Raw genomic sequence first — 64,949 nt, forward strand, 5'->3', positions numbered from 1 at the left:
GGATAGACAGGATGGTCCTTTTTCTCTCAGAGCTTGGGGAGTGAGAGGTGGGCCTGAGTTCAGGGCCTAGATACTTTATGCACTGGCATGCTATCTGGACTTTGTTCAAAGAGACCCTATAACCTTCAATGCCCAAGAAATTAAGGGCTTCAGTGGCAGCAGCCAAAGAACTCGCGTGGGTGGGGCTACAGATAAGAATATCCGGAACACACTTAATTAAGCTACTACCTGTTAGTTTCAGGTCCTTTACGTCCCTTACTGAAGCCTGGCCAAATAAAGAAGGGTTACATGCAAAGGCAAAAATAAATTGTGAGTATTGTCCATGAGGCTTTTTTGCAGGAAAGATTGCAGTGTTGCATGGAGATGAACAAGGGACAAGGATTTTATACTTAAGGAATTTTTCAATGAAAGGTTGTAGTTCTTCCCAGGCCTCAGGCTTAATCAGATACTGGCTGAGATGGTGGAGCACTTTCGGGTCTGGGAGGTTAACAACAGATGGGGTGGCAGAAGTAGCTCCCTCTGGAATTCCCAGATCCCAAGCAATTGGATGGACTGTCTCCCATCCTCTCAAGAGAACATGGGGAGATTTCGTGAACAGAGGGAAAAAGGAGATGGGAGCATTAACTAGAGAAAATTGGCTCCCCAACTTCTCCATCAGGTCCCTTTCCAGCAAGGGGACGGAGCTATAGGAGGGCATAAGAAAGGAATGTTTAAACAACAGATCCTCAAGTAGGCTGGGGAGGGGGTATGTCTGGAGACATTCTTGAGTTTCCCCTTCAATGTCTATGACCCAAGGGGTCAAGGGGTGGTTAGGGCCAGAGTAACTGGCTAAAGCAGAGAACTTAACCATCTTAAGGTGGGTAACCTTACCTTCAGTCTTTGTTTTTGCCCAGGGCTTGGTGAGAGAGGTGGAGAAAGTGTGAGCACTGCCACCACCCAGGCTTTCCCATTGTTCCAAGTCATCAGAAGACTGGAGAACAGGGTATTGGGGGCAGCTCCACCACTTTATCAACCTGAGGGGCCCTTCAGACAAATGGGACAAAAGTCCTTTCGAACCAAGGGAAAAATGTCTTGGCTTGGGTTTCTATCTCATCAACTACTTTAAGCAACTTGTGTCCCAGGGCTTAGATGTGGTAACCCAAAGCATTTGGTCAGTCTCCAAAGAATGAGAATCTACGTCTGTTCTACTTTTCCTAAAAGCTGTTACTATTTTTCTTCTTTAGATTAAATACATCCAATTCAATACTTAGCAGCTTTTCAACATTGCAATCACATTCTCTAACAGTTCAATTCACCATTTCACAGCATCCAGATCAAAAGAGAATTGAATTTCCGAAGAACATAATTGCATCACCCTCTAGGTATGATTTTTAAAGTTCACATTACTTACCAAATAATTTCCTAAAACCACAATAAAATTTTGAAGCATAACAAAAGTAACATTACAGATTGAAAACAAATTTTACTGTTCTGACCAGAAAACTTAAAACAAGACTTGTTGCCATTTAAATGACATCAATTCAGTTGAATATATTCTCCAAATTGTCGACTTACGCATTTTGTCCAGCTATGATGCGAACACTCTAGATTGATTGTCATGTTTTATAAAAATATTTGTATCAGAAAGTTTTGTTCTACCAAAGATCAAAATGAGTGCCCATCAACTGTTGAATAGGTAAAGAAATTACAATGTATTCGTTCAAAGGAATATTATTGAAGGATAATGAGAAACATCAGGATTTCAAGGAGAAAAGCTGTATTTTTATTTATTTATTTTTTTATTAATTTATTCAACTTTTAACATTCATTTTCACAAAATTTTGGGTTCCAAATTTTCTCCCCATTTCTCCCCTCTCCCCACCCCAAAACACCCAGCATTCTAATTGCCCCTATCACCAATCTGCCCTCTCTTCTATCATCCCTCCCTTCGCTTGTCCCCATCTTCTCTTTGTCCTGTAGGGCCAGGTAACTTTCTATACCCCTTTACCTGTATTTTTTATTCCGTAGTAGCGAGAACAGTACTCAACAGTTGATCCTAAAACTTTGAGTTCCAACTTCTCTTCATCCCTCCCCTCCCCACCCCTTCCCTTTGGAAGGCAAGCAATTCAATATAGGCCATATCTGTGTAGTTTTGCAAATGATTTCCATAATAATCATGTTGTGTAAGACTAACTATATTTCCCTCTATCCTATCCTGCCCCCCACTGCTTCTATTCTCCCTTTTGATCCTGTCCCTCCCCAAGAGTGTTGACTTCTAATTGCTCCCTCCTCCCACTGCCCTCTCTTCCATCATCCCCCCCACCCTGCTTATCCCCTTCTCCCCCACTTTCCTGTACTGTAAGATAGGTTTTCATACCAAAATGAGTTTGCATTTTATTCCTTCATTTAGTCGAATGTGATGAGAGTCAACTTCATGTTTTTCTCTCACCTCCTTTTTACCTCCACTAAAAAGTCTTTTGCTTGCCTCTTTTATGAGAAATAATTTGCCTCATTCCACTTCTCCCTTTCTCCTCCCAATATATTTCTCTCTCACCACTTAATTTCATTTTTTAAGATATAATCCCATCCTATTCAATTTACTCTGTGCTCTCTGTCTCTGTGTGTGTGTGCATGTGTGTGTAATCCCACGCATTACCCAGATACTGAAAAGTTTCAAGAGTTGCAAATATTTTCTTTCCATGTAGGAAAGTAAACAGTTCAACTTTAGTAAGTCCCTTGTGACTTCTCTTTGCTGCTTACTTTTTCATAATTCTCTTCATTCTTGTGTTTGAAAGTCAAATTTTCTTTTCAGCTCTGGTCTTTTCATCAGGAATGCTTGAAAGTCCCCAATGTCATTGAAAGATCATTTTTTCCCCTGAAGTATTATACTCAGTTTTGCTGGGTAGGTGATTCTTGGTTTTAGTCCTAGTTCCTTTGACTTCTGGAATATCCTATTCCACGCCCTTCGATCCCTTAATGTAAAACCTGCTAGATCTTGTGTTATCCTGATTGTATTTCCACAATACTTGAATTGTTTCTTTCTAGCTGCTTGCAATCTTTTCTCCTTGACCAGGGAACTCTGGAATTTGGCCACGATGTTCCTAGCAGTTTCTCTTTTTGGATCTCTTTCAGGAGGTTTCTTTCAATATTTATTTTGCTCCCTGGTTCTAGAATCTCAGGGCAGTTTTCCTTGATAATTTCATGAAAGATGATGTCTAGGCTCTTTTTTTGATCATACCTTTCAGGTAGTCCCATAATTTTTAAATTGTCTCTCCTGGATCTATTTTCCAGGTCAGTTGTTTTTCCAATGAGATATTTCACATTATCTTCCATTTTGTCATTCTGTTAGTTTTGTTTTGTGATTTCTTGGTTTCTCATAAAGTCATTAGCCTCCATCTGTTCTATTCTAATTTTGAAAGAACTGTTTTCTTCAGTGAGCTTTTGAACCTCCTTTTCCATTTGGCTAATTCTGCTTTTGAAAGCATTCTTCCCTTCATTGGCTTTTTGAATCTCTTTTGCCAATTGAGTTAGCCTATTTTTCAAGGTGTTACTTTCTTCAGCATTTTTTTGGGTCTCCTTTAGCAAGGTATTGACCTGCTTCTCATACTATTCTTTCATCTCTCTCATTTCTCTTCCCAGTTTTTCCTCCACCTCTCTTACTTGATTTTCAAAATCCTTTTTGAGCTCTTCCATGGCCTGAGCCCATGGTATATTTATTTTGGATGTGTGGGATACACAAGCCTTGACTTCTGTGTCTTTCCCTGATGGTAAGCATTGTTCTTCCTCATCAGAAAGGAAGGGAGGAGATATCTCTTCACCAGGAAAGTAACCTTCTGTGGTCTTATTTTTTTTCCCCCTTTTCTGGACATTTTCTCAGCCCGTGACTTGACTTCTGAGTTTTCTTTCCTCAGCCACCATGCCTCCAGATCCGCCCAGCCAGCGCTTGGGGTCTGAGATTTAAATGCTGCTTCCCAGCCTCAGGGCTTTGGGTGGGGGCAGGGCTGTTGTTCAGTGTGAGATTAAGTTCAGGTGCTCAGGTAGGGGCAGGGCTGCCTCACCGCTCGGTTCCCTCTGGGGGTTTATGCAGACACCTTCAACAGTGGATCCAGGCTCCTGCCCTTGTCCTCTGCTGCTGCCTCCCAAGGGGGCCTTAGTTACGGGGACAATCCACTCCCCTCTTGACCAGCCAAAGAGACCCTCTCACCGACCCTTCTCACTTGTGGGTGGAGAGACCCACGAGGCTACTGGAGATTCCATCCCTGAGGCCCGCTCAGATTTACTCCCCTCGGCGCTGCGCGGCCGAGGCAGGGCTGGGCTCTGCTCCAGGCCCAGTGCACTATGGACCTTTTGCATCAGGTTTTCAGGATTCTCTGGAACAGAAATCTCATCCACTGTGTTGTTCTGTGTCTTCTGCTGCTCCAGAATTTGTTGGGAGTTCTTCTTTCCAGATATTTTATGGGCTTCAGAGCTAGCATATGTGTGTCTTTCTACTCCTCCATCTTGGCTCCCAGAAAAGCTGTATCTTGAGGGATTTAATCAGAGTAAGTACATTTCGATGTTTAATGAGGTTTCTTATGTAGGGAAATCTATTGAGGGCTTGAGCAAGAGACTTAATCTTGTTAATTAGATCCCTAACTTTTATTTCCAGCAAGATTTTTCCCACATATACTTAAGTACTGTTCAAATCCAAGGAAAACCATTCAATACCACAGCAACAATTCTATCTTCCAACCACTGACTCCAAAGAGGCCAATGTTATATGAAACCATAAAACTGCAAAAAAAATACTCTAGGGAAAAGGCAGAGGGGGGTGACATTCCACACAATCAGTCAAAATGTGAATCTGCAGATGACTGAGGCCCAAGTCCTGAGCTTCTACCTGCAAAATTCAGACTCAAGTGGAAGAAAACAGGGAAAACCATTAGACCCTAAAGATATGATAAAATAGGATGACTTATGGATAGGAAATGACAGTGATGCATAGAGTGAGGGGATTAGGTCTGGGAGACAGAGTGGCTGAAGAGCCATTAACAGAGGTTCCTAACATTGTACAGGAGGCAACAACTAAATATATTCCAAAGAAATAGAGCAACAAATCAAAATGGCTGTTTGATGAAGCCTTACAAATAGCTAAGGAAAGAAGGAAAGGGAAAAGAAAAGGGGAGATTTCCTCCAAATGAATTCATAATTTATGAGATTAGCAAGGGGAGATGAGGTTTTCTTGAATGAGCATTGCAACAAAATAGAACAATCGAATGGGAAAGACAAAAGACCTTTGCAAGAAAATTTGAGTTATCAAGGGACTATTACTTGAAAACATGGGCATAAGGACTACTGGAGCCAAGATGGTAAGGTGAAGCACTGACTTGTCTAGGCTCTTCCAGATTCCCTTGAAAATAACCTTGCAATAATGGCTCAGAATCAGTTGTAGAGGAGTGAACCAGATTGCCAGCCTAGGACAGCTTGAAGAGTGAGCAGGAAAGGTGTCTCACCACAGTGGGAGAGTGCAGTAAAGTGAAGAAGCCAGTGGCAGGCTTCACCCTAGGGGGTCATGGCATATTTTAGGGAAGTCTTGAGAAACCTTGGGGTTTCTGAGATAAATTGAATCCCTTTTTAGGGTTTCATGCACTATATGAAATATACAATGTCTGATGAAGCCTGTGCTACAGGGAGAGAGGACAGCTCATTAATTAGATCCATCAGTTTTATCTCTAGGAAGATTTCTTCAGCATACATTTGCAGCACACCAACAAAAATTTATGAGATTCAGGTGATGACCTTCCCACAATTGTGGCTTTTACAAGGCTTCCTTCTACTGTGAATATTGTGCTCTCTACTGACCTGCCTCTTCCAAGGAAGGGCAGGTCCTCATTGAGCACGTACATAAGTCTTCTCTCCACTAGGAATCCTTGATATGAAGGAAGAGATGATCTCTGGCTGCAGACCTTCCCTGACTCCAGACAGTGCTTGACTATTAGGTGAAATTTCTGATGTCTAACATGCTCCATAGTCCATCTGAATGTCTTTGTACATTCATTTTGGGAATATGATTGTTATCTCAGGTGAATTCTGATAGGAAATAACTGATTACATTAATGAGATATGACCTCTAGAATGGATTTTCTGATGTGAGAGATGAATATTTCTCCCATATAAATAAACAATTAATGAATTAGGACTAAAGTTTTTCCCCATTTCCTCATTCAGAGATTGGCCACTCTGATTCAACCAATCTTTGAAGGGCAGGGTTGATGATCAGAAGAAATCATAGGCAAGACTTGCACAACTGTGAAAATTTAGATCTGATCAAAATTTAAACAGATTTTATTCTAGGTGAATTCTGGCCCATTGTGTTTTATTCAAACAGGTCTGAGGGGCAGTGGACCCATCTGGTCCAGATTGCCCTAGGTAAGGGCAATCTGGATAGACATAAGTCTCTTTCTCCAAAATAGAGTCAAGGTTCATGCCACTCCGCCCCCCCCCCCCCCCAAACGAATCCCTCATTAGAATGAGTCCAAATCTCATTATAATACTTATTTTGTCATTAAGTTTTAACTAATAAGAATTGATTTATGCCTGTAGGAAACTCCCACTTATCTGAGGCATGTAAGTGTTGAAAGGGCTCCATGATTCATCTCTGGTTTGTAAGAGATAGCTAAATGACCACTGTTTATTAATTATTAACTGGCCATAATTAAATGATTACCCGGAAATTATGTCTCTTCAGCTTTGCTTTCATCAGCATTGTATAGTAAAGTTAGAGTGTATCTAAAAAGTTTTGTCACATTTGATATCTCTCTTGTGTGTCTGCTACATGCAGCAAGTAGGGAGTTTAGTCTGAAAGTTTAGTTTTCTGAAAGCCTTTCTGCATTGCTTAAATTCATAAGGTTGCTCTCCATTGTGGATTCTCTGATGCACAGCAAGAGTGGAGCTAGAACTCAAAACCTTTCTACATTCATTACATTCGTAAGGTTTCTCTCCAGTGTGGGTTCTCTGGTGTACAGCAAAATGAGAGTTTCATCTGAAAGCCTTTCCACGTTGATTGCATTCATAAGGTTTCTCTCCAGTGTGGATTCTCTAGTGTGCCACAAGATTTGAGCTCTGTCTGAAAGTCTTTCCACATTGATTACATTCATAAGGTTACCTTCCAGTGTGATTCTGTGGTGTACAGCAATTTGGGAGTTTTGTCTAAAAACCTTTCCACACTGATTACATTCATAAGGTTTCTCTCCCGTGTGGATTCTCTGGTGTGCAGCAAGAATGGAGCTATATGTGAAAGGCTTTCCACATTGAGAACATTCATAATGTTTCTCCCCCTTATGGATTTTCTGATGTACAGTGAGATCATGTTTAAATCTGAATGCATTTCCACAGTGATTACATTCATAAGGTTTCTCACCATTGTGGATTCTCTGATGTTCAGAAAACTCAGAGCTCTGTGGGAATGCCTTAAGAAGTTTATCATATTCATAAGGTTGCTCTCTAGTCTCCATGCTCTGATGTACAGCAAGACTAGAGCTGCAACTCCCAGCCTTTTCACACTGATTACATTTATGAGGTTTCCTCTCACTGTGAATACTGTGATGAAAAAGGAAGGATGAGTGTTTACTGAAAGATACAGCACATTCATGAGACTCATGTAGTTTCTCTCCAGTATGACTTTTTTGAAAGTAAATCAGGGATGACTGTTGACCCATGGTTTGCCCACAACGATGACAACCATAAGGTTTCTCTCTTGTGTGGATTCCATCATTTATAGCATAGAGTTCTCTCCCAGTGAAGTCACAGTAGCTATCACCCATGAGGTTTTTTTGGTGTCTTTCCTTCACAGAAATCCTTAGCTTTTCAGTAGTCTCTTTCCTTCTAGGTCTAATAGTTCCTTCTGCAAAAAAACAAATAGTAAAACATATATACAGAGACACATGTACACACACATACAACTATAAACCTTTCCCTCCATTGCAGGAAAAGAAACTGATCTACATGATCCTTCCCCAGGTGCAGATAAAAGTCTTCAAAGACACAATCACAATTGTTTGAAAATGCCATTACTCAGATTTGTAGGATAACTTGACTTGCAAAGAGCTTTGCAGACAGTCATATTGGAGCCTCAGAAATACCTGTGAAAATGGCAGACTCAATGTTCTTACTACAACATAAAGTCAGGCCATGAGCTCAGAATGGCTGAGTGATAATGAAAACTATCCCTACAGCTGAGACTAGAACAAAAATCCTGCAAGTGGGAATGTTCTGTCCACAGAACTAGATGGGCCTTCTCCATGGTACTTACTTTTGTTCTACCTTTTTTTAAGAAACAATGTTATCTTTTAGTATGCTTGACTTTTTTCTCCCTTCCCTTTGGGTCTTCTTATTCTCTGAGACACAAAAATAGTGAAATTAGGCCAATTTAAGCCTACAGTGGGGTTTTTAAGTTCAAGGGAAAAGAAGAGTCAATCATTATCAATATGGTAACCTCTGTTGCCTTATTTTTAGAAACTGCCATGGCAACTGAGCAATGACAATGCTGATGAGTCAATAGCCAGCAACACTGGATCAGAGCTACCACCAGAAAGAAGTTTGGGACCCACTGAAGGCTCAGATACAGTAAGTTTTTATTACCAATAAAATATTTCCAAATTAAAATATGTACTTTTAAAAAGCAAAATAATATTATGCATGTAACAGACAACAGTATGTCATAAACATAATTTTTATATGTACTCAAAAAACAAAAGTACAGGTGACTCACTTCATTGCAATATTTGCTTTGCTGCTGAGATTTGGAATTGATTCTGTAATATCTCTGAGGTGTACCTGGATTTTTTCTTGTCCTGATTTGAATCTTTTTTCCCTAATTCTCCTCTCCTTAAACTATTATTTCACTCCTTGAATTCCCCTTTATTCCACTGTATCCCATTGGACTAGATATCTTTCTGCTACCAAAAACTCTCCTTTCCCTGGATCACCTAAGACCAAGGTTCCTGATCTCTTGCTTTTTCTCAACCATTTTCATGTTTCTATGACAGACTGGCAGCTCCTTGACAGCAGGGACTGCACCTTTTCCCTTCCTAAAATGTGGTGAGGTGCCTCGAAAACTGGAGCTGCTTAATCCATGCTTATTGACTGACTGGTCCGTGACTGACATCAGGCCCCAGATACTACCTGAATTCCTATGTTCTGGTCTGTTTCTTATTTGGCAAATGCAGGTTCTAGCCTCAGCCCTGTTACTCTCTTGCACCTTATCTCCTATTTGAGTGAACTTTATCTGGTCCTAACCCTCATGGGACCAGATGAGGTCTATACTAAAGATTGCAGAGACATCTTTTAAGGCTCCTGAAGTATCTTATACTATGGAACACCTAGGAATTTCTACTACTCACATCATCAGACTGAGAGTGGCTGTCAAATTCAATGAATCTGCCCAACAATTCTGCAAGAAGGGGCCAAAGATTGAGTCTTAGAGATCAAAGAAGGGACACAGGTAGATGATTTAGGTAAAGCATATATTTGAATTAATTCTAAGTGAGGCCACAGCCTTTGCTAGTACTTAGATGCTGCTGAATGGAGAGACAATCATAAAACTAGGCTGCCTGGATACACTACAAACTTAGGGTACGTATCTTCAGGGTGGACCTCACTGTGACAAGGGTATCCTTTGACCTTTCCCTGACTTCCTTGGGGTAGTTAGGTGGTGCACTGGAGAGAGCACTGGTTAGGAAGACTCAAGTCAAATCTAGCTTCAGACCCTTACTAGAGTTAGGACACTGGGCAAGTCACTTAAGGTTCTTGCCCTTGATTTCCTCATCTGTAAAAGGAGCCTGAAAAATAAATGGGAATAAACTCCAGTATCTTTTCCAAGAAAATCCCAAATGGCATTATGACTCACAAGTGACTGAAGGAATTGAAAACCATGTACCTCAGTCCTTATCTGGTACACCACAGGAGCTTTTCCAATTCCTTTAATTTTTTTCACGACTAACCTGTATTGCTTGTTCCCACTCTCCACCCCTCCACTCACCTTCTCAGCAGAGAAATTTGTCTTCTATTTTTTCTTTGAAAAAATTGGGTACTTTATTTGTGTGAAAAGTAACTTTTGATTGTGTTCATATAGTCCCTGGGTTTGTTTTGCCAGGTAAACTCCCAAATATTTTAGTGTCTACCCTAGCTTTAAATGTGATTTCTTTTTCTATCTCTTGCTGTTGGACTTTGTTACTAATATATAGGAATGCAGAAGATTTGTATGGGTTTATTTTGTAACTTGCAACTTTTCCAAAGTTGTTTAGTATTTGAAGTATTTTTGTATTTGAATCTCTGGGATTCTCTAAGTGTATCATATCATCTGCAAAGAGTGATAACTTAGTTTCTTCTTTGCCTATTCTAATTCCTTCAATTTCTTTATCTTGTCTAATTGCTATAGCTAACGTTTCTAGTACCATATTGAATATAATAGTGGTGAAAATGGATCTCCATGTTTCACCCTTGATCTTATTGGAAATGCACCTAGTTTATCTCCATTGCATATAATGCTTGCTGAAGGTTTTAGGTATATACTGCTTATTATTTTATGGAAAGTTCTCTTTATTCCTATGTTGTCCAGTGTTTTTAATAGGAATGTGTGCTGTATTTTGTCAAAAGCTTTTTCTGCATCTATTGAGATAATCAAGTGGTTTCTGTTAGTTTTGTTGTTGATATGATCGATAATGCTAATAGTTTTCCTAATATTGAACCAGCTCTGCATTTCTGGTATGAATACTACCTGGTCATAATGTATTATTCTCATGATAAGATGCTGTATTTGTTTTGCTAAAATCTTATTTAAAATAGTCTATATAGTATTGGAATTAACTGTTTTTAAATGTTTGATAGAATTTACTTGTAAATCCATCTGGCCCTGGAGATTTTTTCCTAGGGAGTTCATTAATGGATTGTTCAATTTCTTTTTCTGAGATGGGGTTGTTTAAGCATTCAACTCCCTCTTCTGTTAATCTGGGCAATTTCTATTATTTAACATACTCATCCATCTCATTTAGATTGTCGAATTTATGGACATAAAGTTGGGCAATGTAATTTCTAATTATTGTTTTAATTTCCTGCTCATTGGAGATGAGGTCACCCCTTTTATTTTTGATATTAGTAATTTGTTTTTTTCTTTTTTTAATCAAATTAATCAAAAGTTTATCAATTTTATTAGTTTTTTCATAAAACCAACAATTGGTTTTATTTATTAGTTCAATAGTTTTCTTAATTTCAATTTTATTAATCTCTCCTTTGGTTTTCAGTATTTCTAATTGGGTATTTACTTGGGGATCTGCAATTTGTTCTTTTTCTAGCTTTTTCAGCTGCATACTCAAGTCATTGATCTCCTCTTTCTCTATTTTATTCATGTAGGCATTCAAACACATAAGGTTTCCCCTAAGAGCTGCTTTTGCAGTATCCCATAAGATTTGGTTGGTTATCTCATTATTGTCATTCTCTTGAATGAAGTTGTTGATTGTTTCTATGATTTGTTGTTTAACCCACTCCTTCTTTAGGATTAGATTATTTAGTTTTGAATTAATTTTTGGTTTATCTTTCCATGGCCTTGTATTACATATAATTTTTACTGCATTATGATCTGAGAAGGATGCATTAACTATCTCTGCCTTTCTGCACTGGACTGTGATGTTTTTATGCTCTAGAACATGGCCAATTTTTGTATATGTGCCATGTACCACTGAGAAAAAGGTATATTCCTTTCTATTTCCATTTCAATTTTCTCCAGAGATCTATGATATCTACCTTATCCAGAGTTTTGTTTACTTCCTTAACCTCTTTCTTGTTTATTTTGAGGTTAGATTTATCCAGTTCAGAGAGGGGGAGGTTGAGGTGCCCCAGCAGTATAGTTTTGCTGTCTATTTCTTCCTTTGCCTCCTCCAACCTCTCCTCTAAGAATTTGGATGCTATACCACTTGAAGCATAAATGTTTAGTAATGACATTGCTACAACACATTTTAGCAGGATATGGTTTATTTCCTTATCTCTTTTGATTAGATCTATTTCTGCTTTTGCTTTGTCTGAGATTAGGATTGCTACCCCTGCCTTTTCTGCATCAGCTGAAGCACAATATATTCTGCTCCAACCTTTTACCTTCACCCTGTGTGTATTCCCCCATTTCAAATGTGTTTCTTGTAAACAACATATTGTTCGATTATGATCCAAAATATCAAAGGGATTAATGAAAAGAAATGCTAGGAAAGGTGGCCTAGCACTACCAGATCTCAGATTGTATTATAAAGCAGCAATTATCAAAACCACTTGGTACTGGCTAAGAAACAGAAGAGTAGACAAGTGGAATAGGCTAGGTACTCACGACACAGTGGGCAATGAATATAGCAAACTACTGTTTGATAAACCCAAGGACCCCAGCTTCTGGGATAAGAATTCAATGTTTGATAAAAATTGCTGGGAAAAGTGGATAACAGTGTGGTGGAAACTACACCTGGACCAATGCCTGACAGTGTACACAAGAATAAAGTCCAAATGGGTACATGATCTAGGTATAAAGATTGATACTAAGGACAAATTGGAGGAGCAAGAAATACTGTAATTATGAGATTTATGGAAAAAGGAAGAATTTTTGACTAAAGAAGAGGTAGAAAGCATTATGAAGTGCAAAATGGATAATTTTGATTACATTAAACTGAAAAGTTTATGCACAACCAAACCCAATGCAACCAAAATTCAGAGGGATGTAGTATATTGGGAAAGAATTTTTACATCTAATCTCAGGAATAAAGGCCTCATTTCTAGAATACATAGAGAACTAAGTCAAATGTACAACAATACAAGTCATTCCCCAAATGATAAATGGTCAAAGGATATGAACAAGCAATTTTCAGAGGAAGAAATTAAAGATATGTATAATCATATGAAAAAATACTCTAAAGCACTTTTGATTAGAGAGATGCAAATGAAAACAACTCTGAGGTACCACATCACACCTATCAGGCTGACTAACATGACAAAACAGGAAGATGATAAATGTTGGAGAGGATGTGGGAGAGTTGGAACAGTAATTCATGGTTGGTGGAGCTGTGAGCTCCTCCAACCATTCTGGAGAGTGGTTTGGAACTATTCCCAATGGGCTACAAAAATGTGCATACCCTTTGACCCAGCAATATCATTTCTAGGACTATATCCCCAAGAGATTATAAAAATGGGAAAGGGTCCCACATGTACAAAAATATTTATAGCAGCACTCTTTGTAGTGGCCAAAAACTGGAAATCAAGGGGATGCCCATCAACTGGGGAATGGCTGAATAAATTATGGTATGTAAATGTAACGGAATACTGTTGTGCTATAAGAAATGATGAAGAAGAAGACTTCAGAGATGCCTGGAAAGACTTTTATGATCTGATGCTGAGTGAAGGGAGCAGAACCAGGAGAACTTTGTGCACAGCAATGACTACAGTGTGTGAGAGTTTTGTTCTGGTAGGCTTGGAACTTCATAGCAATGCATGGACTTAAAAAAAAAATCCCAAAGGTCTTCTAAGGCAAAATGCCCTCAACATCCAGAGAAAGAACTATGGAATTAAACTGCAGAATGTAGCAGAATTTTTTTTGCATGTGTATTATGTTTTGGTTTGTTATATGATTTCTCCCATTCATTTTGGTTAATCTATACAGCGTGACTATAGTTAAAATGTATTTAATGGGAATGTATGTGTGGATCCTATATAGAACTGTAGGCCATCTTGGGGAGGGAGGGGGAACATGTGAGGTAGGTAGGGAAAAAAATCTTAAGTTTTATTCTAGTGATTGTAGAACACTAAAAATAAATAAAATTTAAAAAGAAAGAAAAAATTGGATACTTATCAAGAACTATCTTATCCTCCTCATCTTCTATGAGTCAGATGAAATGATGTTCCATCTTCTAGCTAAAGGAAACACCTTTCCACGTTTAAACCAATTGATTCCAGGACTTTATCTTCCTCAGTATACTGCCCCCTCCAGCATTCCCTTTTTTCACTACTTTCCAGTCTCTCCCACACTAATGACTCCTTCCCTACTACTACAAACCATTTCTCTCTAATGCTCAAAACATGATCACTTGACCCATTCAATCCCAGAGATATTTTTCCAGCGTCTTTTTTCCACTTCTCGGCTAAATAGCAGGAGGTACAACTGGTGTCTCCAATTCCTTTCTCTGAAATTCTCTGCGGTCTAGCTCCCAGTTTCATTGTTCAACTGAAATTCCTCTCTCCAAAATTACCAAAAACCTGCAAGTTGTTAAATTCACTAGTCATTTCTTCATCCTCAACTTTCTTTCCTTCTCTACAGCTTTTCATAGGCAATCACGCTTCTTTTTCTCTCTCACTCTTTCTGGGATTTAGCAACACTAATCTCATTGTTCCCCAAACCAAACTCATTCTCTTTCCTTCAACCCTCCCATCTTCCTACTTTCCTAATGCTCTCCAATGCATCCTCCCATTAGAGCAGGTTCATAAATGAGGTGTCATGCATTCCTCACTGACTTTCACAAACACTTCTGTCCCCCATATTCAATCTTCTCCTAAGTCCTCTGGTTTCACCCAAATAACATCTCTCCCATACACCCCCTTCTCTCCCAACACTTCCACTGTCTTGATTCAGGTTCCAAACACCACACACCAGAGTTATTCCAAGAACCTTATACTTGGTCAAGCTGCTTCAACTGTCCCTCCACTCCCTATACTCCACCATTCACTTACAAAGATCATCTTCCTAAAATTCTTGACTGACCATATCACCACATTCTTAACAATCTCCTGTGGCTCCCTAGGAAGATGATCTAATATAAAATCTGTTCTAAAGCTATTAATCATCCACCTTCTCTTTACATACCACTCTCCTGTTCTTGTAAATATTCTTTTGCTTCACATCCCCACCAAACATGCCATAATCCACTGGTATGGGCCTCACTTGTGTTCTGTGAAGAGGCCACTCCACCTGCCAAATGTTTGGGCTTTCTAAGCCATCTCCAGACATGGAATGCCATCCCAGCTTCCCTGAAACCCCAGCTAGAGCCCACCCTCCACAATAAGCCTTTCCAGTCCTCCTTCACTATAGTACATTCCCTCTCTCAATGAGATCCAATGTCTTGTTTGTAACAGGTTTCTAAATGATTGCTGGCATGTCATGTGCCCACACAGTCCATGAACACCAGGAGAGCAAGGGATGTTCCTTGTATCTCTTTATATTGCTTAAGAGAGGGTATGGCACATAGCAGCAACTTTCTAAGTCTTCATTGATAAGAAAAATGCCTAAGAAAGAGACCATATTTAAAAGCCTAACCCCCTTTTGCACTTCCAGGGAAGTTCCATGGCCCCAAATTCTAAACAATGCATTTTTTTTTTTTGATCATAGATTTATCAGTAGGAGAAAGCTTATTTGCATGGTATCTAACTTTCTAATTTTACAGATGGGGAAACTGAGAATCAGTGGGGTTCAGTGATTTGTGCACAGACTCACTGCTAAAAGTCTCTGAAAAAGAATCCCAATTCAGGTGTTCCTTCCCCCAAATCTAGCACTTGCTTAGCTACAACACCAAGAGACACAGCTCTCATGTGCCTGCTTTTACCTCACTCTCCTGGACAGCAGCTCCTCAGGCCTTCTTTTTCCAGCATCAATGGCACCTCCCTTTCCTCCAAATAAGAAACCAAATATTCTCTGGGAACTGGAAGCCCTGATAATGTGTGAAAAGGAATGAACATGGAGAAATACTTAGAATTTAGTTCTCTTTAGGGAAAACAGTGTACATACAAAGCTACTCCATTTAGAGAATCACTCCTTCATGTTCACAAACATCTGGCTTATTCTTCTCTTAATGGTTGTAATAAAAGCAACCAAAACAGGATGTGCCAGATCAGCATTCAGCTCCAGCAGACTAGAGCTTGATGGATCAGCTCTGGCTCTGTCTCCTCCTCAACTCCTCACCCCATGAAACTTATAAAAATCTGGTTACTGTTCATTCAGCAAATCACTGCTCTTCTGGTGAGATTCTCCTTTTGGGGAACTTGATGAACCTCAGTTAGTCAAATTCTAACTCTTGGCCAGTCTCTTTTTCCTGCCATTGTTAGGGGTATGCAATCAAGGATGACAAGATGCTGGCCAGAAGTCCTTAAGCATGGTTTCCACAGCATTTATTTTTGAGAACTTTGGGGAAATGTGGGGGAGATCATGGAGCCAACTGGGAATCAGAAAATTTGAACATAGTGCAGCTTCTTGATAGGAAGATGGACTCATTGCAGAGTTCCCATTATCTAGAAATTAGAGGCAGCTGGTAGTATAGTGGAGAGAGGCCTGAGACTAGAGTGAGGGATGCCAGGGTTTAAATCCAGCCTCAGACAGTTACTAAATGTGTGTGTCTGGAAAAGTCACTTAACCTATGTTTGCTTCAGTTTTCTCAAATGCCAGATTGGGATAACAGTATGAGCCAATAACATAATATTGTAAAGAAAAGACTTAACCCCACAGCTGATGAACAGCAAATGAAAAGAAAGGCTCATCTCCCTCTGTCCTTTCCCACCACCTGTGTTGTATACTGGAGGCAATTTAAAGAAAGATTAAGGACAAATGTGAGACACTAGGCACAACTAGAAATTGTGACGTACAAAGTGATGCTTCTCAAAAAGAAGGATATCCTAAATACTTGGCCCATCCCAAAGAGGAAGAGGTTACAAAGAGAAGCAGGCTGAACACTTTTCAGATATTTGGTAGACAAAATTAATATCCAGGGAGAGGTTGGACTAAATACTCCATAGGATTAGTTCTACATCTGAGATGCTTTCACACTGACCTACCTCAAGCTACCTAGGATTGCCAAGAGACAGTTTCAGGAGCAACAACAGAACATACGTGTTATCTTCTCACAATGTACTGACCTTCTAGAGGAAAACCAGGCAGCAGAAACACCCTGTCTCTTGGACACTGGAGACCAGAACATTTCCCTTTCTAGTAATAGATAAGTGCTCCAATGTCAGCACACTGAAAAATGAAGATATTTCCTTTGGTAGCAGAATAAGAGTGGCCAGGGGAAATGTCCTTACCCAGGGAAAGCTGGTTGTGGGTATTCTCCAGCACGACTGCCTTGTAAAACTGCTTCTGAGAATGGTCTAAGAGGTCCCATTCCTCAGGGGTGAAGTCCACAGACACATCTTGGAATGTCACCAGCTCCGAAACCATCAAGAATCACAAGATTTAGACCTGAGAAACACTCCAGAATTCAGGCAGTCTAACCCTCATCAAGTGAGAAGAGGAAACTGAAGCACAAAAAGGGAACTAACCTAAAAGTCTTACCCTCTTTTAGTGAGAATCAACATTTAAAACCAGTCATTAAGAGGTCAATGAAAACTTGAGAGACATATTTGATATGATCAGTTGGAATAAAGTGGAGGAATGTCTTACTATGGAATCTGGGACAAATGTGTCTTTTGTCTGTGAGACAGAAAAACCAAAGGAAGAGAGAGAAGTGAAATTTCTTCCTTATCAGAAAGGATAAAAAATAATATTTTATCAACAATGTTCTGTCAGGTTTGTGAGAAGCTGACAAGTAGAGCATGTTCTGGGATGTGAGGGGGAGAATGTTTGATTATAGAAAAGAGAGAGAAGAAAAAGAAAAAAATCTGGTTAATTTCCTGAAAGTCTGAAACAAAGTCTTATCTAGATAAAACATGAAAAGGATTCATAAGATAAGACTAATTACAATCTAGACTGAACTGAAGGAGATGAGACTTTCCAGCCAAGTGAAGGAGAATTATCTGTTATTACAGTGTCTTGGGGTTGCCCTTTGTATAATATGTCATGGCCAAAACATCTAATGTCTTTTCTTTATGATTGCTTTCATTTCTCAATAACATATATTTCCTTATGAAAGTATTTAGCCAGAGTTGTTCATTTTTGTTGTTCTTTGTGTTCAAAGCAGACCAAAAGGACATCACTATGTAAGGGTTAAAGTACAATGTGTCTGACCATGGATGATCAGACTAATAGAGGCCACAAGGCTCTACCACAGGGTGGCAACAAATAGTGCTCATGAACATTTAGGGTGGAGAGGCCTCCCAATTTCCACATCTCACTATTCTTTTGAAATATTGCAATTCTGCTTTGCTAGCACAGCTTGTTCTTTGATGTTCATAAGCTATGCTGGGTGGTCCTTTGCCACCATTTCCCATGTCTCACCACTGATTCCAAAATTCTTCAGAGAGACCTTGGGAATATGGCCTTCTACTATGTCTTCTGACCACACTGAGTGGCTTCTTTGCATGTGTTCTCCATGAAATAGTCTTTTAGGCAAACATCCTTTTGGCATTTGAACAACATGGCCAGTCCATCAGAGTTGTGCTCCCTGCTGCAGAACGTGAATGACCGGCAATCTAACTTGAGAAAGGACCTCAGTGTTCAGTGCTTTGCCAGCCACATGACCTTCAGAGTCTCCTTAAGAGAATTCAAATGGGATTCAAAGAAGATTCACAATTTCTCCATTTGCTGCTGTCAATGGCTGGTGCCATGCTGAATGGTGGACAACTTCAATTTTCTTTTTCTACATTTTCTGAAAAATTACTTCCCTCTACTACGTTATTTTTTTAATATTTGTTGTTTTTAAATTTTTAGAGCTCCAAATTCTTTCCTTCTTTCCCTCTATTCCCTCCCCCCTAATTTAGATAATAAGCAATAAGATATAGGTTGTACATATTCAATCATGGAAAACATTTCTGTATTAGTAATTTTGTACAAAAAGATGGAAAAAAAAGAAAACGAATGTAATAAAAAAGGTGAAAAATAGCATGCTCCAGTCTGTATAGCGAAAAGTATCAGTCCTTTCTCTGGAAACAGGTAGTAGACTTTAGCATTAGTGCTTTGGGCATTTTCTTGGATCATTGCATTGCTGAGAAGAGCTAAGTCACTCACAGTTCTTCACTGAACCACATTGCTGCTACTGTATACAAGATTCTCCTGGTTCTGTTCAATTCATGTTGCATCAGTTCAAGTAAGTCTTTCTGGGTATTTCTGAAATCATCCATTTCATTTTTTATAGCACAATAATATCCGATTACAATCATATACATCAGCGAAATGATGACATGACTTGCACTTGCCTTTGTTTTGAGTGAGGGAGGCTGTCCAGGTCACCAGTCTCACCTCCTCCAGAGTCATCTGAATCCAGTGACCAGATATGCATCAGGATGAGTGAAGATGACCCAGGATTAGGCAATTGGGGTTAACTGACTTGCCCAAGGTCACACAGCTAGTGAGTGTCAAGTGTCTGCATGGATACAGGAGCAAAGACAAGACACTAGAGAGAATAGAGGAATGAGTAAAAAGGTCTTAGGAGGGCAGCAACTGGGGATGAGAGGTAATTAGTGATTGTAATGTCAATATGCCATGGATTAATTCAAAGGACAGGGAACAGGATGGTGTTGTTACTGCTATTTTCAATTTCCTGCCTATTTTTGTAAAGAAACAATCCATAGGGAGGGGATTGCTAGCCTCACAGACAATCCTCTTTGTCTATGGAAATGGCCTCTTTGGGGGTCAAGTCCGAGGACAGAATGCATTCACCTGGGGTGGGGGTCTGCAGCTGACAAGGGCCATTCCTTCTGGCTCCACTCTCAGCTTGGGCCAGGCTTTGGCCTACTACAGATTGAGTTGGAGAGAGAGAAGGATCCCAGGGCGGGAGGCTAGCCTACAGGAAGTTACAGGGGGTGGGGCCATGCCCGCAAGACAGAGAATGAATCCCAGATGTAGGGTCAGGCTTGATAAAGATAGTCCCACCATCTCCTACTACTATTCTTTTCCCTTCCTTTCCCCCATTCTCATTCAGATAACAAGGGGCAGTAGGTGCTTGGGATACCATACAAGATAAGAGCAATCAGAGCCTCAATGGCTCCAGAATCAGAGATTTCCCTCTGACTGGGTTGAGGACCTGAGCAGAAGAGAGCAATCCAGCTCCTGACCTTTCCCCCAGGGCCCTCACCCCAACCTAGACACAGAGTGATCCTCTCAGTCCTGTATTTGTGGCCCCCACCAAACCCAACCTTTCTTAGTGGGTTACCTTGGAATCACATCCAGGCCCCTTCTCCTTTACCTCAGGATCACCATAGGCAATCTGCCACCCCTCAAACTCACCCAAAATATTCCCACATTCTTTCATTTTCTCTATAAAAGTCAGTGTTGACCCAACCAAACGGGCAGATTAAAAAAAATCTCACCCTCCTCTATGGGCAACACAATCAGCCTTGTCTCTGAATGAAAAAAGGCCTGAGCGGTCCAATTCCTTGGAGGCAGATCCAGGCCTTCACACTGGCAATTCCAGGGTCACTCAAGACTTTTACTTGTGTTTCACTCAAGACCGGATTCCTGGGTCCCTGAGGGTAAGGTTTGAATTTTGTGAAAATTCAAAAATTCCATCGTAAATCTGGGGGAGGAGTAACCTCAGACCCTTGAGAAGTGATCGGGAGTCTGGAAAAGAGTTAGCAGGAGGAACCTTGTCCAGAAACCAGGTTGGGGAGGGAGGATTGCTCCAGGGGGACCTGGTGCTAGACTTACCACAGGGTCAGAGGGGGAGGATGAGATCCAATGGGATGAACATCCAGCAGGTCTGTGAGGGGCTGGCTCAGACCTATCTGGCACCTGCACCAAGAGATGGCCTCCAGAAGGCAGAGATCTCAGGTCCAAGAGAAGACAGAGTGATCCCACATCTGAGGAAAGAAGGCAGAGGGAGCTCCAGTACAAGGGTAGAAGGCAGAAAGATCTCAGCTCGAGGGAAGAAGGCAGAGCAATCTCAGCACAAGTTCCAGTTTTCAGCCCACCCACTCTGGAAGGCTCCTCCCAGCCTCTGAGGCCCCCAAGAAGGGCCCTTTCCTCCAGTCACACTCAGGGTCAGGCACTCAGGACCCTTTCTCCCTCTCCTCCCTAAGCCCTGCCCTCCATCACCTGGACAGCCTTGGCCACTGGGATTGATGGGGTTCAGACTCTGGGGGCCTCCTTGAGCTCCCCTTGAATATTCCCACTTAATTTGGCCTTTCTTACTCAAATCTAATCTTCCCATTCGTTCCAGCAGTCTCTGGAAGCTCCTCAAGATCTGTATTCATTCCCATACTGCCTCTATCAAGATCTCTAAATTGTCCCACCTGCTTCCCACCCAAACCTTCCAGGATCTGATATCTCCTGATAGCCTCCAGCTGTTTCCAGCCTTTGACCCTCCTTGGATTCCCTCCTTGAAGTTCTCCTCAAGACCCTTCCTAAATCCCTCCTCCGATCACCCTGGCCTACCAGACTACCCCCCAGATCCCTCCTATACTCTTTTCTGTATTTAAGTTTTATCTTGCCTCCATGAAGATGGTCAGATTCAATCCAGCTCAGACTCTGTCTAGCTGGGATTCTATCTGGCCCGCTTGTGAATACAAGCATCACAAATGCTTAGGCTCCTAAAGAGGCAACCCAATTTGGCGAATCTTTAATAAACTTTGTTTTCTTTGGCTTTAAGAAGGCTTGAGTCGAATTCATTCAAGCACAACCCAGACTGTTGGTATCGTGGGGTCCACAATCAGCCCTCAACCTCATCAGGATGACCCCTCTTCTGCCCTAGACTCCATCCAGGCCGCCCTCGAATCCAGAGTTCCTGTTCCACGTGGGTCACCCCCTCACCCCCAGGTTGGTCTTCTCTGAAAGCTCCTCCTCCTCCATCATCCTCATACCTGATTTCTTATTGGAGAAAAGATTCAGGACTTTAGGAGTTGGGAGGGGGAGAACAAGGCAGAGGCAACCTGGAAATTTCCAGGTGAGCTGGGGATTTACACCCAAACAAAACCGAGTTTGAGGATGGAGATTGCTCACCAAATGCAGGTAGTGTGATTAGCATATTCTCCTAGCTTGAATTAGAATGTGGCTCATTTAAAATCAGATCCCAGCAGGATTGATTATTGGGATGTTAGACCAGCTAAGGGCAGATCCACCCTTAATGTGAAGAAGACTTAAAATTCGGCATTTGAGGGTGTGTGTTAGTGATGAGGATGAGGGGTGCTGGAGACCCTGAAATACCAACATGTTGGGTCCTGCTGAATGAATTCCACACCAGCCTTCTTAAAGCCAAAGAAAACAAAGTTTATTAAAGATTCGCCACCTTAGGTTGAGTCTTAAGGAACTTAAGCATTTGTAATGCTTGTATTCCACAATCAGGGCAGATAGAAGCTGATAATATTTAATATGGTTGACCTAAGAACTTGGTTAAAGAAAAGGCAACAGGCTAAATGCATACATTTTATAATTTAATTAATTAATTAATTAATCAATTCCCCATAAAGAAAACAGTTACATATGATAATGTTTAATATAAAATTTTAGAATAATCTCTTTGTTCTCTCTGAAGCAAACTCAGAGGGTGCCTCTTCCTATGTCAACAAAGCCAGCCAAGGCTGACTTAACATTCCTTAAGAGACCTTTAACCTAAGACACTATCTCGAATAATGGGACATTTTCCATATCTTAATATTTGTAGACATATACTATGTTATGGCATGTTAATGGTAAAGAAAACACAGACATCTTAGGTCGTAATTTCTATTGAACTTTGTTTACCCTTTCCTATGTCAGTTATCTGTTTAGGGCAGGAAGCCTGCCACTTACTAGTGGTGGGATTTCCTTCTTTATCACCGAGACATATGTTTACCCAGCTGGAATCCCAAGGCCTGACCAACATTACTTTGTTAATTGTCTTGTCTTTCTAAATTTATGATTTGTTCAACTAGGAGAGTTCCTTTCTCACGGCAAAATGTATGTAAGTCAGAAGATTTCTGCACTGGATAGCCAGAACATTTCTGGCTCCATAATGCATTACGTTACCGTTGTCTTTAATAGGGAATTGATCAATTAATTAATTAAATCATAAAATGTATGCATTAGCCTGTTGCCTTTTCTTAATAAAGTTTTCAGGTCAACACATAGCACTATGGAGTCAGAGGTGACTCTGACGACCTAGTACAGAAATCATCTGTCTTAAGTATATTTTGCCATGAGAAAGAAACTCTCCTAATTGAGCAAATCATAAATTTAGTAAGACAGGACAATTAACAAAGCAATGTCAGTCTGGCCTTGCGATTCCAGGCTGGGTAAACATATGTCTGGGTGACAAGGAAGGAAATCCCACCACCAGTGAGTGGCAGGCTTCCTGCCCTAAACAGATAACTGACATAGGAAAGGGTAAACAAAGTTCAATAGAAATTATGACCTAAGATGTCTATATTTTCTTTACCATTAATATGCCATAACATAGTATATGTCTGTAGATAATAAGATATAAAGGAAAGTCCCATTATTCAAGATAGTATCTTAGGTTAAAGGTCTCCTAAGGAATGTAGAGTCAGCCTTGGATGGCTTTGTTGACATAGGAAGAGGCACCCTCTGAGTTTACTTCAGAGAGAACTAAGAGATTATTCCAAAATTTTATAATAAACATTATCAATATAAATTTTAGACTTTAGTAAGGGCCAAAGTGTGAATTAAGAAGAGCCTGAACCTAATAGTCTCCTTTGTTTAAAGGATGCCTTTTGATGGGCAAATGGGACTTCCTTATCCGACCCTTCTTCTAGCATCCTAGTGTTAAGAGAAAAACACAAATACCTTGGGGTGTGACTTCAGCTTTGTCAAACTCTGTTAAGATAAACAACTTCAAAGGCCTGTTTAGGACAGGATATCTGTTATCTGGGTGATGGGACTTTTTCCTTATCTTAAATCCAAGAGACAGCTATGGAAAGAAGATGCCCATAGCTTGGGATCATAAAACCCAACTGACACCACTTTGTTTACAATGTGTTTATCTAAGAGAACTCCTTCCTCATGGCAAAATGTACTTAAGACAGTCAATTTCTGTACTAAGTCAGACAGTTCTGATCCTGGCTCCATAAGCTATGTAACTGTTATCTTTATGGGGAATTGATTAATTAATTAAATCATAAAATGTATGCACTTAGCCTGTTGCCTTTTCTCTCTAACCAAGTTTTCAGGTCAACAAATCTTAACTAGACATAGTCTGAGTTGGATTGAATCTGAGGGCCTTCATGGAGGCAAGACGGACCTTAAATAGAGAAAAGACTGTAGGAGGGATGGGGGGGGGAGGCGCGGTCTGGTAGTCTCAGGTGATGGGAGGAAGGGTTTAGGGGGGGTTTTGAGGAGATTGGGGAAACTAGTGATGTGGTTGGGTGGGATGTAGGTGGGGCAATCCAGTGTTAACAGGCAATGGAAGGCCATGCTAGGCCTAGGGAAACAGATTTGAATATGAAAGATTCAGGAGGACCTGGCTACAAATTTGAGTATGAAAGGCCAGGTTAAGTGGCAAGATTCAGGGGGAACCGATGTGCAAATTTGAGTATGAAAGGCCAGGTGGAGAGATTCAAAGAAAGTTCAGGGAGGTTTCCAGAGTCTGAACCCCATAATTCCCCCCTCAAACAGATAAGACCCAAATTCTTTTTTGGTAAGGGGCGAAGGTCTCAGCTTCTGAAACTGCTTCCTGTTGGCCAGGGACATAGAGCTGTCCCTGCCTCAATGGGTCCAGTTCAAGCGATATGTAGCCTAAGCAGTCATCTGGAAGTTGATGGCTCGCACTCCGGAAAAGACAAACAAGGCATACAGGGACCAAATAGGCACAAAAGGAGTATAAAGAAAAGGTAATTTCCCGGGCATGAAAGACAATTAAAGATGACTATGGCAAGGCCAAAACATAGAATGGCATGTTTGATAGGGGAGTTTTTTGCTGCCACATGTCTCCTTTCTTTCCAGATTGCTCCACGGGCATATAGATCAAGGTAAGCATATTTGAATAAATGAAAACATCAACTGACCTGGGATGAGGTGCTAAGGAATGGGCTGACTCCCAAAGCCTGTCCTCTCCTTCCATCAACATGCAGAGTGCAAAGTTTTTCTAGGTTAGGTTTAGTTTTCAAAGTCATGAAAGCTTTAGTCTGGTCTGAGTCACTGCCCTGAGTAGGGTAATTAAGGGTTTTAGCAATAAAACCAAAATTAAGAATCCAATCTACAAAATCCAGCCATGCCTAAGAACACTGGAACTTGTTTCTTAGTGCTTTTGCTCTCAGAGGTTAAGGAGAGAGAGGTGGGCAGGAGTTCATGGCCCAGATACTTTATGGACTGGCATGCTATCTGGACTATCAAAGAGACCCTATAGACTTCAATGCCCAAGGAATTAAGGGTTTCCGTGGCAGCAGCCAAAGAACACTCCTGGATGGGGCTACAAATAAGAATATCATGCACATACTGAATTAAGCTACAATCTACTAGTTTCAGGTCCCTTAAAACTCTTCCCAAAGCCTGGAGCCAGACTGTCTGTGTTAGCAGGAATGGACTTGTTTCCCCAGGAAGAGTCCATTCAAAGGCAAAAATAAATTGTGAGTCAGTGTGTGTGTTTTCATCCTTCCTTGCCATCAGAGAAATGATGACATGACTTGCGCTTGACTTGGTTTTGAGTGAGGGAGGGCTGAAGTCTATGTGAAGAGGTACACAGAAATCCCCAGGGATCTGAGTTAGTGTAGTGTATGGGTTGGGGACTGTTCGAGATGAACTTGACACGCAAAAAAGTTATCAAGAAAAATTTATTTTAAATGGAGTTCAGATTAGGGAAGGCCTGTGTTCCTTCCATGAAAGAATGGGTAGCTTCCAGCAGAAGAGCTCCAACCAGGTCAGCATGAGGCAGGACCCTTGTAGAATTGTGAACTTTGGATTTCCTGAGACACTGTCCCCTGGCCAAGTGACTTCATGTTCTCCTCTCTGACAGGCCCTTCCTCACACAGCTCCTTGGGCCTGCTTATTAGTTTCTGACCTCTAACCTTTCCATGCTAGGTCACAACCCTGATCTAGGAATGTGGACAACAGAATTTTCTTACTTCCCATAAGGACTATTGGAATAACAGCTTCATTAATATCCCTGAGATCTTGAACCTTTGTTCCTGGAAGGATTTCAGGGTTGCATGGAGATGAACAAGGGACAAGGATTTTATACTTAAGGAATTTTTCAACGAAAGGTTGTAGTTCTTCCCAGGCCTCAGGCTTAATCAGATGCTGGCTGAGATGGGGGAGCACTTTTGGGTCTGGGAGGCTAACAACAGGTGGGGTGGCAGAAATAGCTCACCCTGGAATTCCCAGATCCCAAGCAATTGGCTCGACTGTCTCCCACCCTCTCAAGCAAACGTGGGGAGATTTACTGAACAGAGGGAAAAAAGGAGATGGGAGGATTAAGTAGACAATTGGCTCCCCAATTTCACCATCAGGTCCCTTTCCACCAAGGGGGCAGGGCTAGAGGAGGGCATAAGAAGGAGTGTTTAAATAACAGATCCTCAAGTAGGCTGGGGAGGAGATATGTCTGGAGACATTCCTTACTTTCCCCTTCAATGCCTAGAACCAGAGGGGTCAAGGGGTGGTTAGGGCCCGAGTAACTGGTTACAGCAGAGAACTTAGCCATGTGAAGGTGGGTAACCTTACCTTCAGCCTTCGTTTTTGTCCAGGGCTTGGCGAGAGATGTGGAGAAAGTGGGAGAACTGCCAGCACCCAGGCTTTCCCGTTCTTCCAAGTCTTGAGATGACTGGAGGACAGGGTACTGGGGACTCCACCACATTTCCAACCTGAGGGGCCATTCAGACAAATGGGAAAAAAGCCCTTTCGATCCAAGGGATAAAGTTCTTGACTTGGGCTTCTACCTCATCAGCTACTTTAAGCAACTTCTGACCCAGGGCTTAGATTTTGTAACCCAAAGCATTTGGTCAGTCTCCAAAGAACTCCCCAGATAAGGAAAATCTATATCTTCTCTACTTTTCCCAAAAGCTGTTATATATTGTAATATTGTATTTATAATATTAAAATATTATATTAAATTTATAATTTTAAATACAAATTTATAATATTAAAATATTATAAATAATATTTACTTTTAAATTACATACATCTAATTGAATACTTAGCAGTTTTTCAAGATTGTAATCATTCTCTAACAGTTTAATTCATCATTTCACAGTATCCAGATCAAAAGAGAAGTTGATTTCCTAAGAATACAATTGTATCACCCTCTACGTATTATTTTTAAAGTTAACATTTATTATCAAATAATTTCCAAAAATCACAATAAAATTTCAAAGCATAATAAGAAAAATAACATTACAGATATAAAACAAATCTTCCTGTTTTGAAGAGAAAAACTTAAAACTTGTTGCCAGTCAAATGACATCAATTCAATGGAATATATTTTCCATACTATCAACTTACACAGAAAATCACTTTGTCCATCTGTGACTTTAACAGTGCAGACAGACTGTTGTCCTTTATCAAAGTATTGATACAAGAATGCTTTGTTCCAGCAAAGAAAAAAGTGAGTACCCATCAACAGTGGAATCGCTAAAGAAATCACAGTATAAAAATTGAAAGGAATATTATTGAAGAATAATGAGAAACATAAGGATCTCACAGGGAAAAGCTATACTTTTACGGATTTATTCACAGTAACTAATTTTGGATGTTTAAGGAAATCTGTTATAGTGGGAAACCTAATGAGGTCTTTAGCAGGAAACTTAATCTTGTTAATTAGATCTCTAAGTTTTATCTCCAGCAAGATTTTTCTAATACATACTTAAGTACTGTTCAAATCCAAGGAAAATCGTTCAATACCACTGTAACAAACCTATTTGGACAGCTAGGTGGTGCAGTGGATAGAGCACCAGTGCAGGAGTCAGGAGGACCTGAGTTCAAATTTCACCTCAGACACTTGACCTTCACTAGCTGTGTGACCTTGAGCAAGTCAGTTAACCCCAATTGCCTCATCCTGGGTCATCTCCAGTCATCCTGATGAATGTCTAGTCACTGGATTCAGACAGGTCTGGAGGAGAAGTGAGGCTGGTGGCCTGCACAGCCCTCCCTCACTCAAAACAAAGTCAAATGCAAGTCATGTCATTGTTTCTCTGGTGGCAAGGTCTTCTTTGGCAACGAAGGGTGAACACAAGCAACAATTCTACCTTCCAAGCACTGATTCTGAAGAGGCCAAAGTTGCTCAGTTTTATGAAACCAAAAAACTGGAAAACATTTTCCTAGGGAAAAGGCAGAGGGGGGATGACATTCTATATAATCATCCAAACATGATCTGGAGCTGACTGAGGCTCAGATCCTGAGATTCTTCCTGCAAAATTCAGACTCAAATGGAAGAAAACAGGGAAAACCATTAGACCTTACAGATATGATCGAAAAAACATGGCTTGTGGATAGGAATTAGAAGTGATGCAGAGATTCAGGGGATTAGATCTGGTAGAGAGGGCACCACAAGAACCATTGACAGAAGTTCTTAATGTTGTACAGGAGGCAACAACTAAATATATTCCGAAGTAAAAGAGCAACAAAACAAAATGGCTGTTAGATGAGGCCTTACAAATAGCTGAGAAAAGAAAGGGAAAAGGGGAGATTTCCCCAAATGAATTCATAGTTTGTGAGAATAGCAAGAAGAGATAAGGTTTTCTTAAATGAGCATTGCCAAGAAATAGAAGAAAACAACTGAATGGGAAAGACAAGAAATCTTTTCAAGAAAATTTGAGCTATCAAGGGAGTATTTCCTGACAATATGGGCATGAGGACTTCTAGAGCCAAGAGGGCAAGGACAGACAATCACATGTCTAGGCTCTTCCAAATTCCCTGGAAACCAACCTTGCCATAATGGCTCAGAACCAACTTTGGAGCAGTGAACCAGATTCCCAGGCTAGGATAGCTTGAGAAGTGAGCAGGAAAGGTGTCTCACTACATTGGGAGAATGCAGTTAAGTGAGGAAGCCAGTGGCAGGATTCACCAAGGGGGCCATGGCATATTTTAAGGTAGTCATGAGAAACCTTGGGGTTTCTGAAATTAATTGAATCCCTTTTTAGGATTTCATGTACTATATGAAATATTCAATGTCTAGTGAGATGCATGCTACAGGGAGAGACAGTATTTCATTAATTAAAATCTGTAAGTTTTATCTCCAGGAAGGTATCTTCAATGTACACACTGGAGTACACAAACAAAAATTTGAGATTCAGATGACGACCTTCCTACCATTATTGCTTTCATAAAGTTTCCTTATAGAGTGAATATTGTGGTATCTAGTGGCATTGAGCACATTCATAGGTCTTCTCTCCACTAGGAATCTCTGATGTAAAGGAAGAGATGCTCTCTGGCTACAGACCTTCCCTGAGTCCAGACAGGGCTGGTTCATTAATAAGGTGAAACTTCTGATGTCTAAAAAGCTCAATAGTCCATCGAAATGTCTTTCCACATTCATTATGGGAATATAATTTCTATCTCATGTGAATATTGATAGAAAATAAGGGATGATTCTAGCCTGAACACTTTCCATATTGATTATATTAATGAGATATGTCCTCTAGAATGGATTCTCTGATGTGAGAAAAGAATATTTCTCCAATATAAAAAAACAGTTATTGAAGTAGGACTAAGCTTTTCCTCCCATTTCCTCATTCAGAAACCAGCCACTGTAGGTGATTAAATCAGTCTTTGAAGGACAGGGTTGATGATGAGATGAAATCTTGGGCAACACTTGGCCAACTGGGAAAATTTAGATCTGACCAAAATTTAAAGAGATTTTATTCTAGGTGAATTCTGGTCCATTGGGTTTTATTCATACAGGTCTGAGGGGAAGTGGACCCTTCTGGTCTAGAATACCCTAGGCAAGGATGATCTGGAAAAAAATGAGTGTTTTTGTCCAAAACTGAGTCAAGATTCATGACTCCCCCATCTCTCATTAGAATAAATCCAAATCTCATCATAATACTCATGCTCATTAAATTTTACATAATCAAGTGATTTTGATGACTGATGCTTTATAATCCAGTTTGAGATCTGGTAAGCCTAGCATTTCTTTTCATTAGTTTCATTAGATCCCTTGATATTCTGAACCATTTGTTCTTCCAGAGGAATTTTGATAATTTTCTAGCTCTAGAAAATAATTATCTCGTAGTTTGATTGGTATGGCACTGAATAAGTAAATTCAATTAGGTAGAGTTGTCCTGTTTTTCCACTTACTTAGAGCTCACTTTGTTTGTGCAAAAAGTGTTTTGTAACTGTGTTCACATAGTCCCTGGGTTTTGGCAGGTAGACTCTCAAATGCGATTTCTCTTTATATCTGTTGCTGATGGGCTTTGTTAGTAATATATAGAAATGCAGATGATTTATCTGGGTTTATTTTGTAACCTTCAACTTTGCATCCAGCTCATTCCTATTACATATAAAGCTTGCTGATGGTGTTAGGTAGACACTACTTATTATTTCATGGAAGGCTTCATTTATTCCTGTGCTCTCCAGTGTTTTCATGAAATTCATAAGGTTTCTCTTCGGTGTGGATTTTCTAATGTACCGCAAGAGTGGAGCTAGAAATTAAAAACTTTCCACATTCACAACATTCATAAGGTTTGTCTCCAGTGTGGATTCTCTGGTGTACAATAAGTTGGTGCTTTTGTCTGAAAGCCTTTCCACATTGATTACATTCATAAGGTTTCTCTCCAGTGTGGATTCTGTGATTTATAGCACAGATATGTCTCCCAGTCAAGTCACAGGGACTATCACTAATGGGGTTTTCTTGGTGTGAGTCTTTCACAGAAATCCTTAGCTTTTCAGTAGTCTCTCTCATTCCAGGTCTAATTGCTCCTTCTAAAAAAAACAGACAGTAAAACATATTTACAGAGACACATGGACAGACAAAGATAATTATAAACCCTTTCCTCCAATGCACGAAAGTAAACAGATCTATATAATGTTTCCCAGGTAAAGATAAAACTCTTCAAAGTTAAAAACGGAAAATGCCATTAGCTAAAATTTGCAGGACAACACAAATTACAAATAACTTCACCGACAATCATACTGGATCCTCAGAAACACCTGTGAAACTCGCAGACCCAGCATTCTTACTACAACTTCAAGTCAGGCCATGAATCAGAATGGCTGAGAGACCTGAGAAATATACCTGCAGCTGAAACTAGACCACCAACCTTGCAACTGAGCAGGTTCTGTCCATGGAACTACATGGCCCTTTTCCAAGGAACTTACTCCTGTTTTTAAGGAAAAAAGTCTTTATTTTTGCATACTTGATTTTTTTCTCTCTCTCTCTGAGTCTTCTTATAATCTGAGACACAAAAATATTGAAATTAGGCCAATTCATAACCCTATCATGGGACTTTAAATTCAAGGGAAAAGAAGAGTCAATCGATGTGTCAAACTTAACTGTTGCCTTATTTTAAGAAACTGCCATGGCAACTGCCAACCTTGAGCAATCACAACTCTGATGAGTCAACAGCCAGCAACGTTGGACCACCAGAAAGAAGATTAGGACTCACTGAAGGCTCAGACATAGGTAGCTTTTATTACCAATAAAATATTTTTAAATTAAAATATGTACTTTGAAAAAACAAAACAGTATTGTGAATGTAATAGACAACAGTATATTGTAAACATAAATTTTATATGTACTGAAAAACCAAAAATTAAGGTGACTCATTTGACTGCAATATTTGCTTTACTGCCGAGCTCTGGAACTGATTCTACAATTATCTCTGAGGTGCACCTGGATTTTTTCTCATTCCTGTCTTAATTTTTAATCTTTTCCCCCTAATTCTACTGTCCTTAATCTATTATTATGTTCACTCCTTGAGTTCCCCTTTATTCCATCATATCCCATTGAACTACTTGTCTTTACACTCCCAAACACTCTCATTTCCCTGGATTAATTAAGACCAAGTTTCCTGATCTGTTGCCTCTTCTCAACCATTTCCATGTTTCTGTGACAGACTGACAGCTCCCTGACAGTAGGGACTGCCTTTTCCCTTCCTCAGACTTGGTGAGGTGCCTAGAAAACTGGAGGAGGTTAATCCATGCTTATTGACTGACTGACAGGACCCATGGCTGACACCAGGCCCCAACTTCTACCTCAGTCCCTATATTCTGGTCTCTGTGTTATTTGGCAAATACAGACCTGTTTCTCATTCTTTCATGTTATGTCCTCTTTGTGTGAACTTTGTCTGGTTCTAACCCTGATGGGACCTGAGCAGGCCCAGAGAGAGCACTGCAGAGACTCTTTTTAGGCTCCTGAAGCATCTCATACTAAGGGACACCTGGGAATTTCTAATTAGCAGTTGGCCAAACTGACAGTAGCTGTGAGCTGAATGAATCTGGCCAACAATTCTCCAAGAAGGGGCCAAAGATTGAGCCTTAGAGATCAAGGGAGGGACACAGGTTGATAATTTAGGTAAAGCATATTCTTGGATTAATTCTAAGTGAGGTAACAGCTCCCACTGTCCACCCCAACTCACCTTCTCAGCAGAGTAATGTGCCTTCTATTTTTTCACTGAAAGAGTTGGATGTTCTCAAGAGTTATCTTATCCTCCTCATTTTCCATATATCAAGAGCCATTTTTTTTTCTTTTTGATACCACTATCAGATGAAAAGATCCATCTGCTAGCTAAAAGAAACTCCTTTCTACGTGTAAATCATCTGATTCCAGGACATCATCTTCCTCAATATACTGCCCCTCCAACGCTTCCTTTTTGCTCTATTTTCCAGCCTCTCCCACACTAATGACTCCTTCCCTACTGCCACAAATAAAACCATTTCTTTCTAATGCTCAAAACATGATCACTTGATCCATTCAACCACAGAGATATTTTTCCAATATCTTTCTTCCATTTCTTGGCTAAACAGTTGGAGGTGCACAGTTGAAACTCATGTGTCCAAATCCTTTGTCTGAAATTCTCTGCAAAATAGCTCCTAATTTCATTGTTGAACTGAAATTCATCTCTCCAAAATTACCAAAAACCTCAAAGTTACTAACTCCACTGGCCACTTCTCCATCCTCATCCATCTTACCTTCTCTGTACCTTTTCACCATCACCCACCTTTCTCTCTCTCTCTTTCCCTCTCATTGTTCCTCAAACTGAACTCATTCTCTTTCCCCCAACCCTCCTACCTTCCTACTCTCCAAGGCATCCTCCCAATAGTGTAGGCTCACAAAAGAGGTGTCATGTACTCTTCACTGACTCTCACAAACACTCTGACTCCCATATTTAATATGCTCCAAAGTCCTCTGATTCTACCCAGGAAACATCTCTCCCATACACCCCCTTTTCTACCACCACTACTAATTTCTTGGTTCAGGTCCCAAACACCACACACCAGAGCTATTTCAAGAACCTGATACTTGTTCCAGCTGCTTCAAGTCTCCCTCCACTCCAGTCAGTCCTCCACTTACTTACCAAGATCATCTTCCTACAGTTCTTGACTGACCATATGACCACATCCTCAACAACCTCCTGTGTTTCCCTAGAAAAGAATCAAATATAAAATCTTTCCTAAGAGTATTAATCACCTGCCCAATCTTTACCTACCTCTCTCCAACTCTTCCAAATTTTCTTCCCTTTCATATCCCCAGCAAACATGCTATAATCCAGTGGTATGGGCCTCCCTTCTGTTCTGTTTCCCTCTGACTCCTGAATCTTTGGGCTTTCCAAGCCATCTCCAGACATAGAATGCCACCCTGGCTTCCCTGAAACTCCAGTTAGAGTCCACCTTCCACAATAAGCCTTTATAGTCCTTGTTCACTGCAGTACTTTTCCTCTCTCAATGAGATCCAATTTGTCTTCTCCATAAAAGGATTCTACAAGATTGTTGGCATGCCATCTCCTCATCCAGGCTGTGAACACCAGATCATATTAATAAGTCTAAGCCTCTTTTACACTTTCAGGGGAAGGTCGATGCCCCCAAATTCCAAACAATGACTTTTTTTTAGGATTGCATGGTATCTAACTTCCTTATTTTACAGTAGGGGAAACTGAGATTCAGTGGGGTTAATGACTTGTCCATAGACCCATTCCTTAAAGGCTCTGAAAAAGAATCCTGTCAGATATTCCTGCCCCACATCTAGCACTTGCTTTGCCACAACACCCAGAGTCACAGCTCTCTTGTTCCTATTTTCACCTCACTCACCTGGACAGCAGCTCCTCAGGTCTTGTTCTAGCATCTGTGGTGCTTCCCTTTCCTCCAAATAAGAAACCAAACATCCTCTGGGAACTGGAAGCCCTGAGGATGTGGAATCAGGATGAACATGGAGAATAACTTATAATATAGATCTCTTTAGGGAAAACATACCAAGACACTCCATTTTGAGAATCACTCTATCATGTTAACACGTATGTATGTGGCTTATTCTTCTGTGAATGGTTGTTATACAAGTAACCAAAAAGAATGTATCAGATCAGCCTTGAGCTATAGCAAATTAGAGTTTGATGGATTAGCTTTGGTTCTGTCTCCTACCCAACTCCTCACTCCATGAAACCTATAAAAACTTGGTTACTGTTCATTCAGGGAGCCATTGCCTCTTCTGGTGAGTCTCCTTTTGGGGATCTCAATGAACCTGAGTAAGTTAAATTCTAATTCTTGTCCATTCTGTTATTCCTGCCATTGATAGGGGCATGAGAGCAAAGAGCACAGGACAGTTCCCAGAAGCCCTTAAGCATGGTTTCCATACCATTTATTTCTGAGAACTTTGGGGAAAGGTGGGAGAGATCATGGAGTCAACAGGGAATCAGAAAATTTGATCATGGTGCAGCTTCTTCATAGGAAGATGGACTCATTGTACAGTTTCCATTATCTAGAAATTAGAGGCAGCTGGTAGTGCAGAGGAGAGAGGCCTGGGACTAGAGTGAGGAATGCCAGGGTTTAAATCCGGCCTCAGACAGTTACTAACTGTGTGTGTCTGGAAAAGTCACTTAACCTATGTTTGCTTCAGTTTCCTCAAATGCCAGATGGGGATAACAGTATGAGCCAATAATGTAATATTGTAAAGAATGGACTTAATTCCACAGCTGAGGAACAGCAGGTGAAGAGAAAGGCTTATTTCCCCCTGTCCTTTCCCACCACCTGTACTGGGCAGTGGAGGCAATTTGAGGGAAGATTCAGGACAAAAGTGAAACACTAGGAACAACTAGAAATTGTTAGTTACAAACTGATGCTTCTCAAAGAGAAGGATATCCTAAATACTTGGCCCATCCCAAAGAGGAAGAGGTTACAAAGAGAAGCAGGCTGAGCACTTTTGAAATATTTGGCAGACAAAATTAAAGTCCAGGGAGAGGTTGGGCTAAAAAATCCATGAGATCAGTTCTACATCTGAGATGCTTCAACATTGACCTGATCTTAGACCTCAAGCTACCTAGAATTGACAAAAGATAGCTTTGGGAGCAACAAGGGAACATACGTGTTATCTTCACACAATATACTGACCTTGTAGAAAAAAACCAGGCAGCAGAAGGACCCTGTCTCTTAGAAACAGAACACCAGACCATCTCCCTTTCTAGTAATTGATAAATGCTCCAAAACCTGCAAACTGAGGAATGAAGATATTCCCTTTGGTAGCAGACTGAGAGTGGCCAGGGGAAATGTTCTTACCCAAGGAGAGTAGGTTGTGGGCATTCTTTAGCATGTCTGCCTTGTAAAACTGCTTCTGAGGGTGGTCTAAGAGGTCCCATTCCTCAGGGGTGAAGTCCACAGACATCCTGGAATGGCACCAGCTCCTAAACCACCAGGAGTTACAAAATTTAGACCTGAAAAAGACTCCAGAATTCAAGCAGTCAAACTCTCATCAAGTGAGAAGAGGAAACTGAAGCACAAAAACGGATTTACCTAAAAGTCGTATCCTTACTGAGTAAGAGTCAACACTTAAAACCATAGCCATTAAGAGCTCACCAAAAAACTGAGAAAAGTATTTGATATGATCAGCTGGAATAAAGTTAAGGAATGTCTAACTATGAAATATGTCTAGGGAATCTGGGACAAAACTGTGTATTTTATCTGTGACTTTGAAGGATCTCAGGAGAAGAAAGACAGAAATGTGAAATTTCTTCCTTATCAGAACTGATAAAAGCAATATGTTATAAATAATATTGTCACATACGTGAGAAGCTGGCAAGTACAGTGTATTCTGAAGTGTGAGAGGCAGAATGCTTGACTGCGGAAGAGAGGGAAGAAAAAGAAAAGATCTAGTTAATTTCCTGAGAGCCTGAAACATCATCTTATCTAGATAAAAGATGAAAAGGATTCTTAAGATATACTAATTACAATCTGGACTGAAGAGAGGGAGATGAGACTTTGCAGCCAAGTGAAGGAGAATTATCTGTCATTACATTGGGTCTTGACACTGCCCTGGGTATAACCTGACATGATGCCTTCTCTTTATGATTGCTTTCATTTGTCAATAAGTTATTATTTCCTTATTAAAATAAAATTTAGTTATATACTTGTTCATTTTTGTCGTTCTTTATGTTCAAAGCAGACCAAAAGAACATCACCATGTAAGAGTTAAAGTACAATGTGTCTGACCAGGGATGATCAGACTAGTAGAGGTCAGAAGGCTCTACCACAGTTTGGGAACAAATAGTGCACATGAATATTTGGGGTGGTGATGCCTCTCAATTTGCACATCTCACTATTCTTTTGAAATGCTGCAATTCTGCTTTACTTGCACAGCACAGCATGTTCTTTGATGTCAGTAAGCTATGCTGGGTGGTTCTTTGCCAGTGTCTCCCAAGTCTCACCACTGATTACAAAATCCTTCAGAGAGACCTTGGGAATGCCCTTGTATTATGTCTTATGACAAAACTGTGAGTGCCTTCTTTGCATGTCTTCTCCATGAAATAATCTTTTTTTAAATGTATTTTCAATGTTCCCCAATCATGACCATACAACCTCGATTTTTTCTTTCCCTCTCTCCCTCACCTCCCTTCTCCCTCCCCAAGATGGCATACCATTTTATATAGGTCCTACACATACATTCCTAGTAAATATATTTTCACCAGTCATGTATGGAAGAATTAAAATGAATGAGAGAAATCATATAACAAACCAAAATGTAACACAAAACAAAAAGATCTGCTACAATCTGTGATTGAATTCCATAGTTCTTTCTCTGGGTGTGGAAGGCATTTTGCCTTAAAAGACTATTCCGAATTTTTGAAGTCCTGGCATTGCAATGAAGTTCTAAGGCTACTAGAAAAAATTCTCACACACTGTGCTTGTTGCTGTGTACAAAATTCTCCTGGTATGAAATATCTTTTAAGGAAACATACTTTTGGCATTTGAACAAAATGGCCAGTCCATCATAGTTGTGATCTCTGCAGTAGAATGTGAATGACTGGCAATCTAACTTGAGAAAGGACCTCAGTGTCCAGTACTTTGCTAGGTGATCTTCAGAATCTTCCTAAGACACTTCAAATGGGATTCAAAGAATATTTACAATTTTTTTGTTTGCTATAGTCAGTGCAGGGTGCCAGGCTGAACTGTGGAGAATCTGTATTTTCTTTTCTTTTTACATTTTCTCAAAAATTATTTCCCCCTACTACGTTATTTTTAAAGTTTGTTGTTTTTTTAGAGTTTTGAGTTTCAAATTCTATCAGTCTTTCCCTGTGTTACCCACCCCCTAATTTAGATAGGAAGCAATAAGATATAGGTTATACATGTGTAATCATATAAAACATTTCTGTATTAGTTACTTTGTACAGAAAGACTTGGAAAAAGGAAAAAGAATATCAGAAAAAAGATGAAAACTAGAATGTTCCAGTCTGTATGTAAACAATATCAGTCCTTTCTCTGGAGGTAGATAGTGTAGGCATTGGGAGGCATCAGTCCTTTGAGCATTTTCTTGAATCATTGTAATGGTGAGAATAGCTAAGTCTTTCACAGTTCTTCATTGAATCACATTGCTTTTACTCTACATAATGTTCTCCTGGTTCTGTTCACTTCATTTTGCATCAGTTCATGTAAGTCTTTCTAGGTTTTTCTGAAATCATCCTCCTTGTCATTTCCTATAGCACAATAATATGCCACTACAATCATATAACAGAAATTGCTTAGCCATTCTCCAATTGATGGGCATCTCTTCAATTTCCCATTCCTAACCAACACAAAAAAGAGCTGCTGAAAATATTTGTACAAATAGGTCCTTTCCTCATTATTTTGATGCCTTTGGGCTGTGAACCTAACAGTGGTATTATTGGATCAGTAGGTACACACAGTTTTATAATTCTCTGGGCACAGTTCCAAATTGTTCTCCACAATAGTTGGATCAGTTCATAACTCAACCAGTAGAACATTAATGTCTCAGTTTTTCCATTTTCATCATATTAGCCAATCTGATAGGTATGAGTTGGTACCTCAGAGTTGTTTTAACTTGGCATGTCTATAACACTAACTTAGAGAACGTTTTTCACATGATTATAGATCAGTTTGATTGAATATTCTCAAAACTGCCTCTTCATATCCTTTAACTATATATCAATTGGGGAATGATGTATATTTTTACCAATTAGAATCAGTTCTCTACATATTTATGAAATGAAGCCTTCATCAGAGATGCTTGTTGAAAAAAATCCTCATTTCTCTGCTTTTCCTATAATTTTCATTCGATTGGTTTTGTTTGTGCTAAAACTTTTAAATTTTATACAATCAAAATTATGGATTTTGTGTTTTGTATTATTCTCTAAAACTTGTTTGGTCATAAATTCTTCCCTTATCTATGCACCCCATGAAATTTTTGCAAAAAATAACTGTGGACTAGGGCAGAAAGATAGTGCAAACATCTGTAAAAAGGCAGAAATGACCAATACAGCTTTTCATTCTGTAATAAAATAAGAACACCAATTGGCTTAAAGACAACAAAAGATTCAAACTCAAACGTAGACTTAACAACCATGTTTGCACATTTGATTCTACAGTAATGAAATTTTGGGGACAACTGGGGGCAGTGTGGATAGAATGCTGGGCCTGGAGTCAGGAAAATCTAAGTTCCAATCCAGCTTCAGACTCTTACTAGATATGTGATGCTGGGCGGGGCATTTAACTCTGTTTGCCTCAGGTTCCCTAATCTGAAAAATGAGCTGGAGAAATAAAAACTACTCCTGCATCATTGCCAAGAAAACCCCAAATGGGGTCACATGGGGACATGGGGGAACAACATCAATAACAATAGCAACAAAATGTGAAGCACGTATTTTACAGGGCTGAAGGAAATAACAAAATTCATTTGGAAAAATAAAGGAATTACAATAATATCAAGGGAAATGATGAAAAAAAGTAAGAATATAGGAGAACGAGCACTTCCAGACATCAAACTATAGTACACAGCTTTGGTCATCACCATCATGTTGTATTGGGGGGAGGGGAGGGAGACAGAGAGGGAGAGGGATAGGGAGAGGGAGAGGGAGAGGAGAGAGAGAGAGAGAGAGAGAGAGAGAGAGAGAGAGAGAGAGAGAGAGAGAGAGAGAGAGAGAGAGAGAGAGAGAGAAGAATGGAACAGATAATTTATTATTTTTGGAAATCTGAATGTAGGACCCATCTCAAGGTTCGGGAAAGTCAGAAACTTCAGGGGTACAAGGCGACCAACCCCCCCCCCCCCCAATGCCCATAGAGCAAAGGTTGCAGGATCCACCCTCATTCTGTCAGGTCTTGAATCCTTGCAACCCCTTTCCTCTAAATAATAATAGCCAGTTCATGATGGGGATTTCTAACAAGTTTCTGATTCCTCCTCTCTCAGTTGTTAATTGTGAGCTCTGTCTGTATTTGTCCTGTCCTTAATTGTCAATTTGTCTGTCAGTGTATGTCTCTGGCCCTATCATGTATGCTGTGAATGAGTCTGTTATCTTGTAAGTTTAAAATGCAAGCAGCCAGAGACTTCTAAGGGCTGCAGTTAGGCAAATAAACAAACACAACTGTAAGACCCTTTTCCTTCTTTTTCTGGTCTGGACAACCTGGAATTACAATGGAAAGTATGATCATCTTAGGTAAAATCATTTTAGCAGATTGTGTAGGTTGTGAGATTAATTATTAAAAAGTTCCAGAACTGATTTGAAATTACTGGGAAAGAATACCTAAGACTGTGGGTAGCTCCAGGAGCTCACCTTGCTAAAACAACCCCCCCCAATCCTGATCATTTAGCATTCCCCACTCCATCCCAAAGTTATGAGAGTATCTCAGAATGGGGATTTTTAACAGCTACAAGGGTTCATCTTAACCCTTCTCATCCCAGATCAAATTATAGAGAAGAGAATACAGGAGAACTATAGGGGCAGCAATTAGCACTGGCAGTGATTCTAACAGTCCTGTGCCCTTAGGCACCTGGTAGCCCACCTTTCTAGGTAAAGCTTAGAAAAGTCACCTAAGTCCTATACATTCTGCCCATGCTCTCCCAGCAAGGCTTAGAAAATTCTGCAGCAGTGGAGGAAAGGACAGGTGGATGGATCAGGCCTGTCTCAAACATTCACTAAGCCCTGCCAACAAGAATCATCATCACTGGGACACCAGCCTCTCTGACCTTGGTTAACTTCACACTTCTCTGTTCCAATTGAAAAAAAATACATTTTATCTCTGTTTGAACAGTGTCCCGATTTGTAAAAGGGCAAGTAACAATGGGATCAAAATGATATAATGACTGTAAAACGCTTAACTGGTATGTGTTACATACTGGTATATGTTGCATGGCATGGTTGACTGGTATATGCTACATATGATATTATTATTATTATCTCTCTCTAATGTAATCTTTAACTTTGAAGTTGTTTTAATTACCAAAAGTAATAAGATCAGTAATTTCGGGAAATGTAAATAGTATCATCTGAATTTATGGCTGTGTTATTTCTAAAATTGTATTGTATTTCTGAATTTCTCTTAGATTGGTGAAATCTGAGAGACCACTGGGAGGTAGAAATGTTGTTAAAGCAATTTTAATTTGGATCTGGTATGTGATTTGTATTTTTAGAAGGAAGTGATGAAATTAGATAAGCTGATTTTTACTATTATAGCAGATATTTTTCATCTGAAATCTTGACTATTATGAAAAAACAATATGGTGGTTTAAATTGAGAGTTTCCATATATTATTCAAGGTGATTTAGAAGTGCATTAACTTACTAAGTTCTTATAAACTGCAAAAGTTTCTGTTGTAGAATTCCTATTGAGCAAATGAGAATCCTTTAAAAAAATGGCACTGTGATTTTCAAAGCTGTTTCATCTAAGGATGTATTGATGTATGTTAATTTGAAGGTTTATGGACTATCTATGTGTAATGCCAGAATGTACTTAATTTCTAGTGATATATTTCAGAAAAATTTGTTATTGTGATAAGGCTAAATGAAATGAATATGTCATTCTTGACTTAGAGAAACTAAATGTCTTTCCATTACAAACACCCTTTTTGACCAATGAACTTTGTGATATCTAGGAATTCTGTAATAAGGAAGAACTTACTTTTCTTCTAATACTTTGTGAATGTGGGTTATTTTACACCAACGCAGGTTAATGAGTCCCAACTTGAAAGGTTTATTTTTGCTTTCAGAAGGAAGAGATATCTATCATTTCAAAAGCTCCCAACTAATTTTCTTTATAAAACTTTAATCAACATCAGAAGAAATTTTAAACTTTTTAAAGAAGGGGAAATACTTTTAGAAGAAATGTTTTGAAAAATCTTTTGTGAGGTTTAGAAGGTCCACTAAAATTTAAAATAATTTATTGTTAAATTAGGCTGCAAAGCAGAAGAGATCTTGCTGTTCTGATCTGAATTTGTAGTCATTCCATGACCTAAGCAAGAGTTAACATTTGTGTTTGCATTGATCATATGTAAAGGATTTAATTCCTGAAGTATCTTATTTTTCCAAAGTGAGTATAATAGTGAAGAACAACAAACTTGTGAAACAAAGACATAAACTTATCAACCTGCAAGGTTAGCAATTAACCTCCTTGCTTTCTTTGAGCTGGAATTCCAGTACTGCTATGCTAATAAAAAGTAGTAACTTCTTACTTATCTGGCCTTATGGTTAAAATGTAAAGGAAAGTAGAATAATCTGAATAATGGGATTGAGAGATTTGGAAAGATAAAGTTTTGATTGAAAATATGGAAGGCAGACAATAAGGTTTGGGAACAAATGGGGGTTATCCAAAGCCCTCCTCTCCCTACATAGTTCTTCTGGATACTTTTGTGTCAGTTTCAGATGGCTTAAGTATGTTTAGAGTGTGAGGAAGTATTTTAAGGAGACAGGAAAAATTATGCCACTGCATTTGATAATTAATAGCTTAATCAAATTCAAGATTGTCCTATCTGAAGGATACCGCCCAATATTTATTTGCTGTGTAAGACTGAGACTGCAATTTACTATTGTTTTAGCCCTGGTTACAGGAATAGTTGTCTAAGTCATCAAAAAGCAAAGTGGCATGTGCTGCAGGCTCAGAAGTGCTAAAGGTGGATGCCTGGGAAGGTTTTGAAGATGACTTAGGACACAGCCTGGGTAGGATCTTCCTAACTCTCTTTCCCAAATGTGCTATCTCCTTTCTGAAAAAGGAAATTCCCCACTTGATTACTCCTAAGTGTTGCTTTCAACACCTAGTGACCACAAGATTGGCTCTCAGATAATGCCTCATTCCTGGAATCCAACAGAGCTAAGGAAGTCCTTTCCTTCTGTTAAGACTGTCCCTCTTTTTCTTTTATAACAAATGTCTATAATCAAGAAGTTCTGTAAGTTCAAGGATAAATATATTAAATAAAAGATGGATATTGGAATATCTCTGAGTTACTATAATGGGATGCAGAAATGAACTGACACAATTTTAATCTATATTCATGGCCAAATAAACATAACATAGAGTTAAACATCCTCCAGAGGAGGAAATAATTAGACAAAGATGTAATGTGATAGATGTCTAAATAAAAAGGACAGCAAAATTTGTGGAAAAGCAACAGGATCAGACTGATAACTCTAAGAATTATATACAGATGTACATGCCTGACTTCTAAGATACATCATGTTTTTGACAATAAGATCTCAGATTTGGATTTTTGCACAAAAGTTGTATGACAGTGGTAAAAGTAAGTGAAATTAATTCTTCTTTGTGAAAATATCTGTCCAGTAATTTTAAAGTGCAGATGAATTCATTTTATGGTTGAATCCTCACATTTTAAAAGATTCCTACTCCAGGTACAGGATTTAGGTAAAGAAAGAAACAGCAAATAATACAAACTGGAATTCTAGGAAGTTTCAAAAATGGAGAACCAACGTAATGACCCCAGCTTCTTGAATAAGAACTCACTGTTCGAGAAAAATTGCTGGAAAAACTGGATAACAGTGTGGCAGAAACTAGGCATAGACCAAGGCCTGACACCATACACAAGAATAAAGTCCATATGGGTACACGATCTAGGTATAAAGACTGATACTATGGACAAATTTGTGCAGCAAGAAATAGTGTGTTTATCAGATTTATGGAGAAGGGAAGAATTTTTGACTAAAGAAGAGATAGAAAGCATTATGAAGTGCAAGATGGATAATTTTGATTGCATTAAACTGAAAAATTTTTGCACAACCAAACCCAATGCAACTAAAATTTGGAAGGATGCAGAAAACTGGGAAAGAATTTTTGCAGCTAGTGTCTGTGATAAAGGCCTCATTTCTAGAATATATAGAGAATTGAGTCAAATGTACAACAATATAAGTCATTCCCCAATTGATAAATAGTCAAAGGATATGAACAGGCAGTTTTCAGAGGAAAAAATTACCGATACCTATAGTCATATGAAAAAAATCCTCTAAATCACTATTGATTAGAGAGATGCAAATCAAAACAAGTCTGAGGTACCACATCACACCTATCAGATTGACTAACATGACAAAACAGGAAGATGATAAGTGTTGGAGAGGATGTGGGAGAGTTGGAGCTCTAATTCCATGTTGGTGGAGCTGTAAGCTGATCCAACTATTCTGAAGGGTAGTTTGGAACTATGTCCAAAGAGCTACAAAAATATGCATACCCTTTGATCTAGCAATATCACTTCCAGGCCTGTATCTCAAAGAGATCATAAACATGGGAAAAGGTCCCATGTATACAAAAATATTTATAGCAACACTCTGTGTTGGCCAAAAACTGGAAATCAAGGGGATACCTATCAATTGGGGAATGGCTGAATAAATTGTGGTATATGAATGTAATGGAATACTATTGCATTTTAAGGAATGATGAACAGGAAGCCTTCAGAGAGGCCTGGAAAGACTTATGTGATCTGAAGCTGAGTGAAAGGAGCAAAAGCAGAACTTTGTGCACAGCAATGACCACAGTGTGCCATTTGTTTCTGGTAGACTTGGATCTTCCTTGCAATGCAAGGACTTAAAAAAATTCCAAGTGGTCTTTTTTAAAAAAAATTTGTTTAACTTTTAACATTCATTTTCACAAAATTTTGAGTTTCAAATTTTCTCCCCATTTCTCCCCTCCCCCCACCCCAAAACACCAAGCATTCTAATTTCCCCTATAACCAATCTGCCCTCTCTTCTAATATCCCTCCCTTCCCATGTCCCCATCTTCTCTTGTCCTGTGGGGCCAGATAACTTTCCATACCCCATTACCTGTATTTCTTATTTCCTAGTAGCAAGAACAATACTAGACAGTTGTTCCTAAATCTTTGAGTTCCAATTTCTCTTCCTCCCTCCCTCCCCACCCATTACCTTTGGGAAGTCAGGCAATTCAATATAGGCCATATCTGTGTAGTTTTGCAAATGACTTCCATAATAATCGTGTTATGTAAGACTAGCTATATTTCCCTCCATCCTATCCTGCCCCCATTGCTTCTATTCTCTCTTTTGATCCTATCCCTCTCCAAGAGTGTTGACTTCTAATTGCTCCCTCCTCCCAGTGCCCTCTCTTCCATCATCCCCCCCACCCTGGTTATCCCCTTCTCCCCCACTTTCCTGTATTGTAAGATAGGTTTTCATTCCAAAATGAGTGTGCATTTTATTCCTCCCTTTAGTCGAATGTGATGAGAGTAAGCTTCATGTTTTTCTCTCATCTCCCCTCTTTTTACCTCCACTGAAAAGTCTTTTGCTTGCCTCTTTTAGGATATAGTTTGCCCCATTCCATTTCTCCCTTTCTCCTCCTAATATATTTCTCTGTTACCACTTAATTTCATTTTTTTAAGATATAATCCCATCCTATTCAATTCACCCTGTGCTCTCTGTTTGTGTGTGTGTGTGTGTGTGTGTGTGTGTGTAATCCCAACAATGACCCAGACGCTGATAAAAGTTTCAAGAGTTACAAATATTGTCTTTCTATGTAGGAATGTAAACAGTCCAACTTTAGTAAGTCCCTTATGATTTCTGTTTACTGTTTACCCTTTCATGCTTGTCTTGATTCTTGTGTTTGAAGGTCAGATTTTCTTTTCAGTTCTGGTTTTTTCATCAAGAATGCTTGAAAGTCCTCTATTTCATTGAAATACCATTTTTTTCCCTGAAGTATTATACTCAGTTCTGCTTCGGTAGGTGATTCTTGGTTTTAGTCCCAGTTCCTTTGACTTCTGGAATATCCTATTCCAGGCCCTTTGATCCCTTAATGTAGAAGCTGCTAGATCTTGTGTTGTCCTGATTGTATTTCCACAGTACTTGAATTGTTTCTTTCTAGCTGCTTGCAGTCTTTTCTCCTTGACCTGGGAACTCTGGAATTTGGCCACAATGTTCCTAGGAGTTTCTCTTTTTGGATCTCTTTCAGGAGGTGATCGGTGGATTCTATCAATATTTATTTTGCCCCCTGGTTCTAGAATCTCAGGGCAGTTTTCCTTGATAATTTCATGAAAGATGATGTCTAGGCTCTTTTTTTGATCATGCCTTTCAGGTAGTTCCATAATTTTTAAATTGTCTCTCCTGGATCTATTTTCCATGTCAGTTGTTTTTCCAATGAGATATTTCACATTATCTTCCATTTTTTCATTCCTTTGGTTTTATTTTGTGATTTCTTCATTTCTCACAAAGTCATTAGCCTACATCTGTTCTATTCTAATTTTGAAAGAACTATTTTCTTCAGTGAGCTTTTGAATCTCCTTTTCCTTTTGGCTAATTCTGCTTTTGAAAGCATTCTTCCCCTCATTGGCTTTTTGAATCTCTTTTGCCAATTGAGTTAGCCTATTTTTCAAGGTGTTATTTTCTTCAGCATTTTTTTGGGTCTCCTTTAGCAAGGTGTTGACCTGCTTTTCATGCTTTTCTGTCATCTCTCCCATTTCTCTTCCCAGTTTTTCCTCCACCTCTCTTACTTGATTTTCAAAATCCTTTTTGAGCTCTTCAATGGTCTGAGACCATTGAATATTTATTTTGAATGTCTGGGATACAGAAGCCTTGACTTCTATGTCTTTCCCTGATGGTAAGCACTGTTCTTCCTCATCGAAAAGGAAGGGAGAAGATATCTGTTCACCAAGAAAGTATCCTTCTATAGTGTTATTTTTTTCCCCAGTTTTTGGCATTTTCCCAACCAGTTACTTGACTTTTGGGTCCTTTGTCAAGACTAGGGTATATTCTGGGAATATGTAATAGCTCAGTTTCTCCAAAGTGGCACAATCCAGCATGTACACTGATCTGGAAGAAAGGAGAGATTTTTGTATCCAGAACCTTAGCAGTTATCTCTCCACAGCCACCTGGCCTCCAGTTCCACCAAGTCAGGGCTAGGGGCTGATTTTCAGATAAGCTGGATGGGCAGGGCCTCCATTCAGTGTGAGACAAAGACCAGCTCCCCCATGGCCTCCACACAGGGCTGAGGCAAGACTCAGCTCCTCAGTGCCCACAGGGGTTTTACAATCCAACAATGGATGCGGGCTGATGTAGGGGCTGCCTTTGAGACCTGCTGCTGCCTGCCAGGTGTGGCTTCTGCAGGTTGCTCCCTGAGGTTGGAGCTATGGGAAGGCCCTTCTCCCTTCCCAGCCAGCTGATAAAACCCCGTCACTGACCTGTGGATTGAGGGATCTGAGGACCGGCTGCTGCGACTGGAGATTCTGCCCCCAAGGGGTCCTCCTCCCAGAGTTTCCTCGAGCTGGGCCATGGGGCCAATGCTGGGCTGGGCTCTGTGCTCTGCTCTGCATCCAGTGCAACTGACATTTCCCGTGGGCCTTTCAATTCACCCTGGGCTGGAAATCTCCTCCATTTGTTGTTGTCCACTTCTGCTCCTCCAAAATTTGTTGAGAGTCCCTCTCTACAGGTATTTTATGGGCTGCGTGAAGAGACCCTGCATATGTGTGTCTTTCTACTCCACCATCTTCTGTGCATACCCTTTGACCCAGCAGTAACACCACTACGTCGGTATCCAATGGTGGCAAAACTTGGAAACTGAAGAGAAGTTCATTAACTGGGGAATGCTTTTACAAGTTGTGGTATATGATTGCAATGGAAAACTACTGTGTTATAGGAAATGACAAGCAAGATGATTTCAGAAATACCTAGAGAAACTTACATGAACAGATGCAGAGTGATGTAAGTATCAGAAAAGCATTGTACAAAGTAACAGGAACATTGTATGATGACCAAGAGCGAATAATGTAGGTATTGTCAGTGATACCATTATCTAAGACAATCCCAAAGGACTCATGATGAAAAATGCTCTCCCCTTCCATAGAAAGAATTGAGTCAGAAGACAGACCTAAAGCAAACCATTTTTCACTTTCTTATTTTTTGGTTCAAGTTTTCTTTCACAAAATGACCAATATGGAAATGCTTTACATGACTGTATAACCTCTGTCTGATTGCTTACCGTATGCAGGAGGGGTAAGAGCAAAGAGACAGGTGGAGAACTGTGACTTCAAAATTTAGGAACAAAAAATATTTTCAAATGAACTTGGAGGTAAAATGAAATATTAATTGAAAACATACTTATAGCCAATGAGATTTAGGTGTAGATAGAGCACCAGACCTGGAGTCAGGAGCATCGGAGTTCTAATGCAGCCTCAGACATTTACTAGCAATGTGACCCTAGGCAAGTCACTTCCCCTTGTTTGCCTCAGTTCCTCCCCTGTAAAATGCACTGGAGAAAGAAATGGTGAAACTCTCCAGTATCTCTGCCAAGAAAACCCCATTGAATCACAAGGGGACAGATACTACTAAAACAACAAATAGAAGTTCCCCAATAAATGGTCAAAGGATAGGAACAAAAAATTCTCAGAAAAACTGCCAAGTGCTCCCAACCGTATGAAAAAAATGTCCCCAAGAACTAGTAAGAGAAAAGTAAACCAGAACAACACTGAGGTTTTATCTCATACTCTGCAAAATAGACAAAAATGACAAAAAAAATAGTACCAGTCAATGTTGGAGGAGTTGTGGGAAGATGGGCAGACTAATATAAGGTGGATGGAGCTATGAAATGATAGAAGACCATGAAGATCTGAGTTCAAATCCAGCCTCAGACACTGACTAGTTATGGGACCCAGGATGGTGACTCATTGAATCTGTTGGCTTCAATTTCCTGAACTATGAAATAATGATAATAAGTACACCTGCCATATAGGGCTGTTGGAAACAGGGTCATAAGTGGATTTGGGGGAGAAAGCAAATCACTCCACTGGGTCTTTGCCTTTTATCCTGATGTCTCTTTGACAAGACCTGAGTGTCTCCTTCAGTACCACCTCCTTTCTAACAAATGAAAAGAAAATTCCCAGAACTTTGAATAGTTTCCCAAACTCAGCCCTTTCCCCATATCCTCCCAAGGGAAGTACTGGGCCCTTAACAAATACTCATTAATTAACAGCTAAAGAAAGTATTATTTTATTTGTTCCAGTCTAAACAGCTTTGGTAAGGGCCTTTGGACAGGTGAATGTGACCCAGAAGCGAACTAAACCTGTGTTCTTGAACTGCCATATTTTCCAGAACACAGGACCAGAGTGTGCAGGAGGCCAGGAACACCCCCAGCCCTTGCTCATTGTATTTCATCCTTTCACCCCTCACTGCCCCCTCAGTGTGCCCTTGAGGGTCAAACCAGCTACATGACAGGGGTCCAGGCAGTGTGAACCAGACAGATTAACCACTTATGCAGATCAGACCATGGTAGATAAGCAGAATATCCTGTCTTCCAGGTGTGGCAGGGAGAGCTTGGGCAAAACAATAAAAGAAGAAGGGGAGAGCACTTCCATGGATATGTGGGGGAGGGTTGTTAGGTATGGATAAAAGAGCAAAGACAAGACCCCCACAGAACAGAAAGGAATGAGTGAAGAGGTCTTTCTTGTTACCACTGTTTTCAATTTCCTGCCTATTTTTGTAAAGAAACAATTCAAAGGTAGGGGATTGCTAGTCTCGTAGATGATGCTCTTTGTTTATAGAAATGGCTTCTTTTGTTCATGTTGATCAAGTCTGCTAGAAAAGAGTTCACTCACCTGGGGTGGGGGTCTACAGCTCCCAGGGGCCATTTCCTCCAGCTCCATACTCCCTGTTCTGGCCCAGACCTTGGTCTTCTGCAGAATGAGTTCGGGAGGGAAAAGGATCCCAGGACAGGAGGTTGGCCTACAGGGATTTGTAGGGGGTGAGGCCCTGACCTCAGGGCAGAGAATGAAAACTAGAGGTAGGTTCCTGCTGGGAAAAGAACTTTCACCTTCCATCCCACCATCCTCTTTAAGAGAACCCAGAGGCAGAAGAGGCTTGGGATCCCAGATGGGATGAGATCAGTCAGAGCCTCAATGGTTCCTGAAACAGAGATCTTCCTCTGACTGTCTATGGGACCTGGACCCCAAAAGGGCAACTCAGCTCCTGAACAATCCCCCACCTAGATGCTCAATAATCCTTTCAAATGTCTTTCATTGTGGTCCTTTACCCTTACATTTCAAGGTTCATTCAGGCTTCTCACTTGTCTTACACTCAACAGAAATTCTGGGTCCCTGGGGTACCATGGAAAAAGATGACACAATCTTCAATTTGCAGGTGTGAACCAGGACTTTTGGGAAGTAATTGGGAGTCTGGAAAAGAGTTAGCAGCAGGAAGCTTGTCCAGTAACCAGGGTAGGGAGGGAGGATTGCTACAGGTGAACCTGGAGCTGGACTCACCACAGGGTCAGAGGAGAAGGATGAGATCCAATTATAGGAACAGTCCACAGAGGCCAGCAGGTCTATGAGGGGTGGCTCAGACTTACCTGGGACCTGCACCCACAAAGCTGGCATCCTGAAGATAGAGATCTAAGGTCCAAGTGAAGACAATGTGATCTCAGCTTCTGGGAAAAAGGCAGAGAGAGCTCAACTCCAGGGAGGCACAAAAAATTCAGTTGCAAGAGGAGAAGGTAGAGCAATCTCAGCAGAAGTTCCAGTTTTCAGCCAGCCCACTCTGAGAGAGTCCTCCCAGCCTCTGAGCCACCAGGAAGGGCTGTTTTCTCCAATCACACCAGGGTCAGGCACTCAGGACCCTTTTTCCCTCTTCTCCCCAGCCCTACCCTCCATCACTTGGACAGCCTTGACCAATGGGATGGCCCCTCTTCTGCCCTAGGACTCTTTTAAGGTCTCCAAACTCCACCCCAGAGCACCTATTCCACCTGGGCCACCCTCCAGCAGGATGGTCATCTCTGAGAGCTCCTTCTCCCCATCACCTGGTATACTGCCTGATTTCTTATTGGAGGAAAGATTCAGGACTTTAGGAGTTAGGAGGGGAGAACTAGAAAGAGGCAAGCTGAAGATTTCCAGGCAATCTGGGGATTCACAGCCAGACAGAGCTTAGTTAGAGAATGTAGGCTGCTCACTAAATGTTAGCAGTTTCATGAGCACATTTCTCCTTGTTTGAATTAGGATGTGGCTCATTTCCAGTCAGATCCCAGCAGGATAATTGGAATGTTTGACCAGCTAAGGGAAGATTAATCCTTAATGGAAAGTATGGTTAAAATTTAGCCATTAAGGGCATACGTACAGGAGCTGAAAGAATAAGAATTAAATGTTACTGCACCAGAATTACTCTTTGCTCCTCCCTGAATGCAATCAGCCTAGAGGGTCAAGAACATAAATGGATAAAATGGTTTTTATAGCTAAAATAATACTAACTAAGAAAATGAACAGAACTGATATTATTTGATAGACAATTTTGTTCCATATGTTAACACTGAAACAATGTTTATGTTATTATGCTCCAGATTTGTCTCATTGGGTAATTGGGGGAACCATTCTCTCTCTCTCTCTCTCTCTCTCTCTCTTTCTCTCTCTCTCTGCTTTTAATTTTAATAAAATGTAATGATTTCTAAAAGGATATGCAATTGTATCCTTAGAAAATGAACTTTTCTTTTGATCTGAATGCTATGAGGTTATAAATTAAATTCTAAGATGGTGGTTACAATGTTTCCAAACTGTTTTATGTTTAATTGTGTATATTTTCTTTAAAATGAATAATAATCATATATTCTTTGAGAAAAGTACAAAGGACCTGATAAATTCTCCATTCAAGCTTTTACCCTGATTAAAAAGTCAAAATTCAGAAAAAGAAGAATTAAAAGAAATCTATTACACTATATCAAGGTAGAAACACATTTAGGGGTTGATCACCTTAGATCATCAAGGAATTCAAGATGAAAACAGCTTTTATTGAGAGTTCTTGTAATGAGATAAAGACAAGCTGGCTAGGTCCATGGTAGTAAAATGCAGTAGGACATCACATCTCAGCACCTCCCCTATTGCCAGGACATGAGGGCCACCAGGTGCAAACAGGCAGGAGGTGAATGGACAGGTAATGATTTTGTTGAAGAGAGAGAGATGGGAGAGGTGGTTCAAATTTCAAAGAATTCTCTTAGACCTTCTCTTTAGCCAAAGGGAGCTTTATTGACACAAAAGCAGACAAAGGACTTGTAATTTACAGAGGGACAGGGGCTCATTTTTATAAGGACATGATAAGGGAGACAGGAGAATCTTATGACCCAAGATGGGGGAGGGGAGACAAGGAATTCCATGGATCAGTGTAAGGGGGAGGTTTTATGGTATTCTAAGATAAGGGGAGATTTTAAGGCACCAGGAAAAGAACAATTCAACCCTTAAGGTACCTTCACACCAAGAGACTTTAGGGAGCTTTAAGAGAATGACACAGGGAAAAGGCAGCTCAACTTCTAAGGCACCCTTGTATATGATGGGGTGCTTGGGTGCATATGCTTGGACCCCAATTCTAAAATCCCATTTCGTCTTAAAAATCCCATTTCTCTCTAGCCTCAAAATACTATCTCAGGCAGTCTCCCTCCAGATCAAGGACAGCCTGCCCCAGCGGGAACCATTATCTCCCTTTCTGCCACAGTAGCCAGCTGCACCTATAGATTTGATCACTCAAAGCCAGCTGCATATTGAGTGAACTGGCTGTGCATGAGGTCATAATGACATATACTACTCACTGATCCACAGTCACTTGTATCTTATATTGCTATCCATGGTTCCTCACTTTTTTCCTGGTTTGCATCCCTTTGATAATTCCATCTAGGATCCACAACCAGCACAGTTGTAGCTCCCAGAGGGTACCTGGTGGGTGTGGATACAGTCAGATTGTTCCCCAAACCTCTGAGCTAAATCTCAGATCCTCTTTTCTCCCCAGTGGTGCATCAAGTGGAGAGAATTATATTCACGTCTTCCCATGATAATTCAACTTGGAGATGGACTGCTCTAAAGCTCTCTACAAACTTAGGAGGCTTTTCTGAGAAATGGCCAAGTTTTTCCTTAACCTGGGTGAGGTCAGCTACTGAAAAGGGAACATGCATCGCAATCATTCCTCCAGGGGAATCTGCTACTTCCCTTAATGGGAGTAGCTTGGGAGGGAACTGAGGAGTCTGGAGCTTAGGACAGGGCAAGGTAAGGAGTTCTGCCCCTTGTAAGAGAGGGACTAGGGAGTGAGTGATTCTGGGAAACCGAGTCTGGCTGCAGAGGCCCAGAAGACCAATGAGCAGACAGATCTGGTAGTGTCAGGGGCTGCTAGCAAATGTAGTTTGAGAGTGATGCCAGTGGTGAACGCCCTGAAAATAAAGGTTTAGGGGGCCAATGGGTAGACAGCCAGCAGGTAAAGGGGAAGGATTTGCTGCAGGAGTCTGTTAACTTCCTCATATAGTTTGGACCATCAGGAAGAGGGAAAAGGGGCTAATGGAGAGGCAAGTGGGGTGTGAGATTGTGTAGGTGCTCCAGGAAATGAGGCTTGGGAGCCTGAAAGAAGGGGATCATCATGTATGTCAAGTTCATTCTGATTCCTCTTAGCTGGAGTAAATTTATTTAGGCACATCCAAACTGGCTTCTGCAGTTCTGGATTCTGGGACAGAGTCCTAAAAGCCTGGATGTGGGGACTTCTATAAATTTCCCTTCCCTACGGCAAAATACATCTAGCTGTAAAATGGGGTTAAAATTTAGGGTTCCACCACCAGGCCATTTCTCGTGGTCCTCCAGAATGTACTGAGGCCAGACAGTGTTGCAAAAGAAAACAAGACGCTTTTTATTGAGGTCTTGAAGACCAATTTTTTTCCAGTTGTTCAAGAAATATCCTAGAATCAAATCTCTAGATACAGAAGGAGATTGGTCCAGCTTTTCTGCCTATAACATTTAGGGATTAGTCAAAAGGGGGAAAGGGCACCAGCAGAGCACCTATAGTTTACCACTTGCCTCAAGGCATCAGGAGAGATAGCAAACACAGGTGGATTCCCACAAGGCATCCCTTGTCTCAGGGGATTGTGACAGAGCCTGTAGAAGGCTCCACCCAAACCCCAGTAAGGCTTCCTAGGTTCTTAAGGGATGAACCTCAGCTACATGGCTAGGAGAGGAGAAAACTTAGAAAGTTTAAGGGAAAAGAAAGCATACCTTGACTTGGGGAAGGCTTGAGACCTCACACTGTAGGGAAAAGAAAGCTTACCGTGACTTGGAGAAGGCTTGAGACCTCAGATTGTTGCCCCACGTTGGGCGCCAAAATATGATGAGGGTCAGGAGAGGTGTAGGAACTTCTGGAGATCCCTGGCAACTTAGTCTGGAAAGAATTCATTACACTCAAGGAATCTTAAGTCAATTAGGCAAAAAAGTTTATTATTACACCTTTCAGTTTGCAAGAGTTTTAGGGAGCCTTCAATTTAAATGAGCTATGGATAAAGTTTACATAGATTATTGCATAGTAAAATGTGTGCCAAGGATGCTAAATAGATGATTTGGGCTGGGATTAAGGAGTGGTCAGTTCTCAAAGGAACATGAACTTTTGGTATGTACTGCATAGGTATTTTACCCAAAATTCATCAGTAAATAGCCCAAGGAGGAGCTACATGGAGGTGTGGTTTTAGTCCTGAAACGTCACTCAGTCATCCAATAGTCAGGGCTGACCTGGGAAAATCAGGCTTCTCTCATCAATATCTTATTAGACAAGATTAATGCAAAGGAAGTACACATAGATCTAAGTATAGGATACATATGATTGGTCAGTGAGTGGTCAATGTCATTATGACCCCATGCACAGCCAGTTCACTCAGTATGCAGCTGGCTTTGAGTGATAAATTCTATAGGTGCAGCTGGCTACTGTGGCAGGAAAGGAGATAACAGTTCCTGCTGGGGCAGGCTGTCCTTGATCTGGAGGGATACTGCCTGAGATAGTGTTTTGAGGCTAGAGAGAAATGGGATTTTTAAAGAGAAATGGGATTTTAGAATTGGGGTCAAACCACATGCACTCAAGCACTCCATCAGTACCTTGAATGGTAAGAATTAATGAAAAAGATAGGTTTTCTCTAGAGAGAAGAATGAATAGACAGTGGATTCAGGGTCAGAGTGGACTGACAAGAAAAGAGTTGTTTGATGCTCTGTTGAGAGCAGGGGTAGATTTTGGAAGAACATATGGCATTCCAACTAATGAACTATATAAAATGAATTGAGGAAAGAGGTTTGATTTAGACTGAGCAGGGAGGTGGAAGCTGCCCCTGCAGATCCTTCTGAAACATTGCATTCAGGTTCATCACACCTGCAGGGAGAATGGGGGGTTGTCGAGGCCCCAGCTCAGCTTAAAGAGGGTGTGCCTCTATCTAGAATGATGATCCTGGGACTGCAAATTGGAAAACAGTAAACAAAAGTGAATGAGGCTATGATAATGAGTTTATAGACTCCAGAAGCATGGCTGACCCTATATCTACCCTGCTTTTGGTGATTGTCTCCTTATTTCTTTTTGGCTTTTTGTCTGTTCACATTGTTTGTCAGATTTGTTTTCTTCAGGCTTAATACCCTCCACCTGTGGATGTCTGATGACTTAAGATGGATGTCACCCCCTGTCCATGACAGTCCTGTGCCATCTCTTGACTTGAAATCGACCAAACTCCAGAGGCCAGCTACAGAACTGATCTCCCAAATAGGAGCTCTTGGGTCAGGCCAATCTCAGCAGGAAGTAGCTATGGAAGAAGAACTTTGCCCCTTACCCCAAGATTTTGGGCCGTATTTGCTCCAGGGGGGAATGATAGTATGCTTGTGCTCAAACTCCATCCTAAGATATTGTTTCATATGCTCACTTTGTGTGATCCCTGTTGTTGTAAAGCTCTATTGACACCAGTTGCCCCACTGACCTATGTAATGAATATGAAAGATCTTGAAGCCCAGTGTAATGGCAACTTGAACTGGAAAATCTTTACTATTCATTAATAGGCCCATTAAATCAGCTGAAAGCCTAAGTCTATGTGGTAGGAGGAGATCGCTGAACAGGCAGAATGGGAAGGGTGGAGCAGAACCAGGAGGGAGTGAGCTCAGTAGGTTCAGAGGGGAGAGGATTCAGACAGGTACAGGCAGCAAGGCTCAGCCATGTCAGTGCTTGCTTATGAGAAGTCTCAGACTGAGGTGAGGGGGGAGGCTTGGAAATGGCTTTGTCCCCATGGTTATCATGTTTATTAACTTCTTGGTCACTATGAAAGATTCGGCTTTCTGGTTCTGGGATTTGGGTTTCTGGTGTGTAAATAAATATTTTTCTTCTGCCTTCTATATGGAGAGTCTTTTATATTTTGGATATTCATAGTCATCATCAGTGCTATGAATATTGCCTTGGTGATACATCATGTTGGCAAAATACATTGAAATTGTATCTCTTTTTATCCTTAGAATTGCACTGAGGAAGGTGCTATGAAAAAATAGCACCAATGTGGGGTGGGGGCAGGAATAACCATTTTACAGAGGAGGAAACTGAGACAGTCAGAGTTGAAGTGACACAGTCAGGTTTTAACATCAAGTAAATATCTGAGGCAAGATGTGAACTTATTCTTCCTGAATCCAGGCCCTACTTTCCCTGCACTGTACCACCTTGGTGTCTGCAATGTGTCTACAGAGACATTGATATATCCAGATGTGATTCAGCATGAGAAGTCCCCATACACACACATCACCCTGTGCATTTTGGAATCTTATCTACAAAGGACAGTCCTGGGGAATTATCTTTAGCACTCAGAGGTTAAGTAGGTGCTGAGGAGCACAGCCAGGGTGAGAATCAGGACTGGATCTTGACTCTCATGTCACTTCCCTGCCCATCGGTCCCTGTGGCCTCATGTTATTGCTTGTGCTTATATCTATACCTGTGTCATCTATCTATATCACCTATCTGTCATCTATACCTTCCATGTCTGTATCTGCCTATTCTGGGAGAGGAAATGAGGACAGAGAGAGAAGAGTGAGGGCTGAGGATCCTTCCAGCTATTTTGGGAAACACAGGCCTGAGACCACCAAGGATATTTGGGGAAAGAGTGTAAGCCTTGGGATGTGACCTTGCTAAGTGCCAGCTCTCCAAGTGAGTAGCTGTGTGACTTTGATGAGATTCCTAAACCTCTCTGAGTTGGCAAAACGATGGGAGAAAAAAAGCTTTGTAAGAGTCAAGGAATCTCTGAGCATGAAGGGTTTGTTGAAGTCACCTCGACTTGTGAAGTCACATTACTCTCTCTAATGTATGAGTGATCACATGGGATTTCAGCAAAGAATAAATACACAGAACAGGAACTAAAAAATGACAGTTCAGCCCAGACAGAAAGGGAAGAGAAAAAGGAACAAGGTTAAGGAATCTTTCTTAGAAGAAAAAGAGTAGAAAAAGAAAAGAAGCAAGTTGAAGAGGAGAAGGGATTGTGAATGAAAGACCTTTAGATATAAAGGGTAACACTATAAGCAAATTAGAAGAGCAAGGAATAATTTACCTGTCAGATTTGTGTAGAAGGGAGGAATTTATGACCAAGCAAGAGATAGAGGAAATTATAAAATGAAGAGTGGATAATTTTGATTACATTACATTGAAAAGTTTTTGCACAACGAAAGCCAGTGCAACCAAGAATAGGAGGGAAGCAGAAAACTGGGAATTTTTATTCGTGTCTCTGATAAAGGCCTCATTTCTAAAATATATGGAGAATTGAATCAAATTTATAAGAACACAAGTCATTCCCCAATTAATAAATGGTCAGAGGATATGAACAGGGACATTTCAGATGAAGAAATTAAAGCTGTCTATACTCATGTGAAAAAAATGCTTTAAATCACTATTCATTGGAGAAATGAAAATCAGAACAACTCTTAGGTACCACATAACACCTATCAGACTGGCTAATATGACAAAACAGAAAAAACTATAAATGATGGAGAAGGTGTGGGATAATTGGAACACTAATCCAGAGTTTGTGGAAATGTGAACTGATCCAATCATCTTAGAGAGTAATTGGGAATTATGCCCAAAGTGCCACAAAAATGTGCATACCACTTCAAGGGCTGTACAGCAAAGAGATCATCAAAACAGGAAAAGGATCCACATGTACAAAATTATAGCAGCTCTTTTTGTAGTGGCCAGATAACTGGAAATTGAGGGCATATCCATCAACTGAGGAATGTCTGAACAAGTTGTGGCATATGACTGTACTCGAATACTATTGTGCTGTAAGAAATGATGAGCAGGCCAACTTCAGAAAAATTTAGAAAAATATATATGAACTGATGCTGAGTGAAATGAGCAGAACCAGGAGAACATTGTACACAGTAATAACGACATTGTGTGATGACTGTGCTTGGTACAGTTGGCTCTTGTCAGCAATGCAAGGACCTAAAAGAACTCCAAAAGACTGATAATGGAAGCTGTTTTCCTCATCCAAAGAAAGGAATATGGTGTCTGAAGGCACATTGAAGCATACTACTTGCTCCTTTTTTTGTTTTCTTTGCTTTTTCTTTCTCATGGAATATTGATGTGGTGTAAGAAACAACGAGCTAGCTGATTTAGAAAAACATGGAAGATGCTATTCACCCTCAGAGAAACAGATGATAGGAGGAAATGAGCATAATATGACCTTACATATATGGGTACGAGAATATATGTGAATATATATGTATATATATACATGTTTATAGACATCTAAGTACATACATATGTATATGTTATATCTACATATAGATATAGTTACATATCCACGTTCAAGTGCAGCATTGCAGCCTTCTTTGCAGTGTTGGGGGAGGGAAGGGGGAACACAAAGTAAAAAGTACACAGCACATAACAAAAGTATAGCAAGGAAACAAAGCTGGGTAGCTTCAAAAAATTGTGTAGTATTTATCAACTAGGTTTTCTTGAAATGGAAATTTATTGTTTTATATTGAATCTTCTCTTATGGTCTACTGTGTACATGGCAATTCTCTTTCTTTTCTCATTTTCTATTTAAGTTTAAAATTACAAAAAAATAATAACCCACCCCAAAATAGAATATGGACCATAGAAGTCACCTAAAGGGGTAAAGGTCTACGCATTCATGGTCATGGTGGATGTCAGCGAGCCAGCTAGGGTGAGCAAAGTAGTAGAGCAAGACCTCACAACTATACAGAAAAAGTATAATTTGCCAAACGCTCTGCATTAGGTCTTTTGACCCTCACAATGGCCCTGGAGATGTAGGGGCTCCTACTAGCCCCTCTTGGTGGTGGAGGAAACGTAGGCTCAGAAAACTTCTGGGGTTGTTAAGATTCAGGGGAAAGGAGGATTCAAATTCACTTCCTCGTGAACTGAAGCAAATCATTCTATTAGTATCTATGCAGATAAATATTAGAACTGATTCTGGAAAGGAACATCCCTGGGCTACACAGACTCTCCAGATCCATGCACTGTTAGCTCATAATCATAGGAGCACTCTTTTAAGACGTCTACATCATTCTTCTTCCCAATACTTGCTTGAGAGGGACAAGATTCTAGCCACTCAGACACAGACAAAAACACATATGAACACACACTTATGTGCACACACAGGGCTTTACCTGTCCTCTCTGGGCCTGGGAGTGGGCTTTCCCCCAGTCCTTATACTGTTCCCATACCTAACACACACATCTCAGGATCCAGCACTTTCTTTAAGATTCAACTCAAGTAGGGATTCATCTGGATCCTTCACTCAGTTGCCTACAGCAATAAAATCCTCCATCATGATAAAAGGAGGGATCATTTGAATTTAACAGCTATGTGCTGCTCACCAGCTCCCATTAATTGGTCATCCAAACAGCAGAGATGTGGAGGAACTATACCAACAGGGTTATTTCACGAGCCATCTTCAACCATCACTGAGTAAACTACGGAATGACTGCCTACCAATGTCTTCCTGTCTCACAATGACTCCTGCAACCTGGACCATGTTTTACTCTTCTATAAAACAAGGGACCACTCTCAGTTCTGGTCACAGGTTCAGGCTCATGAAATCCTGACCCCTCAATAACAGAAATAGGCTCTTTCTTCTGTCTCTGGTTCTACACCACCCCCACCCCTCCCACCCACCCCCACACACAGTTCCAGGGAAATCTACTTAAAACTTAGGTTACACTCATATCTTGGGTCTTCCCAATGGAGAATGTGGAAAGCTAGTCAAGACACCAGGTAAATTAGTCCAAAGACCACAATCAAATTCCTTTACCTAAAAGACATACCCATTGCAAAAGGATCCCGAGTGTCCATTGAAAAGAGCCTTGAAGAATGAATAGCAGTAACACATTTTGCACTATTGCACTCTCTGAAGGTGGGGGGAATTAAACATCAGAAAGTGAAGCAATTTGTAGGAAGAGGAAATGGACATTTCCTCTCAGCTTTGCACTGTGGAAACATATATCTAAATTTTGGGGCAAGCCTGATGGGGAATTGTGCTGGCTCTCCCACATATTGGCTATCTTCTCCAAGTACAGACTTACAGAACTCTCCTCCTACCAGTCAGTACTGTGTGAGGTGCCCAGTGACCCTGAACTTCTCAAATCCCAAGCAGGCCCTTAAGGTGCAGAAAGCTACCTCAGGATCACATCTGTTTTCTAAGGAAAGAAAAAACCCAGACTAAGACCCACCTAGTCACGATGTAGGTTTTCTGTACAAATACAGAGATGCCATGGTGCCAGGGTGGGAGAAAGGCCTCCATTTTACCTCTGCTTCCCCAAAAGGAGAGCTCCATTAGGAACTCGCTGGGCAGGTGATGAGCAGAGAGTGATCATTGGCAGAACAGCTATTTCATTACCAGTTCCAGTATGTCTTCATCTCATTTTCATAGATTCCTCAATCAAATCTCAAGGAGCTTATTAAATGGTTCCCCTAGATCACAGAGCTACCATGTGACTCAGATGAGAATTTTCTGGATTGAGTATGAGTAGCATCTTGCTACCAAAACACAACTTTCTAAATGCTACAATCACCCAGACATGCCAAGTGGCCATGGGTCATGGAACACAGTGGTCTCAAAAGAAGTCCAATTGTACTTTACCCAAAGAAAAGGAAATATACCTCAGGAATCTAAGATTAGCAGACTTCAGCGGCCAACGGGTAAGGCTCCACTGAACTTGCAAAGTCACATTTACAAAACATCCCTCCTTGTCTACTGTCTACTCCAATGTACTCCAACATAACTCACCTCAGTTCACAATATGCTGCCAAACTTGCAGACAGGAAGACTCATGGGAGTCAGGGATGGTCATTCTCAATTGGTTTTTTGTTTTGAGGGAACAAAATGAAGTTCCATCAAGAACGATAGACAGGAATGTAGTTTTATTGGAAGGCAGTGGGGGAGTCTCCAGAGAGGGTAACTGCTGGATAAACTCTGAAGAATATGCTGTCCTTCTCTGTCGAGGCACTGGCTCCTTTTTGAACACATGGCTGGGAGAGGAGGGTATTAAACTGGGAAGCAGCATCCAGTGGTGTGAACCCTGCCTGTTTGCCTTAAATTCTTAAAATCCTCATTCTTAAACCACTCCTTGGGGGTCTGTCATTGGGTCAACCCCACAGGAAGAGGATGCAGATGGGGTGATTTGTCGATGGAGGCAGGTTTACTGATAAGCATGTCTGTCAGGTTTATGATCTGAGGTTGTAACGAAAGTTCCAAAACATTCCCCTTCTTTTTATTTTACAAATTCCCTATCTGTCTGTCCCCCTAGAAAAGTCATACAGTTGGTTAATACTAGATGAATAAGGCCCAACATCCTCTAAGAATATGGAATGTCTGAGGCTGTGACCTGGGGGGAAGCACCTCCTCCCTAGAGGTGAGGCACTGAGCAGGCTGGGGAAGCTTTTGTTTGTGGCTGCAGGATTGTGGGAAACAAGAATCATTATATTTCCAAGAGTAATTACTGGCAGCAAACACTGCCTCCACAGGACTGGGGGTGAAAGTGAAATCTGTCCCAGACCCATTGCCAGTGACCTGGGCCAGGACTCTGGAATACAGCTAAGAAGCTTCAAAGATCAGCAGTTTGGGTGACCTTCCTGACTCCTGCTTGTACCAGGTCATCCACTTGCCAGTGCTGGAACTGGCCCTGCCACACATTGTCACTCTGTCTCCTGGAGCCACAGACAGGGAGGATAGACAATTTTGTGGAAAACAATAAATTCCCAAATTTCTGGCAATCTATTGGTTTTTTGTTTTTTTAAATCAATTTTTGACATGAGCCATGTTTTCCCACAGATCTCTCAAGCATTTTTATATTTAGTTTTTATTGGATGGTCTGGTCCTGCTTGTCAGTCCATCTGCCTCACCCACTGGATCCAGGGGATCTTAAGTTTCATTTTATTTGGTTTTCCAGTGATAACCTCTACACCACAGGCTCACTCTCTGATCTGCTGTGTCTTACCCTGAGCCCAGAGCAACAAGAGCCAGAGGAGCTGACAGGGGGAAGTCATCCTGTCCCTTGGAGATCTTAGACAGAGAACCCTAAGGCCTAAGACAGGCAGGATGAGGGGACTTTATGTCCTGAGCAGAGCCTGTGAGAGCTCCCTTGGGTATGTAAAAGAGCATCAGCTCTAGTATAAGCCTCATCTCAGGGCCTTTTCAGCCAGAATGGGCCACATCCCCTGAGGTTGTTCCTGGGGGACATGGCTTCCTCTTTTATGTCCTTGAATTTGTGAACTCAAGAACATAGGGAAGTTCATATTTTGTGTCTGACACAAGAATAGTTGCTGATACTTGTGGATAAGTGAGAGAAGGTTCCATCTGTGCATCAGGAGTAGATTCCCTGTAGGACAGAACTTGAAGCCCTGGACAGGTGGCAGAGATGGCAGGAGCTCAGGGTGCCTCCTCTGACTCTCCTCCTGCACCTGTCCCTATACCTCTCCCTGCTAGAGAAGGTAGGAAGTCAAGGAAACAGTAAGGACAGGCCTTGAGCTAGGGAGTCTGAGAAAAACCTGGATTAAGGGACCCAGATACTCCCTACATGACTATGTCTTAAACCCAGAATCACTCTGGCTCTCACTGACAAGCTTCTGGGGGCCTTGTTTGGGTTGTGATGGCTCAGAGTGAGTGTAAATAGCAATCATTTCTGCTCTGGTAAGAAACCCTGAGAGTCCTTCCCTCCCAGACTGATTTTTTTTTCTTTTTTTGAATAGCAAACGACAGCATATTTTGCTTCATTTCTTGCCAGAACTTAAATCACTAGATGGCCTTTACTTCGGACAAACTGCAACCTGGGCAAGCCCTTTGTTTAAAGAGGACAAGGTATCCCACTGCCTCTGGAGCCATTCCAGTCATTCTGATCTGTATCTTGCCACTGGACCAGATGGCTCTGGAGGACAGAGTGAGGCTGGTGACTTTGCAGGGCCCTGCCTTACTGATATCCAATTCATTTGCAAGTCAGGACATCACCCTTATGATGTCATTGGTACTCCTGGAGAATGAAGGACAATCTGTCATTAGAAGAGCAATTGTGCCCTCACCTGGTCAGAGGGAGAAGGGACAAGAGGCCTTCTCCATGTTCCTCATCCTTTATCCAAGATCCTGCAACAAGCATTGTTAAGAGCTACAATGAGCAGATGTTTTCACTGCTGTCCTTAGAGCCCTTAGAGCAGCCCTTGTCATGGGAAAAGAGAGAGAGTAGACTCAGCACCTCAGTTACATACGTGCACTTTTTTCTGAGGCCTGAACCTATACTTGAGCATAATACTAAAGCCCACATTTTTCCTGCCGAAGCTCTGCATTGTGGGAAACTGACAGCAGGAACCCACCATATGAACTCAGAGAAGAGCTATTTTTCTCCCATGTTGACTGAAAGTTTGGTTGAAGGAGAGGCAACAGGCCAAATGCATACATTTGTTATTAATTCATTCCCCTTAAAGTAACTGTCACATAGTACTATGGAGCCAGATATTATCTGACTGCTGATACAAAAACTGGCCAGGCTTAAATCTGATTTAGGACAAAGAAGGTAATCTGTGTCCTTCAGATTTATGGTCTCCATGAGTGATTAACTACACCATTAGAAAGGAATTTCTTAATTGCATAGATTGTAAATACAATAAGATAACAATCTGATAAAGTTTCAATTGAAATTACGACCCAAGATGTCTATGTTTTCTTTACCACTAATACGCTATAACATAGTATATGTCCACAAAATATTAAAATATGGAAAACGTCCCATTATTCAGAAAAAGTGGCTTAGGTTAAAGGTCTCTTAAGGACTGTAAAGTGAGCCTTATCTGGCTTTTGTTGACATAGGAAGAGGCATCTTCTGAGTTTGCTTCAGAGAGAACAAAGAGATTATTCCAAAATTTATATTAAATATTGTCATTCCCTCCTTTTGGTCAAAGGCCTGTAGACCAACAAAAATATGAAAAAAAAAACCTCTCAATAGCCAGTAGTGTGAGAGTTATTCTTCATGCAAGTCTGGTCCAGGCTCTTGGGAAAGCTGCTTATGTCTGATGCTATCTTCTTCAGGCCTCTTCGAAATTGGAGGACAGTCCACTGAGGAGCAGGGGCAATGGAAGTGACAGATGGATCCAAAAGTCTATACAGAAAACCTGACAGGGTCTCCCAGAAAACAGATAATTTGATAAGTGAGATGATACAGTACGCTATAGTTGATATGGATAAAGGCACATAGCAATAGTTCAGTTTCTGAGCCACGCAGGGCTAGGTTCAAACAAGACAAAATTGCATTTTTACATTAAGTCAGAAGGAGATTAATACTTAGATGGCTCACAATAGACTATGTCTGAAAGGCAGATTTATATGTCACCAATATAAACAAGAAAATTAAACACGAACCAGACAAATAAATGCAACCATTGTTTCTAATGTTAATTAACATTAAGTTCCTTGTATCCCAGTAATCCATTCTTAATTTCCATTTAAACATCACTTTTTTGAATCCCAAATTTCTCATGTAGTTATCTGATGTCTAGATATCCTTCCTTTGACAATAGGGTTTATTCTTGGGATAATTCAAAGAGGGAGTTCTGCTTTTCTTGTTCAGATCTAGAAGTTCTCAGATAATTCTGACAGTATAAATTAGTACAATCACTTAAAATTTGTTCTCCAAATTTTTGAAATTTCAGAAAATTTCCATTTATTTTTTGCTGTTTCTGAAATAAGAATCTTTTAAAATGTGAGGGTTCAACCATAAAATGAACTCATCTTTAAATTATTGGACAGATACTTTAACAAAGAAGAAATAATTTCACTTTCTTTTGCCACTATCTTATACAAATTTTATGCAAAAATCCAAATTTGAGATCTTATTTCAAAAACATGATAAATTTTAAAAGCCAATCACATATATCTTTATATACTTCTTAGGGGAATCAGGCTAATCCTGTAGTTTTCCCTCAAAATTTGCTACTCTATTTAATTAGACATCTATCACATTACATCTTTGTCTTATTACCTGATCTAATCATTTCCTTGATGTTATCTCTGTATTATATTCTTCTTAATTACAAAGATTT

General features: G+C 40.4%; 1 long non-coding RNA gene across 1 annotated transcript; it reads left to right on the forward strand.

Moving 5' to 3' along the window:
- Nucleotides 1-8,391: 8,391 nt before the first annotated feature.
- On the forward strand, nt 8,392-55,757 carry LOC140522156 (uncharacterized). Its single transcript, XR_011973233.1, has 2 exons — nt 8,392-8,583; nt 54,992-55,757. It is a non-coding gene; the product is annotated as an uncharacterized lncRNA (long non-coding RNA).
- Nucleotides 55,758-64,949: the final 9,192 nt, after the last annotated feature.

This window comes from Notamacropus eugenii, chromosome 1 (genome assembly GCF_028372415.1).
Source record: "Notamacropus eugenii isolate mMacEug1 chromosome 1, mMacEug1.pri_v2, whole genome shotgun sequence".
NCBI lineage: Eukaryota > Metazoa > Chordata > Mammalia > Diprotodontia > Macropodidae > Notamacropus > Notamacropus eugenii.